The sequence below is a fragment of the Salvelinus alpinus genome, chromosome 22 (assembly GCF_045679555.1).
Source record: "Salvelinus alpinus chromosome 22, SLU_Salpinus.1, whole genome shotgun sequence".
Taxonomy (NCBI): domain Eukaryota; kingdom Metazoa; phylum Chordata; class Actinopteri; order Salmoniformes; family Salmonidae; genus Salvelinus; species Salvelinus alpinus.
In genome coordinates, this window is record NC_092107.1 from 9,105,392 (window position 1) to 9,177,480 (window position 72,089).

A 72,089-nucleotide genomic window follows, 5' to 3' on the forward strand; every position below is an offset into this window, starting at 1 on the left:
GTCTCCCCCTGACAGTATAACTCAATAAGATGACAGGTGGTATATCATCAGTCTCCCCCTGACAGTATAACTCAATAAGATGACAGGTGGTATATCATCAGTCTCCCCCTGACAGTATAACTCAATAAGATGACAGGTGGTATATCATCAGTCTCCCCCTGACAGTATAACTCAATAAGATGACAGGTGGTATATCATCAGTCTCCCCCTGACAGTATAACTCAATAAGATGACAGGTGGTATATCACCAGTCTCCCCCTGACAGTATAACTCAATAAGATGACAGGTGGTGAAACATGGTCAGACCCTATTTTTGAGTAAGTGCCGATTCAATCAAAATGCTTCCAACATTTTCTGTGATATACAAAATCTGGAGAATTTTTTTCCATTATAAGTTAGCCATAATATGCGGTTAAGTTAATTTTCTTAACTAATTAGCATTTTACATAAACCGTCAAATCTGATTAGCGGTTTTGATTGAATAGGGCCCTTGGTATTTTCTGTGTTGGTTTCTCAGTCCATCTCTGACAGGTTGTTAAGTGGGAGCTCTTAGAAACCAGGACCTGCCTCTCAGAAAGAGTTTCACTGGACAAGAAACAGACAATTGGCTGTGTTGAGGCTCACAGTGCCACGATTGAGCGCCAAGCCTATTTCTCAGACACTGCTCCTATTTACACTAGTCCTGCATGTGCCATATACCCATTAATTTCCCATAAAGCATATGCACTACAATTTATACTCAATCATTAACATGATGTCCACATAAACATCCAGGAAGCTCTGTTCAGGAACCTGTGTTGAGACGCTGACTCAACTGAAGTCTAAAAAAGCTCTAATGTCTGGTTTGGATGAAAAGCATCTGTTTGATCACGATGATGCAGAAACACATGACACACAACATCCCGATGTATCTCCTGCAGCCTTATATACCCTGACTCCCGGCAGAAGCCGAAGGGATTGCACATTTGTCTGATACAATGCATTAGCACTAATGGGATAGCTGAGCTAGGGAGTCTGGCTTTAAAACAGCTCTTTATAAATGTCAGCTCTGTTCTTTAATGTGAAGTATCATTCAGGGGTTGGGGGCTCCCATTACTGCTACTGAATAACAGGACTCCTGCTGGTTTAATGGGACTAGCCTTTCATTAGCGTAGCATTCAAGATACTGTTCACATGGAATCTGAGCAAACAGGCATCTATTTGTTGACGTCAATAGAAATACACTGACACTTTGCTAACCGGTTTTATTACTAGTGTTGTTGGTATATAATCCATAATGAGTCCATCTTTACAACCAATCAGAGAGCTAAAGTTGTTTTGTCGTTTTTACACACAGTATATTCAGAGGACCTAAATTCAGACTCATAGGTGGCAAACAGGGCTCAGAGGTAGTCTTGGTGAACTCCTTATTATCTTTAGTTACAGTGCATTCAGAAAGTATTCAGATCCCTTGACCTTTTCCACATTTTGTTACATTATAGCCTTATTCTAAAATGGATTAAATAGTTATGAATAATGAAAAATAAAATATTTTTTTTAAAATTTAAAATAAAGAACTGAAATACCACATTTACAGAAGGATTCAGACCCTTTACTCAGTACTTTGTTGATGCACCTTTGGCAGTGATTACAGCCTCGAGTCTTCTTGGGCATGACACTACAAGCTTGGCACACCTGTATTTGGGGAGTTTCTCCCACTCTTTTCTGCAGATCCTCTCAAGCTCTGTCAGGTTGGATGGGGTGCTTTGCTTTACAGCTATTTCCAGGTCTCTCCAGAGATGTTCGATCGGGTTCAAATCAGGGCTTGGCTGGGTCACTCAAGGACATTCAGAGACTTGTCCCGAAGCCAGTCCTGCTTTGTCTTGGCTGTGTGCTTAGGATCGTTGTCCTGTTGGAAGGTGAACCTTCGCTCCAGTCTGAGGTCCTGAGCTCTCTGGAGCAGGTGTTCGTCAAGGATCTCTCTGTACTTTGCTCTGTTCATCTTTCCCTTGATCCTGACTAGTCTCCCAGTCCCTGAAAAACATCCCCACAGCATGATACTGCCACCACCATGCTTCACCGTAAGGATGGTGCCAGGTTTCCTCCAGACGTGACACTTGGCATTCAGGCCAAAGAGTTCAATCTTGGTTTCATCAGACCAGAGAACTTCTTTGATTTAAGAATGATGGAGGCCATTGTGTTCTTGGGGACATTCAATGCTGCAGACATTTTTTGGTACCTTTCCACAGATCTGTGCCTCGACACAATCCTGTCTCGGAGCTCTACAGACAATTCCTTCGACCTCATGACTTGATTTTTGCTCTGACATGCACTGTCAACTGTGGGACCTTATATAGACAGGTGTGTGCCTTTCCAAATCATGTCCAATCAATAGAATTTACCACAGGTGGACTCCAATCAAGTTGTAGAAACATCTCAAGGATGATCAATGGAAACAGAATGCACCTGAGTTCAATTTCAAGTCTCATAGCAAAAGGTCTGAATACTTATGTAAATAAGGTTTTTTTTAAATATTTTTTTTTTAATACATTTTCAAATGTCTGAAAACCTGTTTTCGCTTTGTCATTATGGGTTATTGTGTGTAGATTAATGAGAATTATTATTTTCTAAATACATTTTAGAATAAGGCTGTAATGTAACAAAATGTGGAAAAGGGGAAGGGGTCCGAATACTTTCCAAATGCACTGTACTTTATTATCATCTTTTACCATTCTTTCAGATGTACTGTACAAGTACATCTGTACATATTTTATATTGTGTTATTGACTGTACGTTTGTTTATCCCATGTGTAACTCTGTGTTGTTGTTTTTTGTCGCACTGCTTTGCTTTATCTTGGCCAAGTTCTCAACTGGCCTACCTGGTTAAATAAAGGTGAAATAAAATAAATAAATAAAACAAGACCCCTGGTAGAAAATAGTACAGAGTTGGTGTTGATATTTGAATTTCAATGTCTTATCTAGAGGCTGAGATGACGTTGTCCTCAAGTCTATCACTGTTGTTTGTTATTCATGACATCAATATTATATTCACACTTTTACAATTAAATCAGAGTATTCCATTAATTTTAGAAGCTTTTTGAATGTTAATGTGGATATATTTCACTGATAAAAGGCTTACCTCCCTTTCACTTTTCTGCTTGCCCTTTGAGCACTTACTTTCCACTTTTTATCTGGTAAACCAGTCCACTGTATATTTTTAGGAGCTATCTTCCATAACAATGAGATTTCAAGATGGGCATATCGAGCTGGTTCACATTAAATATTTATCCATCCAGGCTATTGCCACTTTTTTCACGCTTTCGATCTGCAGAGTTTATATGCACTTCTCAACCAGACCCTCCTAGACAGCTTCTCTCTCAGACTTGATGCTGTTTCCACATTGTAAGCTTTGCTAAAAAATTACATTTTATGAGTTTCAAGATCAGGAACAAGTTTATAGGCATGAATATGAAGCTTGGTATCCTCTGAAGCATCAGTCATCACTCCAGAGAACGCGTTTCCACTGCTCCAGAGTCCAATGGCGGCGAGCTTTACACAACTATAGCTGATGCTTGGCATTGCCCATGGTGATCTTAGGCTTGTATGCGTCTGCTCCGCCATAGAAACCCATTTCATGAAGCTCTCTACTAACAGTTCTTGTGCTGACATTGCTCCAGAGGCAGTTTGGAACTCGGTAGTGAGTGTTGCAACTAAGGACAGACTATTTTTCAGCACTCGGCGGTCCCGTTCTGTGAGCTTGTGTGTCCTACCACTTCGTGGCTGAGCTGTTGTTGCACCTAGATGTTTCCACTTGACAATAACAGCACTTACAGTTGAACAGGGCAGCTCTAGCACGGCAGGCATTTGACGAACTGACTTGTTGAAAAGGTGGCACCCTACAGTATGAAGGCGCCACGTTGAAAGTAACTGAGCTCCTCAGTAAGGTCATTCTACTGCCAATGTTTGACTATTGAGATTGCATGGCTGTGTGCTCGATTGTATACAACTGTCAGCAAGGGTGTGGTTGAAATAGCCGAATCCACTCATTTGAAGGGGTGTCCACATATTCTATATACAAAAGTGTATCTCAAAAACTTTTGCGTTTCTAATACATGTTTTGTTGACTGTAAATAGCATAGAATATGTCTGTGTTTTCTATAAGTGCTCATTTCCACCACCTCCAGTATGGCAGTCTCCCCGTCCTAGTGAATTTTTATTGACGCAATGCAATCTGAGACTGTGATGTGCAAGACGTGTCATGTGCAAGCTTTGCCTTCTGTTGTGAACCATGGGACTGTTTTTCTTCTCCAAACCACATGTCTGAAACATCATTATTTTACCACAGTCAGCATAACCCTAACCATACAATAACCTTAGAGAATGGATGTTATTTTACTAGCTGTTGCATATCACTCCCAGTTCAGTCATAAGCACTGGATCTGTTTCTGTGATTCTACAGTAGAACACAGTCTGTCAAAGTAAAACATTTTTGGTTAATCAAAGCCAACAAACACAAGCCAGACACAGACACTTGACCTAGGTCCAGTTATATAACAAGAACATTTAACATTTTGTACAGACAGTCACTCTCCCTATAGTCACAATAACAATATATAGTCCCATAACTAATGTACATTACAGGGCTCAATTGCAGAGCCCTTTTGGACTCATAATCACAGCCTTAAATGAACAAGTGGTTCATCAGACAATGTGACTATAAAAACCCTGGAGTGCAGCGATATGAAACCATATAAGGCAGTGATCTGGAAGAATCCATATGGAGACTCCCAGCCAGCTGGGGAGAGAGAGAAGAGGTTACCTGGAGAGAGCAAAGCTCTTTTACAGTCATACTCATATCAACAGCTTTGCCCATATGTACTGTTAACATATACAGTAACTAGAAAGTATCAATAGAGTACATTCTTAGAAAAAATGTGTTATCTAGTACCTAAAAGGGTTCTTCGGCTGTCCCCATAGGAAAACCCTTTGACTAACCTTTATTGGTTCCAGGTAGAACCCTTTTGGTTCAAGGTAAAACTATTTTGGGTGCACGGAATGAGCAGCAGTACCGGGTAGTACCCTTTCCACAGAGGGTTCTACATGGAACCCAAAAGGGTTCTACTCTCACGGATTCCCCCGGTACTGCTGCTCATTCCGTGCACCAGTTCCGGAGCTCTACATCACCGGCCTTCTAGGCTTCACTGAACTGTCTAATTACGCACTCCTGGTTCCCATTTCCCCTGATTAGTAATTGTATATACAGTGGAAGTCGGAAGTTTACATACACCTTAGCCAAATACATTTAAACTCAGTTTTTCACAATTCCTGACATTTAATCCAAGTAAAAATTCCCTGTCTTAGGTCAGTTAAGATCACCACTTTATATTAAGAAAGTGAAATGTCAGAATAATAGTAGAGAGAATGATTTATTTCAGCTTTTATTTCTTTCATCACATTCCCAGTGGGTCAGAAGTTCACATAAACTCAATTAGTATTTGGTAGCATTGCCTTGAAATTGTTTAACTTTGGCCAAACGTTTCGGGTAGCCTTCCACAAGCTTCCGACAATAAGTTGGGTGAATTTTAGCCCATTCCTCCTGACAGAGTTGGTGTAACTGAGTCAGATTTGTAGGCCTCCTTGCTTGCACACGCTTTTTCAGTTCTGCCCACAAATGTTCTATAGGATTGAGGTCAGGACTTTGTGATGACCACTCCAATACCTTGACTTTGTTGTCCTTAAGCCATTTTGCCACAACTTTGGAAGTATGCTTGGGGTCATTGTCCATTTGGAAGACCCATTTGCGACCAAGCTCTAACTTCCTGACTGATGTCTTGAGATGTTGCTTCAACATATCCACAAAATTTTCCTCCTCATGATGCCATCTATTTTGTGAAGTGCACAACATGATGCTGCCACCCCCGTGCTTCACGGTTGGGATGGTGTTCGTCAGCTTGCAAGCCTCCCCCTTTTTCCTCCAAACATAACGATGGTCATTATGGCCTAACAGTTCTATTTTTGTTTCATCAGACCAGAGGACATTTCCCCAAAAAGTACGATCTTTGTCCCCATGTGCAGTTGCAAACCGTAGTCTGGCTTTTTTATGACGGTTTTGGAGCAGTGGCTTCTTCCTTGCTGAGCGGCCTTTCAGGGTATGTCGATATAGGACTCGTTTTACTGTGGATATACTATATACTTTGGTACGTGTTTCCTCCAGCATCTTCACAAGGTCCTTTGCTGTTGTTCTGGGATTGATTTACACTTTTCACACAAAAGTACGTTCATCTCTAGGAGACAGAACGCATCTTCTTCCTGAGCGATATGACGGCTGCGTGGTCCCATGGTGTTTATACTTGCGTACTATAGTTTGTACAGATGAATGTGGTACCTTCAAGCGTTTGAAAATTGCTCCCAAGGATGAACCAGACTTGTGGAGGTCTACAATTTTTTTATGAGGTCTTGGATGATTTCTTTTGATTTTCCCATGATGTCAAGCAAAGAGGCACTGAGTTTGAAGGTAGGCCTTGAAAAACATCCACAGGTACACCTCCAATTGACTCAAATGTTGTCAATTAGCCTATCAGAAGCTTCTAAAGCCATGACATAATTTTCTGGAATTTCCAAGCTGTTTAAAGGCACAGTCAACTTAGTGTATTGAAACTTCTGACCCACTGGAATTGTGATACAGTGAATTATAAGTGAAATAATCTGTCTGTAAACAATTGTTGGGAAAATGACTTGTGTAATGCACAAAGTAGATGTCCTAACCGACTTGCCAAAACTATAGTTTGTTAACAACAAATTTGTGGAGTGGTTGAAAAACAAGTTTTAATAACTCCAACCTAAGTGTATGTAAACTTCCGACTTCAACTGTATGTGCCCTCTGTTCACCAGTGTCTTGTCGGTTATTGTTACCATGTCCATTGGTTCTGTGAGTATCTGTGTTGTTGTTTCGGCTTTCGTGCAGCGCGTTTCATGCATCGTTATTACGGGTCTCGTCCCGTGTATTTATTAGAGGTTTAACCTCGCTCTTTAGTTTGTGTTACATCCCTGTGTATTTTCTATACGTGTTTGTTTTGGGCTTTGTCCACGTGCATTTTCATGGCATGTTGTGTAATTTGGGTGGAGTATTAAAACCCCCTGTTACGTATTGCTGCGCCTGTCTCCAATCATTTATACAATGTGACATCTACCAGAAACCAAAGTGTTCTCCTATGGGGACAGCCGAAGAACCCTTTTGGAACCCTTCTTTTTTGTAAGAGTGTAATAATACCTTATATTCTCATTCAAAGATTGTTGCATTGAAATGTACTGTATGTATGTGACCCTGTGCTGAACTTGAGGTTGTCTCTGGAACTCCAGACTGTGCTAGCCCGACAATAACAGATTGATTTGTAAGGTCAATATTAGTCTTCAAACAAAACAACCCATACCCCATCAGGAACGTAAATCTTCAGGGTTATAAAGGTGTATTTAAGAGTTGTATTGGCCAGCCACATAAAACATGTTATATGTTATATATAACATCACCCTATTCCCAATGTCTGAAAGGTAGAATATGGGTGCACAACCCAAACATATGGCTTAGCAGCTGGAGAACAAAAAAGGTGCAGCACCCAGGGTTACAAAATTATTATTGAAGTCCAACACTATAAAATGGCTGCTAATGCCTGCCAAGCATTACCCAGATGCCCCAGGTAGGTGCCACACAGGTGTAGTGAATTCATTCCCAACATAACGGTATGCTATGTAAGTTCAGTTGTGTATTCAATGCACATGGAATATAAAAATGAACTTTTCTAAACGCAGGTTAATCATACAATATGAGCAGGGAAATCCTCAAAATAATGATACCCCACCAGTACATGCTAAACAACTGAAAATAATAATTTATAATAATGGACCTCAGCTTAGGTGCTTCAGCGGGAGTGACGTTGGCCCATTACGACGAAGCATAACAGTTTACAAATGATTGTTCAAAGACAAATCTCTATCACAACGTAAAATAAAAAATGTCTGGCATGCCTGGCAGAGGGCCAATGACACAGCAGGCATGATGGTGAGTTGAGACAAACGCTTCACTTCCACCACGGTGTTGACTACTCTGAAGGTCCAGCGGTGAGCCACTGTGAAAGAACTCATCGCTGTTCTCATTGAATGCATATGTAACCCCTGGAGCCAAGTTATGGTTCGATGAAAGGTATAACATTAAAGAGACCTATTGCCCTGATTTGGTAGGTCACAGCAGGTGTTGATGACATATGGTTTTGCACAATAAGTAGATTTATCAGTAATATTTAAAACAGGCTGAACACTGAGTTTACTGAGGTAACATCTCATTTTGAATGTGTCTGTGGAAACGATGTATCGAGCTGTAAGATGTCGTCACTTGTTAATTATTATCCAACTAATAGACATTCCACTCACATGTTTACCCCTGCCTCTTCCTCCTATCTCTGGGGGTCACGTGTATGCAATGGAATCCTAACTGGAATAAAGGCTCTATTTTCCATGTCTGGCTGAAGGGAAGGTTTTCCAAAAGGGGAGAGGATTAAATTCAGAGCCATAGTGGAAAGAATTAAATATCTAATTAAATTATGAGGGCGTCCAAAAATTGCTGGAAACAGGCTTAAGTGCATGCATCCACTTAATACCCAATGTTTAGTACTGTCAGATGAAATGACTCGGGCAATGCTTTTGAGATGAAACACATTGTTTTGAAATTATCTCTTGTTTATTTCAGTTGCAGTTATTACCAAGGTATTTACATTTTTGGTTGGACAAACTACTAGACAGACTAGACTAGATTGACTAGAAAATAAGCTTATAGGCATATTAACTATGATATGAGGTCAGAGTTGAGACTAACCAGAGAGAGTTGCATTGCTGAGTAGCTTATGATTCTGAAATGGTATTAACAATATGTTTCATTAAAAAAGAGAAAGGTCCACAAAATAGTTGTATTTAATGTAATAAAACCCCAATGAGACTAGGGTTGATTTAGTTATTTAAATTGAGAGAAGGTTGAAGTTGAGTCAAATCATTGTCTCACAACACATCATTCTTGGGTCACCCACATAGAGGTCAGCAGGATTATCAAAAGGACCAAGGGAAAGTTTTGTGGGTGACCACATCAGGAATCACGCCTTGGTCCCACTTTAAACTATCCAAGCACATTTGATAAAGCTGGCATTGTGGTCACCAAATCATTGAACCAGGGGGTGCCAATGCAACCGTGAAATGCCTCTTTTGTATTTCAAATGACAACTTTCATGAATAAGCCAATATAAATAATAATAAATGTTTGTTCATGAAGGTTATTATGAAGCGCTAACAATATCTGAACATCCTCATATGCAGCCTTGAAATCCCTGTAGAGATTCTGAGGCTCGAAGTTCGCATCGGATACAATTATCCAAGTCATAGTCAAATTGATGGATTAGACAGAATTGATTGGAGATGCATGGCAGCTGTGTTCGACACTGTATGTTGTTTTCGTGGCAAAGCAGTTTGGCGCTATCCCTTCGAATCCCCTCGGGGATTGCATGTCTACAGATAAGTCAAGCATGTAAACAAGTCATAAATGCATCTGCAAACACATTCCTGGCTCTCTAGTAAAACTTTACAAGTAACAAAGTGACAGCCCAGTCTTATGTAACATTTTAATGAGGTCCACAGCAGGAGAAAATACTATGGGTTTCACTAAGTCATTCAACTTTATATGCCCACACACCTGTGGGCTTTTTGTTCACAACAGGGTATGTGGATTAACCCATAGGTCAGTTTTTTCAGAATGTTTTAAAATAATCTGTTGTTTATTCTGAGTTCATTACATTTACATCTTATCCAGAGCAATTTGCAGTTAGTGCATTCATCTTAAGAGAGCTAGGTGAGACAACCACATATCTCAGTCATAGTAAGTACATTTTTCTTCAATACAGTAGCTATCAGCAAAGTCAGAGCTAGTAAGGGGGGAAAAAGTCAAACCGATAGAAAGGGTATCAATTACAAGAACCTGGGTTTCTTAATAAATGATTGTCTCACCTTTCAACCCAGCATAGAAGGCCTTGTGAAAAAGCTTAGGCTCAAGTTGGTATTTCGAAAAATAAGTCATGTTTTTCTTTTGAGGCGAGAAAGAGTCAAGTGCGAGTGTTAGTTCACGAAAGGCTTATTTTGTGTATATATTTTTTTACAAGAGAAATATGTTTCTAATAAGGACATTATTTGTGATAAATGTTATATTGGATCTCCGATGATCCAGAGTTTTCCTTTCCTTGAGTCTAAAAAGTAATAAAAGCTGTAATTCTTAGAGCTAGTTTATAGGGTAATCCATCTACGGTAATGACTTTGATAACATAAGCTTCACTGATGCTGGCCTAATTCCTCTATATTTGAAGACCAATTTGGAGTCACAAACAAAGAGACACTGAATTATACGCAGGTGGTTGGGATCATCTCACATATATCATAAATCTCCATTAATGGTCCAGACCTCACTCTATGGGCTTTCACTATTTAAAGTAAACACACTTTCACAGAAGGTTATCTTTTGTATCGTTGTTTTCCACATTTTAATCAAAACATGCATCAGTAATTACAGAGATTTGGACAGAACTGTAGGGAGAAGTCTGGATCTGAGGGGCGTGTAGTTATTTTACAACACATGCTAAACCCTATTAATTAAAACAGTGCATGTTTTTTTCACTTTCATTTACCAACCACATAATGCATCTTAGAATTGTCTTAGACTTTAAGTATATAATAGATAAATGCCATGAAAAAAAAATGTACATGCCAATTAATCAGAATAATCAAGAACAAGTATATTTGATTAACTTAATCTGTTGCCTACAGTGCGTTTCATAGCAATAGGCTGTAGTCAACAGGGTTATGAGCAGGGAAAACAAACACCATCATTAGGCAAGTGTGAAAGCATAATGATTCAGAATTGTGTTTTTGAGGTTTGTGGGTTTTATTGTTTTGGCATATAGCTAAGAAAAATCATTTATAGGCATGTGCTCCAGTCAGAAGACTGTGTAGGTGATGTATACCAGATACGTTGTCCTGTCATCTCCGCAAAAATAAATAACTTGGCCAAGGGGGTGGGAATCGATGCAAGTTTTTATTTACATTTGAGTTGTTTTTTGTACTGTATAAAACACCCCTCTTCACAATATAACTAGGAAAAAACACATCAGAATTGGGAACATCCATTAACTGTATAGCAGTAGAAAGTGGTTTCATCAGTTTAGAACAGCTCATCTTGGAAATGATCTGGAAAAGTTAAAAACATTCAACACTGTCTAAGTAAATACTTGCTTTTGAAACCACAAACATTGTTGCTCTTGCACCATGTGTGAATTGCAATATGGGGATGTTTAAAACCATTAAATGAAAGTCAAATACATATTTTTCAATCATCCAAACTAAGTTGGACATTAATCTACATCATAAAGAAAACAAACACATATATATATATACATACATACATACATACACACACACACATGTGTTTGCAGACAATCAAAGTGAACACAAAAAGGCCCACACTCCTTAACCATTTTGTTTTATTCACATTTAAACGAGAATATCCAAAAGATGGCATATTCATAAAACAGCAAACATATCCAAAAAAAGTCACAAAAATATATCATGTATAACTAAGAGCTACCGGTTTTTCATATTTTCAACAAACAATATGAACCAGGAAATGTATATAGGTATACGTTAAAAAGGCATATGTAATCAATACAAGTTTTAAACATTGCACAAAAGAGAAGCTACATCTGGGGAACAAAGAAAAGACATGCTAATATCTGTAAAAACTTTTGATGGAGTAAAATCAAGAACAAAAAGCTGAAATGTGCTGAGGTCTAATGCCTCAACTAGACCTTATTGAATAGGAAACAGAAGAAAGCACGTTATCAGATTCACAGGCCTTTTAAATGGACACGCATTTCACAATCCTAGGAGAAATGTAAAAATACAAAATTTTAAAATATCAAAATTTAAGCTTTGTTCACGATTTTCACAGATTGGAGTGGATTCTCACTTATTTTTCTTCAGTTAATTTGTCACATTGTAAGTACACAACAACACAAAAACAGTACATTCTTTTCTTTCATTATTCAGACAAAATATAAACAGCTTGTCCATTTATTGCACACATTAGGTTCACAAAAAATATTTGGGCACTTTAAGTTAACAAAACAGCAGCATTTCTTTATTAAAAAGGTATATGAACACACAGAAACAAACACAGGCAAAACACAAGCTTACTTAAGCGCTAAAATGCTCAAACGTGAGAAAAAAAGAAAATGTCTCAAGATTTTAAATTGTGCAGGTTGAATCTATGCAAGGGCCAATATAAGGCTATAGTTTCTCCAACGCACAGTATGATAGTGTCTATCAGAACGAAAATGACATTTCCTGTTTCAATAGCATGGGGAAACCAAGCATGATTAGCTCATTACTTTATAATGTCAACAGCAACGATAGATTCAAATGGTAGATACGTCAACCCCAAAGGGATCGGGAACATTTGGTGCAATAGAAGAGCTTGATTGTTACCCAGACATAGGGTAGTTAGGCTAAATGCCTCATCTTTTAGGAACGGTTGATTGGATGGCACGATACATAATCATAAAACAAATCTCTGAGCACCCATTCTATGATAGTAAAACAAACTATGATGTTACTTCTCTGAACCCAAGATAACAGATTCAACATGTTAATTGTCATCAAATTCTTATTTTCCTGGTAATATTTTTAGGATCTACTACTCCAATCTCAAATTCCAGAAATTCCTGGTTGAGATGTCAAGAATTCAATACCAACAAATGTTAAGAGTTTCTAATCTAATTTGCAAGTCCTTTAGTTTTTTTGCAGGACTACCAAGATTAAGTGAATTGATAAGGACTACACTTAAAGGCATGGAACACAATGAAAAAAGAAATAACAGTAGCATTTAAATCAATGGAGTATCACCACCTTATTATAAAGGCATGGTGATATGCAACTGACTAGTGATAGCTCAATGTAACAGGTGTCCAAGCTAGGGCAAGATTTCTGTTGAAAATTTAACCTGTACTTGAAACTGGAAAATTGCAAGGTGAACCTAGAACACCATGAAGACTAAAATACCTATCGATCACACTTCATGATACAAAGCAATGTCATGTTTGCCATGTTATTGAAGACCTCTCCTGGCTCCATATACATTGAATTACACAACTCAACTCACAGTAAAAGCAAGGCACCCAGCTACAAATTCTAATGTGCTGACCACTTGATTAGTACAACGTTAGTCCGAAGAATGCCACCCACAGTCAAGACACTAGCTTCTGAAATGTCATGTCCAAAGTAAACAGTCAGTGTAAATTTACCAACACATTCTCCACCAAATGCAACATGGTCTCACTATAATATGTCAAAATAGTGACACTAAAGTATAGTAGTTATGTCACCAAAGCTGACATATTAGTAATACGTCACTTACTGATATATTACTTCTACGTGACGGTGGTGACAATTGTTTTTGACATTTAACAAATTGTAGTTATAGTGACACTCGTTTTTTGTCACACAGCTGACATATTACAAATACCTCAGTATAGACTTCCACCACACAATAAATGTTAGGGACAAGTATTAATGAAATAGGTCTGACAAATTTACTCCACTTCAACTTCACATTTGAACTTAGCCTAGCTGTTCCAGATATCGGAAAGGGCAGCCGCTGCAGTGCGTCTCTCTTGATGGTTTAACGACTGACTTCGCGTATGAAATAAAATACTATAATGCCATGCCTTTGAGGGTCTAAGCCACCAGTAGATACCTACATTAACACCCAATACAAGTCAAGTGTAGTAGCTACAGTTCATTTCATAACGAAAGTGACAGACAAAGAGCTCTACGACGCAATTTTACGTTCAAACTTTTTTTTGTGAAAAGGTTTAAAATGTACTGTGCTCCTACTCACAAAGGAATGCATACACACCTCTGACATAGTTCACGACAAAATCCAATGTAGCATTCGATTATCAAACAATATTTAGTAACACTAAGTTTGCCCAAAGCGACGGCACTCAAGAAGTAAGACGGCGTCTATCATATGAACTTTCATTATGCAAAAACAATAATCCAATAAGGAAAGAAACTACTTGTCACTGTTAGCAAAGTTAAGACCTCCAATTCTAGAGGTGAATGTTAAGAGGGGCAATCTCAGGCACTTTCCAAAGTCAGGGTTTTGGATTGGAAGGGGGGGCGAGGGGGACAATTAGGTGACGGTCACTCAATCGAAATGGAAGCCAGCTCTTTGATATGGGTGTTCTCCTCCTCAGAGCCATCCGGGGAGCTGCTACTGCCGTTTGTCTTTGACTCCTCCGACACCTTTTCGTCCTTCAGGGATAAGGGGTCCAGGGGGAAGGTGCTGCTCTCGCAATTCTGGGTGGAGGAGACCTGGGAGATGACCGCCATCTGGACAGACGAGTTGTTGCCTTCGAAGCCGTGCGCCACCAGCTCGTACTGCCCCAGAGTCTCCTCCTCCTGCACTTGGCTCAGGTAGTCGGGCATGAGGAAATCACTGGGACCACGTGGAGACATAACAGACGAGAAAAGGCTGTTGATAAAAGTGTCTCTAAACCTCCTATATAAAGTAGACTACACAGTAAATATGGTGTAAGTTTAAAGCAATTTGAAAAACGGATGGAAATCGGCCCATTTTCTTGAAAAATAATACGGTGACAGATATTTTATGTGAGGGCTGTGTGAGGCCTGTGATCTGTTTTTTGAGAATTAAACTGGATTGCCAAAGAATTTTCCATACAGTGTTATGATCTCAGGCGTAGACATACTATACTATAACATTTTAAAAAGTCAGTGGCCCATTTGAGCCCTAAAAAACCTGTGAGGGCTTGAGTTGATTAAGAAGTGGAAAAGTCTAGAATATATGAGTCCATGTCTGCTTTACGTAGAAGTACTTTAAGTTCTATGAGCAATACATTTGAATGAAAGCCATTAAACGGAGTGAAATTCCTATATGGAAAAGCAAAATGCATTCTGACAGAAATAGGTTATGTAATTTATCCAAATTGTTGCAAGCAAGACGAAAAGATTTAAAGACGCATCATTTGATACTGTATGTTTCTCAAAGGCTAGCAACTAAGATAACAGCATGGAATGGTTCAATTAAGAAATTGGACAACAAAATACACAATAGTAACTAATGTAATAGTCTATTCTACATTAAATATATATATATCCCACTATATAGGGATGAGGAAAGTGGCCAAAGACTGCTTTGAACCACATATTCAGCATGACTGAGATGTGTTGTACTGTAAGTTTTACGGTATGCTTAGTGTGCAACAGTTAGTTGGGCCTGTGTAATGAACCAATTCTGAAAAGCTTGAAGTAGTATTTCTCCCTGAACACGGCCACTATGGGAGATTTATTTGTATTTTTTGCCTATTTCCTGTGTTACGTTAAGCTGAGAAAATGAAGGGACGACACCCCAGGACTCCTCACCTGCTTTGGAAGTAGTTTGCTAGTTCAGATGCCTCATGGTTCAGACTCCGCAGGTGTACAATTAAATTGCCAGAGTTGGTAAACATGGCGCCGCACGTTTTGCACTCGTAAATCCGGGGCTTGCGGATTATGTGGCGGGACACCCTCATGTGGTGCTTGTATTCGCCGAAGGACGTGAATGTGGCACTACAAATCTGGCACCGGAAACAGCGTTTACCTTCGTGCTTCAGCCGGTGCATCTTCAGGGAGTAGGCCCGTGTGAACTTTTTCCCACAGCGATCACACTGGAAGGGCTTAATACCTGTTGAGAAAGGGATGAACAAAAGAGAAAGATTACTTCTGTTGCACATTAGAATCACTACAATAGATTAACTATGTATTCTGCATTATGACATTGATTTTTAGAACTGTTAATGTTAAAACTATCACAAAACCAAAAAAAGATGTTGGTGTTAAAAATGTATCACAAAAAAGTAAAATGTGAGTGTTAAAAATAGGTGTATAAAATTTGTCAGCGTAATAGCTACAGAAATGGGTAGAAATCATCATTGCATGGCCTACAGTATAGTATGCATGCACACTAAAGAAACTGTTTTTTATTTATTTTTATTTCACCTTAATTTAACCAGGTAGGCCAGTTGAGAACAAGTTCTCATTTACAACTGCGACCTGGCCAAGATAAAGCAAAGCAGTGCAACAAAAAAACAACAGAGTTACACATAAACAAACGTACAGTCAATAACAAAATAGAAAAGTCTATGTACAGTGTGTGCAAATGTAGAAGATTAGGGAGGTAGGGCAATAAATAGGCCATAGAGGCGAAATAACTACAATTTAGCAAATTAACACTGGAGTGATAGACGTGCAAGTAGAGATACAGAGGGGCAAAATAACAAAAAGATAAATAACAATATGGGGATGAGGTAGTTGGATGTGCTATTTACAGATTGGCTGTGTACAGGTACAGTGATCGGTAAGCTGCTCTGACAGCTGATGCTTAAAGTTAGAGAGGGAGATAAGTCTCCACCTTCAGTGATTTTTGCAATTCGTTCCAGTTATTGGCAGCAGAGAACTGGAAGGAAAGGCGGCCAAAGGAAGTGTTGGCTTTGGGGATGACCAGTGAAATATACCTGCTGGAGCGCGTGCTACAGGTGGGTGTTGCTATGGTGACCAGTGAGCTGAGATAAGGTGGGGCTTTACCTAGCAAAGACTTATAGATTACCTGGATCCAATGGGTTTGGCGACGAATATGAAGCGAGGGCCAGCCAACGAGAGCACACAGGTCGCTGTGGTGGGTAGTATATGGGAGTTTGGTGACAAAACGGATGGCACGGTGATAGACTACATCCAGTTTGCTGAGTAGAGTGTTGGAGGATATTTTGTAAATGACATCGCCAAAGTCAAGGATTGGTAGGATAGTCAGTTTTACGAGGGTAAGTTGGCAGCATGATTGAAAGAGGCTTTGTTGCGAAATAGGAAGCCGATTCTAGATTTGATTTTGGATTGGAGATGCTAAATGTGAGTCTGGAAGGAGAGTTTACAGTCTAACCAGACACCTAGGTATATGTAGTTGTCCACATATTTTAAGTCAAAACCTTCCAGAGTAGTGATGCTAGTCGGGCGGGCGGGTGCAGGCAGCAATTGGTTGAAGAGCATGCATTTAGTTTTACTAGCATTTAAAAGCAGGTGGAGGCCACAGAAGGAGTGTTGTATGGCATTTTTATTTACTTTTACCTTTATTTAACTAGGCAAGTCAGTTAAGACCTAATTCTTACAAGTTCAACGCTCTAACCACTAGGCTACCTGCCGCCCCCATTGAAGCTCGTTTGGAGGTTTGTTTACCTCTCTCGGGTAGGGGGCAGTATTTTGAATTTTGGATGAATGAGGTACCCAATGTAAACTACCTGTTACTCAGGCCCAGAAGCTAGGATATGCATATGCATGGTAGTATTGGATAGAAAACACTCTAAAATTTCCAAAACTGTTAAAATAATGTCTGTGTGTATAACAGAACTGATATGCCAGGCGAAAACCTGAGGAAAGGCCATCCAGGAAGTGGCATTCTTTTGAATTGAGTGTTTTTCCATTGAAAGCCTGTCCTCCATATAAATGGATGGGACCTAGATTGCAGTTCCTATGGCTTCCACTAGATGTCAACAGTCTTTAGACATTGTTTCAGGCTTTTATTCTGAAAAATTAGTAATAATGACAATTTTCTGAGTGGTCAGTCGAACGAACCAGAGCTTTTTGCGCGCGCGACTGGGAGTGTGCCCTCCGTTCTTTTTCCTTTGTATTGAATACGCTATTGTCCGGTTGAAATATTATCGATTATAAAGACAATAGACAACCGGAGGATTAATAAAAAACATTGTTTGACAAACTTTACGAGTACTATTTGGATCTATTCGTCTGCCTGTTGTGACCGCCTTTGAGCCAGTGGATTACTGGAAAAAAACACACCAACAAAACTGAGTTTTTGGGATATAAAGAGTGACTTTATCGATCATTGATATATACAGAGAAAAGAGTTGGCCCGAGAATTGAACCCTGTGGCACACCCATAGAGACTGCCAAGGGTCCGGACAACAGGCCCTCCGATTTGACACACTGAACACTATCTGAGAAGTAGTTGGTGAACCAGGCGAGGCAGTCATTTGAGAAACCAAGGCTGTTGAGTCTGCCGATAAGAATGCGGTGATTGACAGAGTCGAACGCCTTGGCCAGGTCGATGAAGACGGCTGCACAGTACTGTCTTTTATCGATGGCGGTTATGATATCGTTTATGACCTTGAGCGTGGCTGAGGTGCACCCATGACCAGCTCGGAAACCAGATTGCATAGTGGAGAAGGAACGGTGGGATTTGAAATGGTTGGTGATCTGTTTGTTAACTTCTTATGGGCAGGTGGGACGGTAGCGTTTCAATATCCGGTGAAATTGCAGAGCGTGAAATTCAAACTACAGAATTATAAATATTTAACTTTCATAAAATCACAAGTGTAATACATCAAAATAAAGCTGAACTTCTTGTTAATCCAGTCGCGGTGTCAGATTTCAAAAAGGCTTTACGGCGAAAGCACACCATGCGATTATTTTAGGACAACGCCCGCATACAAAAGCAAGAAAAACATATTTCAACCAGGCAGGTGCGCCACGAAAGTCAGAAATAGTGATATAATAAATGCCATACCTTTGATGATCTTCTTCTGTTGGCACTCCAAAAGGTCCCAGATACATCACAAATGGTCCTTTTACTCAATAATGTCCTTCTTTATATCCATAAAAACGGTTTAGCTGGCGCGCTTCAGTCAATAATCCACCCAGTTTCCCTCCATCAAAATGCATACAAAATGAATCCCAAACATTACTAATAACATTACTTTCCAAACAAGTCAAACAACGTTTATAAACCTTAGGTACCCTAATACGTAAATAAATGATCAAATTTAAGACGGAGAATCGTTGTCTTTACCGGAGAAAAATACCAAAGAACGCGCTCTCTTCCACGCACTTGGAAACACTACAGCCAAAATGGGAGCCACCTAGAAAAACAAAAATGTCTGGCTAATTTTTCCAAAAACCAGCCTGAAACTCTTTCTAAAGACCATTGACATCTAGTGGGAGCCCTATGAACTACAATCTGGGAGGATTTCGCCTTATAAACAAAGTGACAGCCATTGAAAACAGTGGTAGGCTGAATTTGTTTTGTTTTTTCGGGATGGTTTGTCCTAGGGGTTTCACCTGCCATATCAGTTCTGTTATACTCAGACATCATTTTAACAGTTTTAGAAACTTTAGAGTTCTTTCTATCCAAATCTACCAATTATATGCATATCCTAGGTTCTGGGCCTGATTAACAGGCAGTTTACTTTGGGCACGCTTTTCATCCGGACGTGAAAATACTGCCCCCTACCCAATAGAGGTTAACTTGGCTTTCAAAGATTTTAGAAAGGCAGGGCAGGATGGATATAGGTCTATAACAGATTGGTTCTAAAGTGTCTCCCCCTTCGAAGAGGGAGGGATGACCGCGGCAGCTTTCCAATCTTTGGGGATCTCCGACGACACGAAAGAGAGGTTGAACAGGCCAGTAATAGGGGTTGCAACAATTTCGGCAGATCATTTTAGAAAGAGAGGGTCCAGATTGTCTAGCCCAGCTGATTTGTAGGGATCCAGATTTTGCAACTCTTTCAGAACATCAGCTGTCTGTTGTGACAAAAGCATCCAGTTTCCAATGTCACACATGGTTCATTGACACACACGGGTCGCAACAACCATTTCTGTGCCGAACGGACCAGGGGAACAATATGAAGGGAGATTGACTTGGCACACGAGTCATTATTTCCATAGAACTCAGTGGCCATGGAATACAACAAAAAGAGCTTCCGTTGACTCAGTTATTTATGGCCCTCGTAAACATGCCACGACTAAGATTAAGCCTGACTTTTTTCAATGAGAAATATAAAAATACATCAACGGCTCTTTTTTCTTTTTTCTTTATACGTTTACGAGAATTTCCAATGAAGCCCATTGCGTAGAGCCAGAGAAGGTTAATTTAAGCAGACGTGAACTGCATTACTTTTAACTGCATTCACCACTACAGATCGATCTTAAACGACCCTGAAGAAAAAGATTTGAGCTCCATGAAGTATTTTCAACCAGATCGTCAGCCCTACTCTACGGTATACTTGACTGGCCAGTTTAGAATAATAATACCACATAGGAGCTAGAGTAGTGAAAAACCTCTGGATACAGCTACAGGGCTGCAGGGCAGAGAGCACCCCCCCTCTTGCTTTGATGGAATACTCCACTATATATTTCATAATTGGATCTAGTAGATGTGTGTGTTGGATGGGGGATAAAACCCTGATGAATACCTTGGTGGTCTTCTTGATGAATGTGAGCAGTGTGTGTCTGATGTTTGGAGTACCAGGAGACAATTATCCCATTATTTGTTGGGACACAATATGGAGTCCTTGCCTGCGGCCTATAGTTAGTTACTTTCCACATGCTGCAACTGTGCATGGCTGCACAAATGTGACTGTTCACATGCAAGACTGATTACTTTTGGACAACTTCATACTTCAAGCTTATAGGAGACATTAAATGGGACAGTACACTCCAAAAATCAAACTTGTTGTATCAAGGGCTGGAAACGTTGAAACAACAACACTCGATCTCATTGAACGTAGCACTGCTCGTTTGTGAAGGTTAACTTTTACTGCCTCAGAAACCCGGATCCGGGAGCACCCCCCACCCCCCACACACTGATTAGCATAGATAGCATAGCTTCAGAAGTAGATAGTAGCATCTAAATATCATTAAATCACAAGTCCAAGACACCAGATGAAAGATACAGATCTTGTGAATAAAGCCACCATTTCAGATTTTTAAAATGTTTTACAGGGAAGACAAAATATGTAAATCTATTAGCTAAACACGTTAGCAAAATACACCACTATTCTAACTCCATCAGTTTCTTACTCCTTCAGGTGCTATCACCAATTCGGCTCAACTAAGATATTGATAGCCAATAACCTATAAAAAAAACCATCAGATGACAGTCTGATAACATATTCATGGTATAGGATAGTTTTTGTTAGAAAAAAGTGCATATTTCAGGTAGAAATCACAGTTTACAATTGCACCGACCATCACAAATCCACTAGAATTACTAGATAGAGCAACGTGTATGACCAATTTACTCATCATAAAACATTTCATAAGAATAGACAAAGCATAGCAATGGAAAGACCCAGATCTTGTGATTCCAGACAATATTTCAGATTTTCTAAGCGTTTTACAGCGAAAACACAATAAATCGATAAGTTAGCATACTACATGTGAAAACGTTACCAGAGCATCGATTCCAGCCAAAGAGCGCTATAACGTAATCACCGCCAAAAGATATTAATTTTTTCACTAACCTTCTCAGAATTCTTCCGATGACACTCCTGTAACATCATTTTACAACATACATATACAGTTTGTTCGAAAAGGTGCATATTTAGCCATACAAAACCGTGGTTACACAATGAAAATACTAGGAAATCAAGCCTCAATATGTCTGACGTCATCTATCAGAGTGATCTAGTTTAATTAAAAGCTAATCATATACTTGACTAAAAAATACAGGGTTGACAGGAATCGAAAGACAAATTAGTTCTTAATGCAACCGCTGATTTACATTTTTAAAATTATCCTTACTTTTCAATACAGGGTTGGCCAAGTGAAGCTATACAAAACAAAATGGCGAAAAATGCGTTTAAAATATTTCGACAGAAACACGGTTTATCATATTAAATATTGCTTACTTTGAGCTGATCTTCCATCATATTCTTGGGCAATGTATCCTTTCTATGTTATAAACGTCTTTTGGTCGATAGATGTCCTCTGTCCTTCGAAATGTCCACTAACAACGACCGAGACCGCGAAACGTTCCCAAAGCTAGAAAGTGCACGACAAATAAATTCCTCAGAATCGCACTAAACGGATATAAATTGCTATAAAACGTTTCAAATTAACTACATTATGATGTTTTTAACAACTATAACGACTGAAAACATGACCGGAGAAATATAGCTGGTTAGAAAACGATTTGGAACGAGACAGGTCCGATGGCCTTCACGCTTGAGGCGCACGTTGAGAAAGAGGGGTCTCTGTACATTTTTGTCATTTATAATGGCTGTGAACGTCCCATCGAGTTCATTGAAAACGTGATGACGTACAGACACCCAGAGGAAGACGTAGGTAGTGTCGGTTTCTTCATAGCATTCACTGTGGCCTTATAAACAGACCCCAGATCAGAGGTAAAAATTTCTGAAATCTGAACCCTGTCATGAAAAGTGCTGTAAAAATTGTTCTGTACCACTCAGAGACAAAATTTCAACTCCTATAGAAACTATAGACTGTTTTCTATCCAATAATAACAATAATATGCATATTGTACGATCAAGAATTTAGCACGAGGCAGTTTAATTTGGAAATGTAAAAAAAAAAATAATGCTAACAGCTCCCCCTATTGACAAAAGGTTATGAGTCAAGTTGAAATTAGTGTCGATATTTGGTTGCCATTTCCTGTTATAATGTTCCACTGTCGTCAAGCATGAGTTTGGGCATGTGTGCGCTTGATGAGTGTGTTTTTCCGATGTCAACCGAGGCGGGAGACACTAAGCCTCAAGTGTTTCCAAAATCAATGTTCCCTGGAATGCCCTTCATCCTTATCCACAGTGTGCAAAGAGTCAAAACCATTAAATAGCCATTCATACCATTGATCTCCGGCTCCTATCATCGGGTGGATAGAGGACGCATGGAACTACTGTAGGGGGCTATGTAAATACGGTACAAGTCACATGAGCTACTTTCCAGATGAGTACCTATGACATAACAGATAAGACATAACAGGTCGCAGAGCAGTAGTTCGTCTCCACAGCCTTCTCCAACTGCATAGTGGATGTGTGGAAATACCTACCAGAGTGGATGAGCATATGTTGCTTCAAGTTCTGTATGCGGGTGAATCGGACGCCACACGTGGGGCACTGGAAAGGTCTGTCAGGCGCGTTAGTGCCAGGGCGGATGGAAGGGCTTATGTACAAGTGGTAAGGGTACTGGAGGCTTTCTAATCTGAAAAACAAGAAAGAGGATGTGGTGCTTCAGTGAGGTACACACAAATTTGGTAAAGCTTGTGGTGCCAGATCAAAACCTTCCTTAAGCTTCATCATAGAAACATCAAGACCCAAGGATTCCATACCAGCTGAAAGGCAAAATGGAACATCTTACATAAATGCAAGATTAGATTTAACAAAATAAAATCTAAAAGGTTATGAAACATTCCAAACGAGTGGGGTTGAAAGCCAGGGAAGGGGGATCCTGATATTTCCACTTACATTTAAAAAAATATAAATATACACACACAGTATCAGTCAAAAGTTTGGAAGAACATACTCATTCAAGGGTTTTTCTACTTAAAAAACTATTTTCTACATTGTAGAATAATAGCGAAGACACCAAAACAATTAAATAATGTAGTAACCAAAAATGTTAATTAAGAGTTAAATAAATCAAAATATATTTTATATTCTTCAAAGTAGCCACCCTTTGCCTTGATGTCAGCTTTGCACACTCTTGGCATTCTCTCAACCAGCTTCACATGGAATGCTTTTCCAACAGTCTTGAAGGCGTTCCCACATATGCTGAGCACTTGTTGGCTGCTTTTCCTTCACTCTGCGGTCCAACTCATCCCAAACCATCTCAATTGGGTTGAGGTCTGGTGATTGTGGAGGCCAGGTCATCTGATGCAGCACTCCATCCCTCTCCTTCTTGGTCAAATAGCCCTTACACAGCCTGGAGGTGTGTTTTGGGTCACAGTCCCACTAAGCGCAAACAAGATGGGATGGCGTATTGCTGCAGAATGCTGTGGTAGCCATGCTGGTGAAGTGTGCCTTAAATTCTAAATAAACTGACAGTGTCACCAGCAAAGCACTCCCACATCTCCTCCTCCATGCTTCATGGTGGGAACCACACATATACAGTGGGGAGAACAAGTATTTGATACACTGCCGATTTTGCAGGTTTTCCTACTTACAAAGCATGTAGAGGTCTGTAATTTTTATCACAGGTACACTTCAACTGTGAGAGACGGAATCTAAAACAAAAATCCAGAAAATCACATTGTATGATTTTTAAGTAATTAATTTGCATTTTATTGCATGACATAAGTATTTGATACATCAGAAAAGCAGAACTTAATATTTGGTACAGAAACCTTTGTTTGCAATTACAGAGATCATACGTTTCCTGTAGTTCTTGACCAGGTTTGCACACACTGCAGCAGGGATTTTGGCCCACTCCTCCATACAGACCTTCTCCAGATCCTTCAGGTTTCGGGGCTGTCGCTGGGCAATACGGACTTTCAGCTCCCTCCAAAGATTTTCTATTGGGTTCAGGTCTGGAGACTGGCTAGGCCACTCCAGGACCTTGAGATGCTTCTTACGGAGCCACTCCTTAGTTGCCCTGGCTGTGTGTTTCGGGTCGTTGTCATGCTGGAAGACCCAGCCACGACCTATCTTCAATGCTCTTACTGAGGGAAGGAGGTTGTTGGCCAAGATCTCGCGATGCATGGCCCCATCCATCCTCCCCTCAATACGGTGCAGTCATCCTGTCCCCTTTGCAGAAAAGCATCCCCAAAGAATGATGTTTCCACCTCCAAGCTTCACGGTTAGGATGGTGTTCTTGGGGTTGTACTAATCCTTCTTCTTCCTCCAAACACGGCGAGTGGAGTTTAGACCAAAAAGCTCTATTTTTGTCTCATCAGACCACATGACCTTCTCCAATTCCTCCTCTGGATCATCCAGATGGTCATTGGCAAACTTCAGACGGGCCTGGACATGCGCTGGCTTGAGCAGGGGGACCTTGCGTGCGCTGCAGGATTTTAATCCATGACGGCGTAGTGTGTTACTAATGGTTTTCTTTGAGACTGTGGTCCCAGCTCTCTTCAGGTCATTAACCAGGTCCTGCCGTGTAGTTCTGGGCTGATCCCTCACCTTCCTCATGATCATTGATGCCCCACGAGGTGAGATCTTGCATGGAGCCCCAGACCGAGGGTGATTGACCGTCATCTTGAACTTCTTCCATTTTCTAATAATTGCGCCAACAGTTGTTGCCTTCTCACCAAGCTGCTTACCTATTGTCCTGTAGCCCATCCCAGCCTTGTGCAGGTCTACAATTTTATCCCTGATGTCCTTACACAGCTCTCTGGTCTTGGCCATTGTGGAGAGGTTGGAGTCTGTTTGATTGAGTGGGTGGACAGGTGTCTTTTATACAGGTAACGAGTTCAAACAGGTGCAGTTAATACAGGTAATGAGTGGAGAACAGGAGGGCTTCTTAAAGAAAAACTAACAGGTCTGTGAGAGCCGGAATTCTTACTGGTTGGTAGGTGATCAAATACTTATGTCATGCAATAAAATGCGAATTAATTACTTAAAAATCATACAATGTGATTTTCTGGATTTTTGTTTTAAATTCCGTCTCTCACAGTTGAAGTGTACCTATGATAAAAATTACAGACCTCTACATGCTTTGTAAGTAGGAAAACCTGCAAAATCGGCAGTGTATCAAATACTTGTTCTCCCCACTGTAGATGGTTTTAGACCCCATCATAGCACTGAGACTGCACTTGTGAAGGTGGTAAATGACCTTTTAATGGCGTCAGACCGAGGCTCTGCATCTGTCCTCGTGCTACTAGACCTTAGTGCTGCCTTTGACACCATCAATCACCACATTCTTTTGGAGAGACTGGAAACCCAAATTGGTCTACACGGACAAGTTCTGGCCTGGTTTAGATCTTACCTGTCGGAAAGATATCAGTTTGTCTCTGTGAATGGTTTGTCCTCTGACAAATCAACTGTACATTTCGGTGTTCCACAAGGTTCCGTTTTAGAACCACTATTGTTTTCACTATATATTTTACCTCTTGGGGATGTTATTCGAAAACATAATGTTAACTTTCACTGCTATGCGGATGACACAGAGCTGTACATTTCAATGAAACATGGTGAAGCCCCAAAATTGCCCTCGCTAGAAGCCTGTGTTTCAGACATAAGGAAGTGGATGGCTGAAAACGTTCTACTTTTAAACTCGGACAAAACAGAGATGCTTGTTCTAGGTCCCAAGAAACAAAGAGATCTTCTGTTAAATCTGACAATTAATCTTGATGGTTGTAAAGTCGTCTCAAATAAAACTGTGAAGGACCTCGGCGTTACTCTTGACCCTGATCTCTCTTTTGACGAACATATCAAGACTGTTTCAAGGACAGCTTTTTTCCATCTACGTAACATTGCAAAAATCAGAAATTTTCTGTCCAAAAATGATGCAGAAAAATTTATCCATGCATTTGTTACTTCTAGGTTAGACTACTGCAATGCTCTACTTTCCGGCTACCCGGATAAGGCACTAAATAAACTTCAGTTAGTGCTAAATACGGCTGCTAGAATCCTGACTAGAACCAAGAAATTTGATCATATTACTCCAGTGCTAGCTTCCCTACACTGGCTTCCTGTTAAGGCAAGGGCTGATTTCAAGGTTTTACTGTTAACCTATAAAGCGTTACATGGGCTTGCTCCTACCTATCTTTCCGAGTTGGTCCTGCCGTACATACCTATACGTACGCTACGGTCACAAGACGCAGGCCTCCTAATTGTCCCTAGAATTTCTAAGCAAACAGCTGGAGGCAGGGCTTTCTCCTATAGATCTCATTTTTTATGGAACGGTCTGCCTACCCATGTGAGAGACGCAGACTCGGTCTCAACCTTTAAGTCTTTACTGAAGACTTATCTCTTCAGTAGGTCATATGATTGAGTGTAGTCTGGCCCAGGAGTGTGAAGGTGAACGGAAAGGCTCTGGAGCAACGAACCGCCCTTGCTGTCTCTGCCTGGCCGGTTCCCCTCTCTCTACTGGGATTCTCTGCCTCTAACCCTATTACAGGGGCTGAGTCACTGGCTTACTGGTGCTCTTTCATGCCGTCCCTGGGAGGGGTGCGTCACTTGAGTGGGTTGAGTTACTGACGTGATCTTCCTGTCTGGGTTGGCTCCCCCCCCTTGGTTTGTGCTGTGGTGGAGATCTTTGTGGGCTATACTCGGCCTTGTCTCAGGATTGTAAGTTGGTGGTTGAAGATATCCCTCTAGTGGTGTGGGGGCTGTGCTTTGGCAAAGTGGGTGGGGTTATATCCTTCCTGTTTGGCCCTGTCCGGGGGTTTCTTCTGATGGGGCCACAGTGTCTCCTGACCCCTCCTGTCTCAGCCTCCAGTATTTATGCTGCAGTAGTTTATGTGTCGGGGGGCTAGGGTCAGTTGGTTATACCTGGAGTACTTCTCCTATCTTATCCAGTGTCCTGTGTGAATTTAAGTATGCTCTCTCTAATTCTCTCGTTCTCTCTTTCTTTCTCTCTCTCTGAGAACCTGAGCCCTAGGACCATACGTCACGGCAAACCGGGCATGATGACTCCTTGCTGTCCCCAGTCCGCCTGGCCTTGCTGCTATTCCAGTTTCAGCTGTTCTGCCTGCGGTTATGCAACCCCTACCTGTCCCAGACCTGCTGTTTTCAACTCTTAATGATCGGCTATGAAAAGCCAACTGATATTTATTCCTGATTATTATTTGACCATGCTTGTCATTTATGAACATTTTGAAAATCTTGGCTCTCTCTAATTCTCTCCTTCTCTCTTTCTTTCTCTCTCTCGGAGGACCTGAGCCCTAGGACCATACGTCACGGCAAACCGGGCATGATGACTCCTTGCTGTCCCCAGTCCGCCTGGCCTTGCTGCTATTCCAGTTTCAGCTGTTCTGCCTGCGGTTATGCAACCCCTACCTGTCCCAGACCTGCTGTTTTCAACTCTTAATGATCGGCTATGAAAAGCCAACTGATATTTATTCCTGATTATTATTTGACCATGCTTGTCATTTATGAACATTTTGAAAATCTTGGCTCTCTCTAATTCTCTCTTTCTTTCTCTCTCTCGGAGGACCTGAGCCCTAGGACCATACGTCAGGACTACCGGGCATGATGACTCCTTGCTGTCCCCAGTCCGCCTGGCCTTGCTGCTATTCCAGTTTCAGCTGTTCTGCCTGCGGTTATGGAACCGCCACCTGTCCCAGACCTGCTATTTTCAACTCTTAATGATCGGCTATGAAAAGCCAACTGAAAATTATTCATGATTATTATTTGACCATGCTTGTCACTTATGAATATTTTGAACATCTTGGCATAGTTCTGTTATAATCTCCACCCGGCACAGCCAGAAGAGGACTGGCCACCCCTCATAGCCTGGTTCCTCTCTAGGTTTCTTCCTAGGTTTTGGCCTTTCTAGGGAGTTTTTCCTAGCCACCGTGCTTCTAAACCTGCATTGCTTGCTGTTTGGGGTTTTAGGCTGGGTTTCTGTACAGCACTTCGAGATATTAGCTGATGTACGAAGGGCTATATAAAATAAAATAAACTTGATCTGTTCACCTACTCTGCGTCTGGAACCAAAAATCTCAAATTTGACTCATCAGACCAAAGGACAGATTTCCACCGGTCTAATGTCCATGGCTCAAGTTTCTTGGCCCAAGCAAGTCTCCTCTTATTATTGGTGTCCTTTAGTAGTGGTTTATTTGCAGCAATTCAACCATGAAGGCCTGATTCACGCAGTCTCCTCTGAACAGTTGATGTTGAGATGTGTCTGTTACTTGAACTCTGTGAAGCATTTATTTGGGCTGCAATTTCTGAGGCTGCTAACTCTAATGAACTACCTCTCTGCAGCAGAAGTAACTCTGGCTCTTCCTTTCCTGTGGCGGTCCTCATGAGAGCCAGTTTCATCAAAGCGCTTGATGGTTTTTGCAACTGCATTTGAAGAAACTTTGAAAGTTCTTTATATTTTCCGTATTGACGGACCTTCATGTCTTAAAGTAATGATGGACTGTCATTTCTCTTTGCTTATTTTAGCTGTTCTTGCCATAATATGGACTTGGTCTTTTACCAAATAGGGCTATCTTCTGTATACCACCCCTACCTTGTCACAACACAACGGATTGATTCAAATGCATTAAGGAAAGAAATGTCAGAAATTTACTTTTAACAAGGCACACCTGTTATTTGAAATGCATTCCAGGTGACTACCTCATGAAGCTGGTTGAGAGAATGCCAAGAGTGTACAAAGCTGTCATCAAGGCAAAGGGTAAGGACTTTGAATAATCTCAAATATAAAATATATTTTGATTTGTTTAACACTTTTTTGGTTACTTCATGACTCCATATGTGTTATTTCATAGTTTTGATGTCTTCACTACTATTCTACAATGTAGAAAAAAATCTAAATAAAGAAAAACCCTGGAATAAGTAGGTGTGTCCAAACTTACGAGTGGTACTGTGTATACAGTTGAAGTCGGAAGTTTACATACACCTTAGCCAAAAACATTTAAACTCCGTTTTTCACAATTCCTGACATTTAATCCTAGTAAAAATTCCCTGTCTTAGGTCAGTTAGGATCACCACTTTATTTTAAGAATGTCAAATGTCAGAATAATAGTAGAGTGATTTATTTCAGCTTTTATGTCTTTCATCACATTCCCAGTGGGTCAGAAGTTCACATACACTCAATTAGTATTTGGTTGCATTGCCTTTAAATTGTTTAACTTGGGTAAAACGTTTCAGATAGCCTTCCACAAGCTTTCCACAATAAGTTGGGTGAATTTTGGCCCATTCCTCCTGACAGAGCTGGTGTAACTGAGTCAGGTTTGTAGGCCTTCTTGCTCGCACACGCTTTTTCAGTTCTGCCCACAAATGTTCAATGGGATTGAGGTCAGGGCTTTGTGATGGCCACTCCAATACCTTGACTTTGTTGTCCTTAAGCCATTTTGCCAGAACTTTGGAAGTATGCTTGAGGTCATTGTCCATTTGGAAGACCCATTTGCGACCAAGCTCTAACTTCCTGACTGATGTCTTGAGATGTTGCTTCAATATATCCACAAAATGTTCCTCCCTCATGATGCCATCTATTTTGTGAAGAGCACCAGTCCCTCCTGCAGCAAAGCACCCCCACAACATGATGCTGCCACCCCCGTGCTTCACGGTTGGGATGGTGTTCTTCGGCTTGCAAGCATCCCCCTTTTTCCTCCAAACATAACGATGGTCATTATGGCCAAACAGTTCTATTTTTGTTTCATCAGACCAGAGGACATTTCTCCAAAAAGTACGATCTTTGTCCCCATGTGCAGTTGCAAACCGTAGTCTGGCTTTTTTATGGTGGTTTTGGAGCAGTGGCTTCTTCCTTGCTGAGCGGCCTTTCAGGTTATGTCGATATAGGACTCGTTTTACTGTGGATATAGATACTTTTGTACCCGTTTCCTCCAGCATCTTCACAAGGTCTTCTGCTGTTGTTCTGGGATTGATTTGCACTTTTTGCACCAAAGTACATTCATCTCTAGGAGACAGAACAAGTCTCCTTCCTGAGCGGTGTGACGGTTGCGTGGTCCCATGGTGTTTATACTTGTGTACTATTGTTTGTACAGATGAACGTGGTACCTTCAGGCGTTTGGAAATTGCTCCCAAGGATGAACCAGACTTGTGGAGGTCTACAATTTTTTTTTCTGAGGTCTTGGCTGATTTCTTTTGATTTTCCCATGATGTCAAGCAAAGAGGCACTGAGTTTGAAGGTAGGCCTTGAAATACATCCACAGGTACACCTCCAATTGACTCAAATGATGTCAACTAGCCTATCAGAAGCTTCTAAAGCCAGGACATAATTTTCTGGAATTTTCCAAGCTGTTTAAAGGCACAGTCAACTTAGTGTATGTAAACTTCTGACCCACTTGAATTATGATACAGTGAATTATAAGTGAAATAATCTGTCTGTAAACAATTGCTGCAACAAGTACTTGTGTCATGCAAAAAGTAGATGTCCTAACCGACTTGCCAAAACTATAGTTTGTTAACAAGAAATTTGTGGAGTGGTTGAAAAATGAGTTTTAATGACTCCAACCTAAGTGTATGTAAACTTCCGACTTCAACTGTATATATCCATCTTCTTTTTCCGTACCATCCGTTCTACTAAGGCTTCAACCAATCATATTGTTACCTTTCATCATCCTCAGCATGACCTCCAGCATTGGATGTACTTTGCATTGAGGGCAACCCTTCTGTGATTCCCTCATCTATCGAACCTATGCCAAAACAAAGAAGAAATATAATTTCCCCCAGTTACTAGCTCTTTCTCAGTCTGATTTCCATAAGACATGGTTCGGGATAGAACCCATACACAGATCTAATGCAAAGAATGAATAACTTTAAAGTGGCAATCCGCAGTTGAAGCAATAAAGTGTCCTTCCCACCACTGTTTGGGAAAACAGTTGAGTAATGGGGCTGGAGAAATGTAGCCACTCAAATTCATAGACAGCGCTATCGATCCAAGGATTGACCATCCATTATGTTTTTTTTTGACCATCCAAATTATAGTTTTGAGGCTATTTTTATTTTATTTTTTTATTTCACCTTTATTTAACCAGGTAGGCTAGTTGAGAACAAGTTCTCATTTGCAACTGCGACCTGGCCAAGATAAAGCATAGCAGTGTGAACAGACAACACAGAGTTACACATGGAGTAAACAATAAACAAGTCAATAACATGGTAGAAAAAAAAGAGAATCTATATACAATGTGTGCAAAAGGCATGAGGTAGGCAATAAATCGAATAATTACAATTTAGCAGATTAACACTGGAGTGATAAATCATCAGATGATCATGTGCAAGAAGTGATACTGGTGTGCAAAAGAGCAGAAAAGTAAATAAGTAAAAGCAGTACAGTGTTTGTTTATATTTAAGCCTACTTTGTTACTTTGATATTTTGGGTTCTGATTGGGTACGACAGTTGAACAAAGTTCATGAGGACTTTATAAGTTATATTCTTCAAGAATCAATGGGTAGGGATAAATATAATTAATTTCTAAAACAAAAACAGTATGTAGCAACTGCAAATTAGCCCATTAAATTGAGGGAAATTACACTCCCAAAAAGTGTAAAGAGGAAAAAAAGTTGGTGGTCTTGTATTGAGATAAGTCCACATCCTAGATCATCCATTATGTAGACCCAGCTACACGCCGCAATTCAAAACGAATGGAAAAGATATCCACACCAGACTATGTGGTTAGGCCTAGCTCTTCCATTAATTTGGGTGCGAAGCATTTAGCTAAAAACACACAACCGTAGGCGTGGGATGCGAACTCACTTTGACATAAGACTACTGTTGAGGTCTGAAAACATCTGAGTGTTGTCAGTTTGAGAGACCCATACCTATGGAGGACGACTGTGGGCTGATGAGGAGGTCCTCCTGGACCTGTTCGCTGCAGGGTACTGTCTGCTGGTCACTCAGGGAACTCTGGGAAGCGCTGACGGGCTGCGACGACGTCTCCTGGACCTCCTCGTCACTCAGCCTCTCCACCTTCACACGCACGTCCTCCTCAGGGCCTGCCAGCGACAGCGGCGCCTTAATGGAGCTTTCACAGGCCAGGAAGTCACTCAGCCGGCGGCTCACCTCCGAGGGCCCTGCCTGGTCCAGGCGGCATGGGCTCTCGGGAAGCTTGGGCTGCTTATCCGGGTGGAACCTCCGGTCGATACCGAAGGGGAACGTCCACGGGAAGGCCAGGGAAGAGTCCACTGGCTGGGTGGTGGTCTCCGAAAAGGAGGAGGGCGATGGGTTGGGCATCTGCGGCGAGGTGATCAGCGAGGTGCATTTGAGTGGGCTCCCTGGGGACATCATGATAAAGCTCTTACGTTTGCGTCGCGACTCGCGACACACAGGGATGTTCCTCTCCATCACGCTGCAGTCAGACGATACAGGTGACAGGCTGCTGTCCAATGGGGTCAAGGCGCAGTGGGAGGAAGCACTCTCGCCGAGAGCCGACTCCTGCGGTTTCTCCTGCCCCATGCTCCCGGCACTCCAGAGGATGCTGGACTTCATGAATTCTGAGCACGTGCTCGCCACAGCGAACATCTGCATGTAACTGGCAGCGGCTAAAACGTCGATGATGTTCTCCGTGCTGATGGAGAGGGTGGAGGTGTAGGCGTACTCCAGCAGAGGGGTGAAGCCGCTCACCGTGACATGGTGCAAGTCCAACACAAACTTATCCTCTTCATCAGGCCTGCCTACTAGTTTGGAGCGGAAGAACTCGCTGCAGCAGGCCAGCACCACCTTGTGCGCCAGAAACAACTTGTCCTGGACCCGGATGGTGACGTCGCAGAGGTGGCCCTCGTTGCGCAGGGCGTTTAGTTTTTCCAGCATCTCTTGACTGTGCGTGGGGGAACTGTGGGTAAAGGTTTTGACCCCCATCTTTGTCTTAGTGTACCTACAGGAAGAATGGAAAATTAGCCTAGAATGTTGGCCTACATTGGGCCTTTGCTATAACGTCAATGTAATGTTGTATTTCATTATTTTTTATGGATGTTAAACATTGTCTATACCAAACAAACAAAAACAACCTAAATATAAACCCAGTCATGGTATTAAAAAAGAAAATACCACATACTATAGTAAATCTACTCTGTCAGATGATAGGATTAGAGGAGCTCAGTTAAGCCTACGTAACCACACATAATGACAATTTAACAAATTAAGTGTTAACAGAGAACAGTCTGTATTGTCTGAGGGGACTTTAATTTGGCCTCACGACATTGTCTTAACAGGGTGGCGGAAGAAATGCCGAAACAAATGGCGATGAAGGAGTACAGAGCCAAGAGAAACATCCCTCTTGACATTTGGAAACCCACTGAAACTCAGATTGATTTCATCCCCAAAAATCCAACGTACAAATGTGCTACTAGCAGAAAATACATGTGGATGTTCAAATCCAGAGACAATGTATTTACAGCTCTTGCAATGGTTTCGAAAGATAAACAAATCTCAAAACAAACTTAACCTAACACCAAACAATCTGCATTTTATTTCTGCTACAAGTTTTTGTATTGTTGATGGTTGAGGACAACTGAAGTGCTGCTTACATTATCCTACATTCCAATGAAACCCTAGAGCCAAATTGTTCAAACAAATGATGTAATTGTGTAAAAGCATATCAAATGAACCTAAAGGTCCTGTTTGGTTTCTTCCAAGAAGTTACTATGAAAGAGACAGGGCAGTAAGAGCGTGGAAGAGAGAGGTAGACAGCGTGGAGGATAAAATACCAAGTTATGTAACAACAATCAAAGCAGATGCATCATGGTGAAATCCAAATTCATGTGGAGTCCACACTACAAGTGCAGCTGCCCCTCTCAGACATGTGGCTGCTCTGAGGCATGAGATTTTCCATCAAACAAAACACTCTCCTGAAGGGGCTCTCTTTGGGAGAGCTTGCCGTTCTCACTATGAAAAAAAAGGGAAAATACTCTCAGGCTGTTGGCCCAATAGAGGCAAAGCAAATTAGGCTTATGCCACTGATTTTAGCTGCAGTGGAGGAGTGTGGGTTGTTGTCCTTTCAAGATCATATTCTCTTGATTCTAAGTTTTGGCTAACCTAATCCAAAACCCGACTTGAACTTTCAAGAACTAGCCTTAAGTTTTTATAGGTGAAGGGTCCATAAATAGGCCTAGATAATTCACTGTAGAAACATAACAAATCGAAGTCTCAAGCTAAAAACCTATCGACGAGTAACTAGGCCTAATAGCCTGCATTATAAAATAAAACATTATTTCTAGAAGGTTATCCCTTCTTGAACAGCCTCCACTAACGTTATTGGGATTTCATCATCATACTGACGAAAATAACTTACTAAGTTACGTTAGCTGCTGCAATGAAGTTCTTAGTTCTTACTAATCAAATCAGGTGCGACACATAGCCAATAGAGCTCCTCCAAAATTGGGACAGGCATTATGTTTACAGGCGAAGGGGGCGTAGGCTCAACTGAACCTAGCTAGCATTTTCACTTGTAAACATTATCAGTGCTTTGCATACTGCAAGCAACAACAAGTTGCGATCTAGCTAGTTGGCTAGCTAACTACAAGCTAGTTAGCTAACAAAAGAAAGCTTTGTAAAAAGTCAAAACAAATAGCTAGTTAGCTGGTTATGAACAATTACAGAGGCTTGTACAAGCCACCAGCTAGCTAGTTACGTAAACTAGCCATCTGATGTAACGTTTACTTGACTGGCTAGTAAACTACAAATACACACCAAGCTTCCGCACCGTATAGCTAGCTAGCAGTGTTCAGCGATCTAGTTACTGACTATGCAACAAAATATACCTTCAGTCGATAGAACAATGTGTGATTCCGTATGTTGTTCGACTTGATCGGCCTCGGGTTGTGGAGTCAAATGAGGCCGATGTAAACACACCACAGCTGGGCGTGCAGCAGCCTAACTTGCAAGCTGTCTGGTTGTTATCCTTGCCTATTTAGCCCGTTCTTTGGAATTCCTTGGGAAGCATTCGGTGGCCAAAGACGGATACATTTGAGATTTTCATTAATACTTGGAGCTGTCGATAGCACAAGTTGTTTTTTAAAGGTTTACAAAATGTTTTTTTTTGCGTTTCGTTGAGATTCTTTTAGCTAGCCTCTGTGCGAATCCTTTTTGCACTTTATTCCTGTCCCATAATGCAACGCGCAACTCCAATTACAGTAGGCAACATCTGATTTGGTAAAGATCATGTCTGACGGCTCTCGAAAGCAATTTATGTAGCTAAATATGGTTGTTGTAATCACAGGGTGGAAAAGTGGCAGGTTATTTTCGAGCTGGGTTGAGCAGGCAGTGTGAAGTACCAACAAAGCACAGGCAATTTACCAACATTTAATAAATATAAGGCATGGTTAAATTCAGTTCAGAATGCACTTTTCCTCATTTCAGTTACAGTAGCGCTCATGAACACGTTTGAAACCAATACAAGTAAAGCATTTATTAATAGACCAAAAATGAGACACAGGACGTGATGCACCCTAGAAGGCAAGTGTCCATTTTCTTTAAACAGTTCTTCTCAAGCCTCAGTAGCCATGTGGTCTCACCAAATGTTGCTACATGCACTCGACAACCAGTGCTCCACCATGCCAGTCTAGACTGCTTCACTTCTTCTTCGGTGGGGTTTATCGGCGGTTGGCATCCAACGTTTGGTGCATGACCGTCACCTACTGTACTGGAGTGTGGGCCAGAGACTGAGAAACTAAATCCTACCTTCCAGCCCCGTTTATCTTAAAAATATATATTTGAGACTATATCTAATGACGTTCTACTCAAAATACTATTTAAACTAATTTCCTGTATCCCCTTCTCCCCCATACTAAATCTCGGCATCTCTTGTTCCCTCTGATACTGCCCACGCTGTAGCAATATATGCTCCGCAGTCTCTATTTCCTGGCAATAATCACACTTTCCTGTTGGATGCTTTCCTATCACATTTAAGGGCTTATTCAATTGGCTGTGTCCCACCCTTAATCTTGTAAAAATAGCCTCTCTTCTGTCCCTTCCTGCCCTCCCCTCCCTGACTTTCCTCTGTACTTGAAATAAATGCCTACCCTTAGTATCTCTATTCCACTGCTCCTGCCATCTCTGTACCATCACTGTCCATATCAGGCTTTTTGCCTCTGCCTTGCTCATTGAAACTACAACATCAACACTTCTAAGTGCTTGTTTAGCCAGTACATCAAATGCCTCATTCCCCTCCACCCCCACATAGGCTGAGACCCAAGTAAATCTTATCTGTATACCCATCTGTCTATTCCTGCCATGGGTTTGTAGCACCTCATAAAGCAGGTCTTGTCTGCTACGTGACCTAAAAGACTGGAGACTCATTAACACTGCACATGAATCAGAGAAAATAACTAATCTGTCTGGCTTGACTTCCTCCAGCCACTGCAAGGCCAACAGTATGGCCATCAGCTCTGCCGTTTATACAGCCAGATGATCTGTAATGTGTTTCCTGACTTCCACCCCACATTCCTACACTACAAATGCTGACCCAGTACATCCTGTCCTTGGATCTTTTGAACCATCTGTGTAAATGGCCACAAAATCCTGTTAAACAGTGTTCAGACGTCTATTAAACAAATCAGATGGATCAACACCCTCCCTATCTTTCTGTAGTCTCTCCAATCAGATGGATCAACACCCTCCCTATCGTTCTGTAGTCTCTCCAACACTTCTAGATGAACTACTGGAGGTGAGAGTAGCCATGGTGGATTTACAGGAATAGCTTCCATTGGACTAAACTCCCTTCCATACAGTCCCATCTCCTTCGCCTGGGTATTACCCACTCACCCAAAGCTTGTGTTCTGTCTTCGCTCATGTTCCCAGCATGCCTGTAAAATCCCCTTTGCAGGATGAGACACCCCATGTCCCTGTAGGTTGACCCAATAATTAATTGCCAGCTGCTGTCTCCTAATCTGCAATGGCATATCCCCCATCTCCACATGTAGTGCAGACTCTGGGAGATGTCTGAAAGGCCCCACTACATATTCTGAGTCCTTGACCCTGTATGACATCTAGCCTTTCCAATGATGTCCGGGCTGCCGAACCATATGCTATACTGCCATAGTCTATTACAGATTGGATCAATGCAACATACATGGTCCTCAATGAGGAACGCCCAGCCCCCCACTTCTTCCCGTCAGACAGGGCATCACATGTAGCACCTTCTTACACTTTCCTACCACTCTCTCAATGTGTTCTGCCCAGGTCAGTCTAGTGTCAAAGTATATTCCAAGGAACCTGAAGGCCCCCACCCTCTCCAAGTTTCTCCCATATAACCTCAAGCATACCTCATCTCCCACCTTCCTCCTGGTAAAGAACACTGTCTGAGTTTTCTCTACAGAGAACCTGAATCCCCACATTAATGCCCACCGCTCTACCTCATCAATTGCTTCCTGTACCTTCCTGACTATGTATGGCACATTGCTTCCCCTCTTCCATAAGGCCCCATCATCTGCAAATAACGAATTCCCAATAACCGGTTGTACCGGAGAGTAAACATCATTGATCATGATTGAGAACAACAGAGGACTAATCACTCTCCCCTGTGGCGTACTACTGCTTCACTTCCTGTGTGCTGCCTCCTGAAATACATTCTTATTCTTCGATGATGTTTAACAGCGGTCGGCATCCAATAAATGTTGCATTACCGCCACCTACTGGACTGGAGTACAACTCCCTTTTACTTTGCTTGAAAAAAAAATATATATATATTTTTAAATAAACAAATACCCTACCATCTAACACTACCATCACAAAAAAATGCAATAATAAAAAATAACACCACCCTAACCCACTATTTATATCTATTTAGTACTACCTCAGGCCAACAACCTGAAAGGATGGGACACCACCACTTAACATACCCTGTAACTCTTCTGATGTCAAGTCTCGCACACCCAAATACCTCTCTGCTCCCACCACAACCTCAATTTTCTGCGACTTACGTTCCATCTCTGCAGTACAGTTGATAACCATAAATGCTATAAAATCCAATCTTACTGAAACATATATCACTTGTTCACCTATGGCTCTGTACTGGTACATATCTACTACTCACAACACTCCTCTCAGGATCCCTCCCCCTTGACCCATCTTCCTCTACTTTCTTCACTGCCTCAGCATTTGACAACTTCTGCACTACTCTAACCCTAGAAATCTCAACCTGCCTCTCTGTACAGGACATTTCTGATCCTCAGCCTCATGGGCACCCTTACAATTAACACATACTACTAATTTCCCCAATACTACACATTCCTTTGTCTCATGCCCTTCTGCACACTTCTCACACCTAGGAACCTCCCTCCTACACACTGCTGCCACATGCCCATAATCTTGACACCTATACTTTAAGTAGTAATGAGTGACAAATTGGGACGTTTCACTACTGGTGAACACTACATATTTCCTACTCAAATCACTACATAATTCTTCCTTAATGACCACTGTGTAACCCACATTCCCTATTGAATTACTACACAATGCCCACACATTACTGCTGTATGCCTACTCAGTCCCGATTTAATTACTATTGCTATCTGTGTGTGCAGTGTTGTGCCACTGCTGATCACTACTGAATTGCTTCTGATCCTTTTTCATTTCCTACATACAGTGCATTTGGAAAGTATTCAGACCCCTTGACTTTTTACACATTTTGTTACGTTACAGCCTTATTCTAAGGACATGATTTGGAAAGGCACACACCTGTCTATATAAGGTCCCACAGTTTACAGTGCATGTCAGAGCAAAACAATTCCTCAGCCTTGAAGGTCCCCAAGAACAGTAGCCTCCATCATTCTTAAATGGAAGAAGTTTGGAACCACCAAGACTCTTTCTAGAGCTGGCCTTCGGGCCAAACTGAGCAATCGAGGGAGAAGGACCTTGGTCAGGGAGGTGACCAAGAACCCGATGGTCACTCTGACAGAGCTCCAGAGTTCCTCTGTGGAGATGGGAGAACCTTCCAGAAGGACAACCATCTCTGCAGCACTCCACCAATCAGGCCGTTATGATAGAGAGGCCAGGCGGAAGCCACTCCTCAGTAAAAGGCACAGTCCGCTTGGAGTTTGCCAAAAGGCACCTAAAGGACTCTCAGACCACGAGAAACAAGATTCCCTGGTCTGATGAAACCAAGATTCAACTATTTGGCCTGAATGCCAAGTGTCACGTCTGGAGGAAACCAGGCACCATCCCTACGGTGAAGCATGGTGGTGGCAGCATCATGATGTGGGAATCCTTTTCAGTGGCAGGGACTCGGGGGTTACTCAGGATCGAGGCAAAGATGAACGGAGCAAAGTACAGAGAGATCCTTGATGAAAACCTGCTCCAGAGCGCTCAGGACCTCAGACTGGGGTGAAGGTTCACCTTCCAACAGGACAACGACCCTAAGCACACAGCCAAGACAATAAAATAGTGGCTTCAGGACAAGTCTCTGAATGTCCTTGAGTAGCCCAGCCAGAGCCCTGACTTGAACCCGATCGAACATCTCTGGAGAGACCTGAAAATAGTTGTGCAGGAACGCTTCCCATCCAACAGAGCTTGAGAGGATCTACAGAGAAGAATGGGAGAAACTTCCCAAATACAGGTGTGCCAAGCTTGTTGCATCATACCCAAGAAGACTCAAGGCTGTAATCACTGCCAAAGGTGCTTCAACAAAGTACTGAGTAAAGGGTCTGAATAATTACGTAAATGTGATATTTCAGTTTGTTTTTCTTTATACATTTGCTCGATTTTCTAAAAACCTGTTTTTGCTATGCCATTATGGGGTATTGTGTGTAGATTGATGAGGGAAAAAAATATTTGTATCAATTTTAGAGTAAAGCTGTTAAGGAACAAAATGTGAAAAAGTCAAGGGATCTGAGTACTTTCCGAATGCTCTGTAAACCCTTTTGTATTAATATTGAAAAATGACACATTTATTACTTTTTGCCTAATAAAAATGTACTATTGACATCTTATTTCACTACTGTGTCACTACAAGACTAGTGCACATGTTATTTCCTCAAGTGTCTAACTGTAGTTATATAATCAAACCATAAATAATAAGCTTATAAACTTAATTTAAATGTTTATATTTTATCAAATTAATTACATATTAAATTACATATTTATACATTTTTATTAATCCCTTTGTATTTGTGTTTGTATTCATTATGGGTCCCCATTAGCTGCTGCCAAGGTAGCAGCTACTCTTCCTGTGAGCCATCAAAACTAAGGCAGTTTGTACAATTACAAAAAATATTACAATGCCTTGCAAAAGTATTCACCCCCTTGGCATTTTTCCTACTTTGTTGCGTTACAACCTGTAATTTAAATAGATTTTTATTTGTATTTCATGTAATGGACATACACAAAATAGTCCAAATTGGTGAAGTGAACTGAAAAAAATTACTTGTTTGCAAAATTCCAAAACATTCCAAAACTGAAAAGTGGCGCGTGCGTGTGAATCCACCCCTTTTGCTCTGAAGCCCCTAAATAAGATCTGGTGCAACCAATTACCTTCAGAAGTCACATAATTCGTTAAATAAAGTCCACCTGTGTGCAATCTAAGTGTCACATGATCTGTCACATGATCTCAGTATATATACACCTGTTCTGAAAGGCCCCCAAGTTTGCAACACCACTAAGCAAGGGGCACAACCAAGCAAGTGGCACCATGAAGACCAAGGAGCTCTCCAAACAGGTCAGGGACAAAGTTGTGGAGAAGTACAGATCAGGGTTGGGTTATAAAAAATAAAAAAAACTTTGAACATCCCACAGAGCACCATTAAATCCATTATTAAGAAATGGAAAGAATATGGCACCACAACAAACCTGCCAAGAGAGGGCCGCCCACCAAAACTCACAGACCAGGCAAGGAGGGCATTAGTCAGAGAGGCAACAAAGAGACCAAAGATAACCCTGAAGGAGCTGCAAAGCTCCACAGCAGAGATTGGAGTATCTGTCCATAGGAGCACTTTAAGCCGTACACTCCACAGAGCTGGGCTTTACAGAAGAGTGGCCAGAAAAAAGCCATTGCTTAAAGAAAAAAATAAGCAAACACGTATGGTGTTCGCCAAAAGGCATGTGGGAGACTCCCCAAACATATGGAAGAAGGTACTCTGGTTAGATGAGACTAAAATTTAGCTTTTTGGCCATCAAGGAAAAAACTATGTCTGGCGCAAACCCAGCACCTCTCATCACCCCGAGAACCTCATTCCCACAGTGAAGCATGGTGGTGGCAGCATCATGCTGTGGGTATGTTTTTCATCGACAGGGACTGTGAAACTGGTCAGAATTGAAGGAATGATGGATGGCGCTAAATACAGGGAAATTATTGAGGGAAACCTGTTCCAGTCTTCAGGAGATTTGAGACTTGGACGGAGGTTCACCTTCCAGCAGGACAATGACCCTAAGCATACTGCTAAAGCAACACTCGAATGATTTAAGGGGAAAGATTTAAATGTCTTGGAATGGCCTAGTCAAAGCCCAGACCTATGTTGTGTAAATCAAATGATACAAACCCCCCAAAAATCTATTTTAATTCCAAGTTGTAAGGCAACAAAATAGGAAAAATGCAATGGGGATGAATACTTTCGCAAGCCACTGTACAATACATTCACAATCCCCTACTCCACCACTACCACATACAGTGGGGAGAACAAGTATTTGATACACTGCCGATTTTGAAGGTTTTCCTACTTACAAAGCATGTAGAGGTCTGTAATTTTTATCATAGGTACACTTCAACTGTGAGAGACGGAATCTAAAACAAAAATCCAGAAAATCACATTGTATGATTTTTAAGTAATTAATTTGCATTTTATTGCGTGACATAAGCATTTGATCACCTACCAACCAGTAAGAATTCCGGCTCTCACAGACCTGTTAGTTTTTCTTTTAGAAGCCCTCCTGTTCTCCACTCATTACCTGTATTAACTGCACCTGTTTGAACTTGTTACCTGTATAAAAGACACCTGTACACACACTCAATCAAACAGACTCCAATCTCTCCACAATGGCCAAGACCAGAGAGCTGTGTAAGGACATCAGGGATAAAATTGTAGACCTGCACAAGGCTGGGATGGGCTACAGGACAATAGGCAAGCAGCTTGGTGAGAAGGCAACAACTGTTGGCGCAATTATTAGAAAATGGAAGATGTTCAAGATGACGGTCAATCACCCTCGGTCTGGAGCTCCATGCAAGATCTCACCTCGTGGGGCATCAATGATCATAAGGAAGGTGAGGGATCAGCCCAGAACTACACGGCAGGACCTGGTCAATGACATGAAGAGAGCTGGGACCACAGTCTCAAAGAAAACCATTAGTAACACACTACGCCGTCATGGATTAAAATCCTGCAGCGCACGCAAGGTCCCCCTGCTCAAGCCAGCGCATGTCCAGGCCCGTCTGAAGTTTGCCAATGACCATCTGGATGATCCAGAGGAGGAATGGGAGAAGGTCATGTGGTCTGATGAGACAAAAATAGAGCTTTTTGGTCTAAACTCCACTCGCCGTGTTTGGAGGAAGAAGAAGGTTGAGTACAACCCCAAGAACACCCTCCCAACCGTGAAGCATGGAGGTGGAAACATAATTCTTTGGGGATGCTTTTCTGCAAAGGGGACAGGACGACTGCACCGTATTGAGGGGAGGATGGATGGGGCCATGTATCGCGAGATCTTGGCCAAAAACCTCCTTCCCTCAGTAAGAGCATTGAAGATGGGTCGTGGCTGGATCTTCCAGCATGACAACGACCCGAAACACACAGCCAGGGAAACTAAGGAGTGGCTCCGTAAGAAGCATCTCAAGGTCCTGGAGTGGCCTAGCCAGTCTCCAGACCTGAACCCAATAGAAAATCTTTGGAGGGAGCTGAACGTCCGTATTGCCCAGCGACAGCCCCGAAACCTGAAGGATCTGGAGAAGGTATGTATGGAGGAGTGGGCCAAAATCCCTGCTGCAGTGTGTGCAAACCTGGTCAATAACTACAGGAAATGTATGATCTTTGTAATTGCAAACAAAGGTTTCTGTACCAAATATTAAGTTCTGCTTTTCTGATGTATCAAATACTTATGTCACGCAATAAAATGCAAATTAATTACTTAAAAATCATACAATGTGATTTTCTGGATTTTTGTTTTAGATTCCGTCTCTCACAGTTGAAGTGTACCTATGATAAAAATTACAGACCTCTACATGCTTTGTAAGTAGGAAAACCTTCAAAATCGGCAGTGTATCAAATACTTGTTCTCCCCACTGTATCTACAGTACAAAATCCATGTATATGTGTGTGTATATTGCGTATGTTATTGTGTGTGTGTGTGTGTATGTATGCATGTGTCTGTGCCTATGTTTGTGTTGCTTCACAGTCCCCGCTGTTCCATAAGGTGTTTTTTTACTCTGTTTTTTAAATCTGATTTTACTGCTTGCATGGGTTACAGTACTTGATGTGGAATAGAGTTCCATGTAGTCATGGCTCTATGTAGTACTGTGCGCCTTCCATTGTCTGTTCTGTACTTGGGGACTGTGAAGAGACCTCTTGTGGCATGTCTTGTGGGGTATGCATGGGTGTCCGAGCTGTGCACCAGTAGTTCAAACAGACAGCTCGGGGTATTCAACATGTCATTACCTCTCATAAATACAAGCAGTGATGAAGTCAATCTCTCCTCCACTTTGAGCCAAGAGAGATTGACATGCATATTATTAATATTAGCTCTCTGTGTACATCCAGGGGCCAGCCGTGCTGCCCTGTTCTGAACCAATTGCAATTTTCCTAAGTCCTTTTTTGTGCCACCTGACCACACGACTGAACAGTAGTCCAGGTACGACAAAACTAGGGCTTGTAGGACCTGCATTGTTGACAGTGCTGTCAAGAAGGTAGAGCATAGCCTTATCATGGACATACTTCTCCCCATCTTAGCTACTGTTGTATCAATATGTTTTGACCATGACAGTTTACAATCCAGGGTAATTCCAAGCAGTTTAGTCACCTCAACTTGCTCAATTTCCACATTATTTATTACAAGATTTAGTTGAGGTTTAAGGTTTAGTGAATGATTTGTCCCAAATACAATGCTTTTAGTTTTAGAAATATTTAGGACCTACTTATTCTTTGCCACCCACTCTGAAACTAACTGCAACTCTTTGTTAAGTGTTGCAGTCATTTCAGTCGCTGTAGTAGCTGACATGTATAGTGTTGAGTCATCCACATACATAGACACCTCATATCCAGTGGCAATTCATTAGTAAAGATTGAAAAACGTAATGGGCCTAGACAGCTGCCTTGGGGAATTCCTGATTCTACCTGGATTATGTCAGAGAGGCTTCCAATAAAGAACACCCTCTGTGTTCAAGTAGAATGGGTAAGTATACTAATATGAATATACTTTACATTTGTATACAAGCACATACTTATTAGCTAGCATGACAAAAACAGAGGCTACATAGCTACATTTCAATGGGGCTAAAAAACAGCTAGGCTAATACTTTACATTTACTTTTCTATGGAAACGGATAACGGCTAAGACCGTATTGGCCAGCAATCTTTTTGATGTAGTAAAAAGTTATATAAACAGCTAAATAACAGAATAAAAAGTGTTCATAAAACATAAAGGATAGTTAAACATACAGCACAAGGGCTATGAAAGACTGCATGATGAAGGATGGAAGATGATTACATACGCGATTGTCAAACGTTATCTAGGTAACAACAACCAACTACTTCTGGTTTTGTCTTCTTCTGTGGTCTTGAGCACAGAAATCCACAAACTGCAAAACTTTAAAATGAAATAAAAATACAATTATACCTGCACACTGAATCCCTGGTGAAGTGAAAATAATAAAAATAATTGAATAATGAAGTAAGCTTTATGCGACATATTTTTAAGTGAGAACCCAATACACCTCTTTGTTTGGGTAATTTTTCTCTGCCACACACATTTTAACTTGCCGCTCGCCGCCCGTGTTGCCGCCAGAGTTTTCAAGATTTTTCATAAACTGTAGGGGGCTTCGCCAGGGTTTGCAGCTCCCTGTGTGTAAGGCCCTTAACACATAATCCAACTGGGACTTGAACACGGATCTCTGTCAGTCTAACACCTTAACCGTAACACCAAGAGGTCCAAACCCGTTGACAAGGTTGCTTTGTAGTCTACTAGGCCACTAGTAACACTAGTTTTCTTAGCCTATCATATTATGTAGCCAACCCACTGGGCACAATCGTCAATTCAATGTCTATTTCACATTGGTTCAACGTAATTTCATTGAAATGATGTGGAAACAACATTGATTCAACCAGTGTGTGCCCAGCGGGAAGCCTACTGGCATCGAGTTGAATTGCCCTAAGAATGCATGAGCAGAATCCATGAGCTGTGCCCCAAAAGATTTTGTTTGGAAATGACAATGGAAAAAAATATGAATTTGATTTCTCATGTATCCAAAGAAATTAGCTATAATCTCTTCAGGCACAGCTGCAGGTTAATCTCTGAATATGTTATTGTTATACTGTAGTCAAGAGTCTGCACACACAGTTCTGGACCATTCTATTGCATGATACCGGAGATAGCCTCTGAATTCTTTTGTTTGGATGAGGATCATGCTGTCAAAAAGCTCCTTTCATATAGGCTATGGTACCTCTGAAAGCTAACTGATCAACTATTTTCATGTAATACAATAAGCCCATAAATGCTAGCCAGAAGAACAGAAATTATGGACCAAGGATAATTTAAAACACACTTTCATTGTCTGATGTGTATGTCCATCTAATAGGAAGATTGAACAATGTGTGTAGTGTGCACATATTTGTATTTGTATTCTCTGTGTTTAAACCAGAAGACTGCAGTGGAAGGAGAAGCAGACCCGTTGTAGGTCAAACATAGCTAAAGTGGGTCTTTAACTTGTCCAAACGGGTAACAAAAGATACAACTCAATGTTTACTGCATATAGTAAAATGTGATGTATTTGACCATTTTATTGCAGACATAAATCTCAAAGACAGCAGCATTTGAAAATGTTATAATTTCATGTCCAAGGTAAAAACTTAAAAATAAATAGCTTTAAAAGGAAGCTACAATAATAATATAGTATGGTCCTTCACTGAAGGTATATCATATTTTGCCTTTTTTGTTTTATGACATACAAACTGGAATGAGAAATCAAACATATACATACAGACATCTGACACACAATAGAGCATTCTTCCCATTATGAATAATACATATTTTTAAATCAACTATGAAATTATTACAAACAAAGGACTTGTTCTTTATGCAAAGTATTTTTGATGCACCATAATATACCATTTCACACATCATGTGTTTATATTGAATTTGGTTGTACTTACAATTCTGTAGTCATATAATTCCTTTAAAACACTACATAAAACGTACAGAACAGAGAAAAAAATCCCCCTGTTACACTGATTTGCCTCAGATCAGATTCCTGACCATGGTCTGCTAAACTAAATTTTACACAAAGAAAGTGTACACTCAAACTCTAATGTTATTTTTTTTAGGAACACTAAAATGTCTGGTTCATTCTTACTACTAATTAATGCTGGTTTCTTTTTTTGTTACGAAGTATATTCTTCGATTTAATGTCTGTCAATGTCTAATCTCAAAAACCCAAAAGTAAAATGTTGCGTAATTGCATCAGATTATGTTACGTAGTCTGCCCACGAGAGATTAGTCAATGGCAGACCTAATCACCTGTATCATTTGAATGATTATGGGTGAACTTACATTTTCATCTTTAAGCATATCAGTTCCACAAATCATTAATCAATAATAAGATAGCAGATAGATTTTTTGACACATTTTTTACAGGCAGTAAACACAATCTCACATTTAGAAAAATACTTATTTTTCCCAAGGAAATTAAACAAAAGAGCAAACCACAAGCAAGGTATTTTACAAAGTTTTCCATCTTGTCCACCTAATCAAATGTTTTACACAAACCCTTTTTACTCAAAAATAATACGCACTGTAAGTCGTTGTCTTGCAATGATAATGTCACATGTTATGGTAGGAATAGTATGCCTTTAGACTAACTTTATTAGCCCAGTTCATTTATTGGCTCTGAGTCTCTGACTGTATAGTTCTGGGTTATATGCTGGAAAATTGAGGTATATTTAACCGCAATGGTGTTTGTCAGTAGGTTTTATGCAAAGTAATTGCTTTTAGGAGAGAATAATATTTTGCACACAGTACCTTTGTCTATTTTAACAAAACAACACATGTACATCCTGAGGTAGCTAGATCTCTATTGGTTCAAACTTCTCTAGTGGTTGTAAAACATCAAGTCACAGGCCAGTGTCCTATGACTTGTCTGGGTTAGTTAGTGCACTCTTCATTTCCAAACTAGGGTTTCCCTGCTTTTCTCTAAAGCACGGTCGGGTCGGTTAAGAATCCACTACACTACCCCTCCCAAAGTTTTCTCTATCTTCATGTCTCCTCGCTAGCACTCTTGGTAAACACACTCTCCCGACACTGGCGCAGGTTGCTTGTTAGCGTCACACTTCTCCGACTCGACAGTCTTGCCGGTGTAGTCTATACAGACAACACTGCGTCGGCGTTCCCCCTGGCCACAAGTTCGTGAACAGGATGACCAAGGCCCCATTTGCCAGATGGGGCACGGCAGATCAGCACAGGGTCTGATATCTGTGGGTTTCAGGTCCTTATCGCAGGTATTGGAATGGAAACCAGCGTTGTCTCTGCATTCAACGTTCCTTCGGGACCACCCTGAGCCGCAACTCTTGGAGCACTCTGACCATTTGCCCAAATGCCACTGGGGCACACCAAAAGCCTGGATCATATGCAACGAAGACTTTTTCTCTTTGGATTTAGTAAAAGACACATCTTTGGGGATAAAGAATGTGTATTTGACCTTGGGTGGAAATGCCTCCCCAGCAGTGGCCAGCAACTGGATTGTGACAGCCTCCCTCAATTGTCTGAAGCTCTGGATTCTCTCTAAGGTGGTGGATGAGCCACTGTACTTCAGCGCAGCCCCGAGAACAGGAATATCCTGCTCCACTGTGGACACAGAGAAGTTACCATTCAGTATGTAGCCACCGCTCTCTCGCTTGATCGCCAGGTAGTTTCCATCGTGTGTGATGTTTCTATGGCTGCGCTGTTTGATGTCAATATTGGTAGCCCCGACAGGGATGGTCACAATGTCGCTATAACCGTAACTGAAAGAAAAAAGCAAATGTCTCATTACAGCTGTAATCACTTCAGCAGCACAAAAGACTATCAACCAATAATACTTTCCAAATATGACTTATTTAGTCTGGATCATTATAAGACGATAATAGCTAAGACATTAGGGTCATAAATGATTGTTAGCATAATTGAAATTGGAATATTTAGGTATACTCACGTGGCTTTGTTGTATGAACCAGTGATCTTCCTGCAACTGAGGCCATTCCCACCACACAAGCCACACTTGTCAAGCCTCTTGTTTGAGCCGATCTCTTGGTCACAGCCCGCCTTGACACATTGGCCTTGTACACAGACAGACGTAGTGTCAGGACCACATGTCGTGCCGTCGATAACCTATGGACCACAAATGCAAACTCAAGGTCTCAATTTACTTAACACTGTGATTCACCAAACAGTGAAGGCAAGCTGTAAAATATTTATTTACAGTGGCCAACATTCTACAGATGATTTTTAGTGAACATACCTTGGCTTCAAAGACTTTGAATTCACTGCTGCCTTTGGCCCGGCAGAAGAGTTTACACCTGTCCCGGGGCGACACGCCAGCGTACTTTGGAATCCATTGCTTCATGTTCCCAAGAATGTCCAGATAGTTGAAGCTGTTGTACTTCTCACACTGCTCCTCTCTAAAACTCTTCCCTAAGGTTGGAGAAATGACAAAAGGAAAAAAGTATCCATCAAACTAATATCAAAGCAGAGGCATTTATTGAAAAATCTAGGTTAAAAACACCACTATAGCTCCCCACTATATAAATGAAGGGAAATTCTGTAGTGCAAGTGCCTAGACAAAATATGGCTCACCATAATTTTCCTCACACGCCTGGGGGTTGCAGGACTGGTACTGGACTCTCTGGCCCTCGCAGTACTTGCCGCCGTTCTGGGGCACGGGATCTGTGCACTCCCTGTAGGAGAACTCCACACCCCCTCCACATGTCCTGGAGCACTGTTGCCATGGTCCCCAAGCACCCCAGCCGCCATCCACAACCACCTGTGGTAAAGCCAAAACGAAACAGAGTGAGTACTGAGTGCCATGATAACATCAGCCGTCCAACTCAACCACAGTCTAGGCTGAGGCGTCTCTTGGCATGCCATGACTTGGATAAATCTGTCCGTCAGTGTGGCACGCTTCTGCTGTCTCCCACATTCGTGTTCTATGTGTCACCACTTGCAGAATCCGTGGCGCACTTGGCAAGACTAAAGTGTGTGTGAGTGTGTGTGTTTGTGTGTGTGTGCGCATGTAGGTGTGTTTCACAAGCTTTTACTAGTGGGTGAGCAAAAAGTATAATAACTGCCAGCATGTCAATTTATAAATCGAGTTTATTGACACATGCTACAGAGCTTGTACTCTCAAAAGTATGGTCTTCCTTACAAAGCAGGAAGGAAATACTCTGTCACAGAGAAATTAATCCACATATAGTAACTAACAAGGCATTCTGAGACAGAGTTTTTGTCAAAATGCAATACTACAAGACCAAATATAGATTTTTTCTCCTCTTTTCTGAGAAAAACTAGGGCTTACCTTTGGCTGCATGACCTCGTGGGCTGCCATACATGCACCGTGCAGACAACTCCTGTTGGTGGCGCACGTGGTGCCATCCGCCCAGTGAAGGCTGCCATTATTGCTGGTGCAGTGGGGCTTGCCCTCCTCCCTGCACCACAGCTGGCTGCAGACATCACTGTCAGAGGTGTTGGGGCAGTGCACAAACTCCTCCCCAAACATCTGCTGACACTGGCGGTCGAGGCTGTATGTGGTGCCTGGGAGTTCACTGGGTAACGGTAAGATGCTCTCCGGTGGATCCAAGAGGCAGTCGCCTGTGATTGAACACACGAGAGTTCTGTTTTTAAAAAATCAACAGGTTGTATAATGTGGAGACTTAACAGTGACAGAAGCTGACTTTGTTGGAGTCTTCACACAATCACATTCTGGACAGTTGGTGAAGCTTCTCAGACCCATGATCTCTTATTTGGATAAATATTCAATGAGCTTTAGTGTGATGTTGTTCTTGACCCGGTGATCAGACCACATTCTTAGCCACATACACTCTCTTTGGAATCACTGACTAACTGATAAAGAACATTTGCTCGTAACAGCTGTTACTTTTGGCTTGTGAGAACCGAAACCTTCTCTGTATGTATGACTCAGAGGAACGGAAGGTCTTGATTAAATGTTACAAAATAATATGAATCTCTTCAAATAACAAACACAATGCCATTCACGCCCAATTTCAGATATAAATAGTAACCACAAACAATCTGGCAGCCAATCTCTAATTCCCTTAGGATGTCTCCAATTTATCTCCATTTTGAGATTTATTAGTGCAAATTTTAGTGACACTTTTGCATTTAAGCAAACCTGCAGTGAGAAACTACAGGTGGAGTTAACATTGTGAACACGTGTGAAGCCTGCAGGTATAATGCTTTGTAACTTGTTATAAGCATTATGAGCCTTTGGAATGGCTTACAATAAGTAACTTCTCCTGGAAGTATTTATTGTCGTTGTCAGAGGCCATCATTTCTTTAAGCGGGTAGATATTATAAAAGAAAATACAGAAGTGAAAACTGGGCCCTCATAACAGAGTGGTTTAAACTAGAAGGCTCTAGTAAAAACAGACCTAGAAGGCTTTTGTAAAAATGGATCTACCAGCAACCGCTGAGTTTAAAAAAAAAATGTATGTGATTTCATTCAGGTCCAGCCTACTGACCTCAACACACAGTATTCATATGTTGTGATATACATGCAGTAGAATAAAACAAGTACAATAGTTGTTAAAAAGTTATTGTAATATCAAATCATTTAAAAGATTTTAATAAAAATAAACACTTTAACACTTTCCTCATAGAAAGTGTTACCAAATATGTTTTCTTTGCCTACATCAGAGTTGTCAGTGTTGTTTATCAGCATGACATACCGTGTCCGTTGTCAAAGAACTCTGTGATGTAGAGAGCGCTGCAAGGGGACCAGGGGAAATTCTTGTTGAGGTGAATGAACAGAGGGGCCATCATGTGATGGCCGCCCAGATTCCCAAACATCCTCTCGCAATTCTTGGAGTCATCGTGTGGCATACTCAACACGTGGCCTAAAGCAGAACAATACCATTCAAATTAAATTAATACTATTTAAGGTATGCTATGGAAGTACAGTTGCTAATAGTTTACATCTACTTTAGGCTTGGGGGTTGACTGTATGGTTCATATCAAGTTCGTATCTCATTAAACCACACAATTATTAGTTGTAGGCTAACACACTTTTGCATAAGCTTTCGGCTCATGGGTGTGCCGCTTTCTGTCCAAATGAAGTTATTTGTGGACAATATTTCTGTACATTTAGCAGACCCTTTTTGACAAGAGGCAAAATGTATGTAGACCTATAGTATCTTTATATATGGTCAATATAGAAGTTTGAGAAAGTAAAAATTGTTTAAAGTCATACCAAGTTCATGGGCAGCAGTGAAAGCTGCTTGAAGTCCATTGTCCTCTATGACAGAGCAACTCCTTTTTGGATCGCACGCAGTTCCCACATCAGCAACCCCTAGGGTGTCACAACTCTGATGTCCACAAATATCCTGGAAGACAGACAGCAGCAGTTTCAAACAGTGAATATTTAGACAGCATTTCTATTTGTCCTTGGTTGTTTTTTTCTCTTTTCACTTGAGAGCTAATGCCAAAAAAAACTTGTTTGTCAATGTTTCCATCATAAAATGAAGCAAATAAATATTCCTGGCAGACAGAAGCAGATCTATGATGTGGGGAAATTAATGGTGTGGTATTAGATATATATTTCAACGACATGCCTCAACATTTTCCCTTCACATGTCAGGCTCACTCTCTGTGACTGAGATAAATGTTTCCTGGGGCCTATGACCCAAACCACAAGACATAACCATACATGATTCAAAGGACATCTGGACTCAGAGTGACATGCTGAATTCAACTCAGCACGTGTACACCTTGTTTTGCAGAAGCATAGCTCACTGGAGACCGCATGTGCAAACTACTTCCAATTACTACTTCCAAAAAGTCTCAAGTTTTTGGGTTTCTCTTATGGCGAGGAATGTGGCACACATTCTTCGGCAGGTCAAATTCAGGGCAGCAACATTACACCCATACTCAGGCCATTTAAGGGATGTCATCATCACTCAAGGCTGATTTGTAGCAATTCTAAAAATAGCTCATAGGAGACCATTCAGCCCTATGTTTTGAATTGCATCCGATCTGATTCAGCAATTGTATTTCATTAGAGGATACATAATCAAATATATCACTGTTTGCTTACATTATTTCATTAACTCTCCAAACCATGTGGTAACATCATTATGGAATAAGGGGTTAGGGAGAACCTGTGACATTGATGTAATGTGTGACAGTATACATATGGGGCAGGCAGTGCTCACCTCTCGGGTGAAAAGTAGAGCAGTGTCGTAGTGCTCAGGGTGCCTCTGGCTGGCCGGGTTGAACTGTTGTTGCCAGGCACAGAAATTGCGAAGAGCGACTCCCCCGTTACTGGAGAGTGACGGTCCAACCTCCTCGTCTTCCACCACTACCATCTTCACCACCACCACGTGGACAGAGTTCTTGATACTGGGATGTTTGTAAAGCTGGGCAGCCATAGAGACCAAGGTCAGGATATAGTGCTGGAGCAAGGGAGGACAACCGGCATTAGGGAGGTTTACAAGGCAACACTGGTGGTGATGATTTAGGCTAAAACTGGAGGGGAAAAACTAAGTGAGTGAAATAACGAAGTAAACACACACACATGTTTTTTCTCCCGTTTTTTAAAATAAATAGGAAGTATCTTTAAACATGTCTAATGCTCATGCTCTATATCACTTGCATGACCCCAACATTGTTTAATGGTGATGATTTAGTAGCTAAGTCATAATGAATGCGGAACGAAATTACTGCCAAAGCATATTTCTCCTGCCTAACCTTATCAGAGGTTTCCCAGTCCCATCATTACTCTCTATGCACTATTCCTTTTAAAATGATCTCATTACTCCAACTTAGTTTACGCCATGCATATCAGCTAATCAGCAAGTGTGGAGAGCCTAGTCTTGCATGACAGAGCAGATCAAAAACATTGTTTCTGCACCCAAAATATAGGCTATAATTATTTTCAATTGAAACGGAAACTAGTTTTTCCATAAAACATTTAGGCTGTGGGTGTTTCGCATTGGGGGTTGGATTAAATGCAATATAATAAATTAGTCAACATAGGCTATATTAATCGAATATATCCTACCTTTATCTCATCTCCATAGAAATGTGTCATGGACGCGTCTGCAACCACCAGCGTCTCAATAAATCGTGGTGCTGATACAAAGCGTTTCCCTCGTAATTGTCTCTCAGGATCTTTTTCCGCGTGAATAAAACTGTCCTTGTCAGCTTTTACACGACTCTCCTCACTCAGTTGATCAAATACAGTTTGAGTGTCATGTGGTGCTTCTGTGGGTGTCGTCCTTTTGATAAAATGTAACTGTTCAGTGGACCTCTCCCTTCTCCCTGAGCCGAGCACTTTGGGTTCAATTAAATACTCATCCCCGTCTGTAACAAACGATCCAAGGATGCCATAACAGAGACTGACCGCAACAACAGAATCTTGGTTGGAGTCCACAGTCCCCGAGTAAAAACAGCTTCTCAAATGTCTTTCCATCTCTTCAGTCTTGTTTATCAAGTTGTGAAAGTCCGTTTCAGTCTCAGAAGTTTGTCTGCCATGGGCACCTGGGGGGCTGCGTAAAGTGTGGAGATCGTTTGCTTTGATGCGTTGAATTTTCAGTGTAGTAGATAAGAAACTGTTATCCGGGCTTAAATTCAAAATGAAATCTCGGCCAAAGGCACTGAGTCTAAATCTCGGCTGTTCTTCACTTCGTTTCCAAAAACGACCACTGCTTCTTCCATTTAACCTGACAGGTACAATTTCCTCGGAATCAAACAATTTAGAAAGTGATTTGTCGATTACGCACAGGACTAGTAAAACGAAACACCTATTTGAACACATATTCTGCAATGGAAATTGCACACAAAAAAATAATTAAAACAAAAACAACCTTTCAACCAAAATTCCGGACCAAGCCCATACGCAGCTGTACTCGTCAATTGATAATGTCTGTAGTCGGTAGAAAATCTCGAGTCACTAAACTATTTTTAGTCTTAGGGACCTCACAACTAAAATATTTTTTCATCAGTATAATGTGACAAAAACCCACTGCTGTATAGTCAGTCTGTGTCGAGAATGTTTGATATTTTTAGTTTAATAGTGTGATCTTCATGCTATTATAGCGGAGCTAAAATACTGTTCTACCACTCGGCAGCACCACTGAATACTAGGAGTAGCGGAGGTATTTATACTTTCTTGTATACCACTCGTCGCCTCAATTCTCCTCCCACTCGTACCTCATGAGAAACTCTTGGATAAAACGGATCCAATGAGAAGAGACAGACACTCCCCCCTTCTGAAATAGCTGCAGTTTGACAACCATGCAACTAACATGAACTCGGCATAGGCCTGCAGCACAGGACGCTGCAACCTGGATACCCATATTATCATTTAAGGGCTCGGTCAGTTATTTTAAACTTTGAGTGACTGCCAGTGCAGTGGCCCCCAAGCGACTCCCATAAGTAGGCTATAGCATACCCACCACGACCATGGTCCTCACCAGTCGAATAAATCAATGATAAAGAGATGTCATGGAATACATTAGATAATTCTGTTTAAGAGATAAGACTCTTATCTTGCGCATCTCTGGTCATTCCCGCGCGTAAAGGGAATCTCATTATTTTGTAATCCAATACTACCACCTTGTGGTTGAAAAGCTTCCACAGAACCTTATCTAAACTTTTTTGTTTTACCTTCATTTAACTAGGCAAGTCAGTTAAGAACAAATTCTTATTTTCAATGACGGCCTAGGAACAGTGGGTTAACTGCCTTGTTCAGGGGAAGAACGATATATTTTTACCTTGTCAGCTCGGGGTTCCGATCTTGCAACCTTGCGGTTACTAGTGCAACGCTCTAACCACTATGCCACCCTTACCTAAACTAACCTATTTTTTACATAGCGCTAACACGTGTCCCTTTTGCCCTTCATCACAAGAGAGCAAAACATGTCATATAATGTAACCAATGAACGCTGACATTACTTGGGGCTCTTATTAGCTTCGAAGTGGCATTGGCAAAAGGACACATGTTAGCGCTATATAAAAAGTAGGTTATTTTAGGTAAGGTTCTGAGTAAACATTTCAACCACAAGGTGGTAGTATTGGATTACAAAATAATGAGATGTCCTTTACGCGCGGGAATGACCAGAGATGCGCACTCTACTGCAGGCGCAACAGGTGTCGTTCTTTTTTCAACTATAGCCTAGAACAGGTTAGACATTGTTGGAAATATTATTAGGCTATTTCTCAATATTTCTTGGGTGTATTTGCATTACGCATCGAGTTTGAACTGTTAGGTCATTAAGCCTAGTTACCTTGTACGATATTTAGTTTGTATAAGATTATAGCTTAATCAATCGATTAGTTATGCCGGATTAAGTCATATTAGTTTCCCCTGAATCTATAACTCACACTGTACAATTGGCACTGTACCAAAAGTGTTACTTTAGTAGGCTACTTTGTGGTTGGCGATGAGTGTTCAACCCATTGCGTCAGAGACGCACTTTTGGTTCCGATAGTGGGAGGAGACAGTTCAGCTTGTGCCACATGTGATCATAATATTTAGAGCGCTACAAGTGGCTGCGGATCAAAGCACAAACCAAGGGGTTAGACCATGTCCAATGAGCTTTTCCAAGGACCTCCCCACATTTCCATTGACAGTTCCCGATGTTTATAAACATGACTCTAGACTGAGAGTCTAACTCACCAAGTCCAAAGAGCAGCCTGGCCTCAATAGTCTGGTTCAATATGGGAATCGATCACATCTTTTGGTCTTTCATCCTTTGAGGACGCTCAACTGCGGCTCTGTGACACAGCGCACTGGATCACATGCAGACTTGGTACCACCAAGGACAGTGGCGGATTTATCGATAAGTAATAGTTTTTGCATTGCAAAGATGACTACGTTTATTGTCTCTCTGTTTATTTTTATGGATGTCCTATTATATGCAAAATTGAACTATTGCATCGAAATAGATTTGTGCGTACCTGTTCGATTAGACCATAAACATTTAGAAAGACATACCATTCGACAGACGGAGGAGAGAAAGAATGACCAACTAGTTGTTTTTAAAATAACGGCTTTCAGTCAAGAATTTTATCTCAACCTTTTACCGGATTCTACATTTATTGCGCCCAACATCCCTCCTCACAGCGGCTCCTTAGCATCAACTTCCTCTGCAACCACAGACCTGAGCCACTGCTTCTACTCTGGCGATGTCAATGCAGACCAGGAATCGTATGCTGCGCTGAGCCTCTGCAAAGGCTTACAAGGCGCCTTTTCTTACCAGGGCATGGAATATTTCATCAATCAGCTTTCGAACGAGCGGGCAGGAAGTGTACATACAGTGAATACTGAGAGAAGAACCCACGTCATACGCCGCCGGGGACGCGACAGGGACTCCAGCGGCAATTCCACCACGAACAGGTGTGGAGTAGGACCTGGTTTGACCCAAAGCATTTCAGGGTCTTTTGAGAAATATAAACACATGAAAGGACTGGAAATGGACAGCCTGACTGAAACCGTATTGAAGAGCTTGGGTAGATCAAAAAGGTTTGCCTCCATCCCTAGGTTTGTGGAGGTTCTTGTCGTGGCTGATGAGTCTATGGCCAAATTTCACGGGGATGACTTGAAACATTACCTGTTGACCCTGATGTCTGTGGCTTCAAGGCTGTACAAGCACCCCAGCATCATGAACTCCATAAACATAGTGGTGGTGGGCTTCATGGTGATCAACGAAGCAGAGAAAGGACCCAAGGTTTCCACCAATGCTGCCCTCACTCTGCGCAGTTTCTGTTCTTGGCAGAAACATTTAAACAAATACAATGACAAGCACCCTGAATATTGGGACACTGCAATCCTATTCACCAAACAGGTAAGGAGTGGTAACATGCAGCCTGGTATCAACTCTTTTTGATGTTTGCTTGCAGATTAGCTTCCATGCAATCATCAATTATTTCCATTTGGAATAATTATCTCATTATGTAACCCAACACATTATCTGCAAATACAATACTAAGTGTTCTTTTCTAGACACATCCCTGTGTGTTACATGCAGCCGGATAATTCAGAGACAAGGTGGGTTTGGGTGTCAATTCCTCTTCAATTAAGGAAATCAACTAAAATTCCACTTCCAATTCAAATTTTTACTCAATGCAAAAATGAAAACATTGCTTGCAACTGCACAGCGGACAAGCATCACATCTGTCTTGACATCTTAAAAGTCCCCCTCCTTTTTCCTATCATGAATCACGTTGCAGAAGATTTAGCATAAAGGTCCACACTATTAGGATCACTGAGCCAAAAAACATGGAACAAGATTGAACAATATGAACAAAGATTGTTTCACATCTTTCAGGACAGTGGGTATAGCCGGTCACCGACCATAGAGATAGATAGAGGACTCATCTTTATATCTGTGCCATTATAGCATCTGTGAAAGCAGCACCATTGAGGCTACAACGCATAGGAATCCCCACTCACTACTTCGACTACTTTAAATTGGCGGAAGCATGGTGGAAGCCCTCAATGGCGATGCCCATGCTAAAACTACCTTTTGGTCACTAGAGGCCTCTATCATTCTCTATGATCCCAACCTGAGTTGAGAAATTGCACAGGTAGAACAGGCCAGGCAGGGTTTTCACTAGCTCTGGTCCAGGGCTTCAGTGCAGCTTGCTAACAGAAGGCTCAGTATTAGCACTAACGCCCTGGACCAGAGCTAGGATTTTACACACTCATATGGTGGAATGGGAAGTATCCATTTCTCTGTGATGATCCACTCACTTCCAGCTGTGAGCCTTTAGTCCTGCCTCTCAGCCTGGACTCAGCCAGTCTGTCTGTTTTCCATTAAGCCTAGCTTGGCTGGAAGCAATCTGATGCATTGGTTCTCTTTGAGTGCATAGCAACATGCATAACATTTCATTCTGAGACTGATTCTGTCCAACTGTGATCAAAGTGGTGTAAAATGATCCCACTTAAATGGCGAAGATGCCTTGACCTATAAGTTACCCTGTGGGGATAAAGAGGGTTTATTGACTTTATTGTGGAGGGGGTTATTGAATTGAATATTGTAGGCTAGAGGCATGGTGTTAATGTGCTTGTATGAACAATGCAGTTGTATCGGATAAGACTTCTCAGACTCAAATCAAATAAACTAGTATTTGAAAGTGTTGTACAATGGTCAAGTACAATACCTTTTTATCAGTTCCATTGTCAGACAGACCCCTTGGCACGTGGCAGTGGAATTGTTCTTCTCTGACAGCTGTAACATTCCCTAAGCATCTTGCGGATTAAAGGGTTAGCTCACTGGGCCAGATTGTTTGCACATCAGAGAGAGAGACAGGGAGAGAGAGAGATAAAGAAATGGGCTCAACCAGAACAATGGACCAGATTGTGAGTGTTTTCTGCTTTAATATCTACCAAAAGATGGTGGATATGCAATGAAATAACAACACACTTATACGCGTAAGACAAATTACATTACACACCTACACATCTCCCCATCTCATCACATTGTCCAGATGATCACATTTCATTTGTCTTCTGCAACAGGACTTGTGTGGAGCCACAACCTGTGACACCTTAGGCATGGCAGATGTGGGCACTATGTGTGATCCCAAGAGAAGCTGCTCTGTCATCGAGGATGACGGTCTCCCTTCGGCCTTCACCACTGCTCATGAACTGGGTGAGTGAAGATCACTCTTACTTGTGTATTATCGGTATCATTCAGATCAGATCTACCAGTACACTCTAAGAAAAAAGGGTTCCAAAAGGGTTCTCTGGCTGTCCCCATAGGAGAGCCCTTTTGGTTCCAGGTAGAACTCTTTTGGGTTCCAGGTAGAACCCTTTTGGGTTCCATGTAGAACCCTCTATGGAAAGGGTTCTACATGGATCCCAAAAGTGTTCTACCTAGAACCAAAAGGGTTTTACCTTGAACAAAAAATGGTTCTTCTAAGGGTTCTCCTATACATAGAATGTTTATGAAAAACATTCTGATTTGGTGTATAGGAGAACCCTTAGAATAACCATTTTTAATTAAATCTGTGTAGTGGAAAAGGGTTACAGAAGGATTTTTATGCCTTGAGACCACTGAGTCATGGATTGTGTATGGGTGCCATTCAGAAGGTGAATGGGCAAGACAAATTATTTAAGTGACATTGAATGGGGTATAGTAGTATATGCCAGTTGCACCGGTTTGAGTCAAGAACTGCAACGATGCTGGGTTTCTCATGCTTAACAGTTTCCCGTGTGTATCAAGAATGGTCCACCAGCCAAAGAACATCCAGCCAATTTGACACAATTGTGGGAAGTATTGGAGTCAACATGGGCCAGCATCCCTGTGGAATGTTTTCAACACCTTGTAAAGTACGTGCCTCGATGAATTGTGGCTGTTCTGAGGGCAAAGGGGGGTGCAACTCAATATTAGGAAGGTGTGTATATACATCAAAACTATTAAATAACACACATGGAATCATGTAGTAACCAAAAAAAGTGAAAAAAACAATCTAAATATATTTTGTATTTGAGACTCTTCAGTAGCTATCCTTTGCCTTGATGACAACGTTGCAAACTCTTGGCATTCTCTCAACCAGCTTCATGAGGTAGTCACCTGGAATGCATTTCAATTAGCAGGTATGCCTTGTTTAAAGTTAATTTGTGGAATTTCTTTCCTTAATGCGTTTGAGCCAATCAGTTGTGTTGTGACAAGGTAGGGGTGGTATACAGAAGATAGCCCAATTTGGTAAAAGACCAAGTCCATATTATGGCAAGAACAGCTCAAATAAGCAAAGATAAATGACAGTCCACCATTACTTTAAGACATGAAGGTCAGTCAATGTGAAAAATTTCAAGAACTTTAGAAAGTTTCTTCAAGTGCAGTCGCAAAAACCATTAAGCGTTGTGATGAAACTGTCTCTCATGAGGACCGCCACAGGAAAGGAAGACCCAGGGTTACCTCTGCTGCAGAGGATAAGTTCATTAGAGTTACCAGCCTCAGAAATTGCAGCCCAAATAAATGCTTGACAGATTTCAAGTAACAGACACATCTCAACATCAACTGTTCAGAAGAGACTGCGTGAATCAGGCCTTCATGGTCGAATTGCTGCAAAGAAACAATTACTAAAGGACACCAATAATAAGAAGAGACTTGCTTGGGCCAAGAAACACGAGCAATGGAGATTAGACTGTTGGAAATCTGTCCTTTGGTCTGATGAGTCCAAATTGAGAATTTTGCAGTGTCTTTGTGAGATGCAGAGTACGTGAAAGGATGATCTCTGCATGTCTGGTTCTGCATGGAGGAGGTGTGATGGTGTGGGAGTGCTTTGCTGGTGACACTGTTTGTGATTTATTTAGAACTCAAGGCACACTTAACCAGCATGGCTACCACAGCATTCTGCAGCGATACGCCATCCCATCTGGTTTGTGTTTAGTGGGACTACCATTTGTTTTTCAACAGGACAATGACCCAACACACCTACAGCTTGTGTAAGGGCTATTTGCCCAAAAAGGAGAGTGATGGAGGGCTGCATCAGATGACCTGGCCTCCACAATCACCCGACCTCAACCCAATTGAGATGGTTTGGGATGAGATGGACCGCAGAGTGAAGGAAAAGCAGCCAACAAGTGCTCAGCATATGTGGGAACTCCTTCAAGACTGTTGGAAAAGCATTCCAGGTGAAGCTGGTTGAGAGGATGCCAAGAGTGTGCAAAGCTGTCCTCAAGGTAACGGGTGGCTACTTTGAAGAATCTCAAATATAAAATATATTTTGATTTGTTAAAAAAAAAATTGGTTACTACATGATTCCATATGTGTTATTTCATAGTTTTGATGTCTTCACTATTATTCTACAATGTAGAAAATAGTAAAAATAAAGAAAAACCATTGAATGAGTAGGTGTGTCCAAACTATTGACCGGTACTGTATATAAACAATATCTAAAGAAATCCACACACTCTCACACACATTCCTAGAGTAGATTATACAGTATAAGCAAATCCAATGTAAGACAATGGAGAATGAGGTATGTTACAGCATTCTTTCTGTCCCTCTCTCACATGTACACACATACCAGTCTCCCATCCGCACGACACAGGGATTCTTTAGCTAAATAGCCCAGTACTGTACTGCCGGCCGTTACATTGTACAGCGCCATATTTTCCGTTCCATCCTACCCAGAGGGTTTTTCATTTTTTCATGGAATAGAAACACCATAATATTAATCAAATTAATTAAGCAAGTACCAATCAAAATTTTGGACACACCTACTCATTCCAGGATTTTTATTTATTTGTACTATTTTTACATTGTAGAATAATAGTGTAGATGTCACAACTATGAAATAACACATATGGAATCAGTTAAGAACAAATTCTTATTTACAAGGACAGCCTACTCCTTCCTCCCCATCGGGGAATTGAACCCCGGACTTCCGCGTGCCCTCCCCGTCTCTGGTAATGCCAATATGGAAGACTATCGAATGCTTCCAAAGATGCCCTCTGGAGGTCAAACTAGCACTAACTTGCATTAACAGAAAAAATGTCTGACAATTAAATGACATGCCACAGAATGCTGCACGCAAGGTGTGCCATAGTATGACACAACTTTTAAAGGAGGAACCACTGTACAGTAGACACACGCTTACACACACACACACACACACACACACACACACACACACACACACACACACACACACACACACACACACACACACACACACACACACACACACACACACACACACACACACACACACACACACACACACACACACACACACACACATCATCATCACATCATCACATGGTGGGAAAGCCCAACCATTCCGAATTGATTTACAAATACAGGTCTTTGAAGCTAATTATGTTTAGTCTGATGTCCTAACTGGTTTCCTTGATTGGTCAGAACTGTAGAATTGTTATTTTTGACCTTTTGCGGTAGAATAAGTGTGGGTCATTCATATTATGAATTTAATCACTTTTTGACTGCACTCTTTTTGATTTGAATGACACCTTCCATACATGTTTGCCCATTGTATTAGTGGTCAGAAAGTGCACAAAGATAAGTCATGTTGCATACCCCACCCTACCTTGAGACATCCATGCTCACCCGTGTGTGTATGTATGTCTGTGCTTGTGCTTGTGAGAGAGGGAGAGAAAGAGGGAGAATTCTGTAGCAGGCCTCCCTCTCCATTGACTTGCACTGTATAATATACTCTAGGAGTGTGTGAGAGAGAGTGTGTGGATTTCTTTTATATTGTTTTTATTTCATGTCCAGACCAGCTATATACCAACAATTATTAAGATCAGAACATGTTTAAAATCTCAGAAAGAAGGAAAACACTGTAAAATGACTCTGCTTATACTCAAATAGGGGTGCTTATATTTGTCCTGTTTCACTGCATGTACAAGAGGGTAACTTGTACAAGTGTGTTTCTTGTACATTCCAACTCCCCCTGAGACACTCTCAGAGAGCGGGGTCATGGTCAGGGATCAGCCATTATTTACGGCGGTTAAGTGCCTTGTGCAAGGGCAGATCAACAGATTTTTCCCCTTGCCGGCTTTGGGATTCAAACTAGCAACCCTTTGGTTACTGGCCCAACACTCTAAGCGCTAGGCTACCTGCCCCCCTGTTTTCAGATAGATATATTGGTCCAGGCAATTTAATACCAACAAGTATTAAGATCTGATTATTTGACCCTGTTCCGTTTGTGAAAATAGCGACAATTTTGCCGGCCGCCTACCATACTGTCATCTACATTATACGATAGTTATTTGTAAATACAGACCAGAGCCATGCAGAGAACCAACCATACACAGAACTCTGCATTTACAAACCAGAATAAAATGTGCTTGCTATTGTGACATCGTGGGGATTTGATCTATGGGGACAGCCGAAGAACCCTTATAGGTTCTAGATAGCATGTGAAGACTAAATAATAATAATAATATATTTATTTTATATGGTGCTTTTCATTACATGTAGAATCAAAGTCACTATTAAAAACAAAAACAACAAAAACTTTTACTAAACAAATGTAGGGATCTGGCAGTACTTGGGTGATGGTCTTCCACAGTTTTAGATGACAGGAGGTTCATAAAGATGTATCTTGAAAGGAGGGAGTATAGATGGAACAGCCAGGCAGGGAGGTAGAAACATCTGACAAACAGGCCACGGAGCTCTTCATTGGGCACCTTGTCGTCTTCGATGTTCACAGCTAATTAATAATATGTCAATGCCCAAGTAGACTTGTATGTTATTATGTTATTGTCAGAGTGAACATGTAAGCATTATGCACGTCTTGCACAAAAGATGATAGGTGTTGATGATGTCATGTGGTGTTAACTAATTCAATTGTAGTCTGTTGTTGCGGATGTACTGCACAGTTCATCAATCTCCATAGAAATGAGATGTTGTAAATTGGACCAAAGAGCATACATAATCCCTCAATGTGTAAACTGCCCTAGGGGGTCCTTGACTCCCCACGTGCACGTGCATATTTTGATTACCAATTCTAATCTGTCAGACATGGGTGGGGGAAAAAAGACCAGGCCCCATTGAAAACTCTTGAACTTTTCTCACCTTCTTCCTTTGATCAAGTGAAATGGGTGTCATTCTGTCCAACAGTCTCATTACCACTGAAGCCATTTTTGTCAATGCTGGTATTATTAATGAGACAACAAGTGACAGTTGCATCAAGTGTTTTCAATCATCCATGTGGAGCTGTGAAAAGGGAGTAAAACCTGAAAACAGATGGGGAAGTACTAGCAGATGTGAGGCCCCAGTGAGAGGCACTGGTTTAAGGTGCACACTTCTATGAACTAATTATACAATTTCCTTCAAAAAAGGACTGTCATATTTGACATCCATTTGTCAAGTCGTCATTTCCATGTGGGATGAGATGACTTGACTTGTTGTTTGAAACAAAGTCCTCAGTTCCATCTTACTGTTTTCCTTCCACTGCCTGTGAATATTAAACTTCATGTGACAGCATTGTGAAAAGTGTTTGGTTTGATATTTGGAGTGGGATGGAGTTCAAGTGAATAAATTACATTTCACAACATAGTGTATAAAATACATACTAGCCCTACAACATATAGTATAATTGTATGCTATATGATTTAGAAGAGAAAAGTATGGCAATCCAACTTCTGTCCTGCCGTGAACAGATGCATTGAAGAAGACTAGTAAATCTCCTTGACTCTCATTGTCCTCGTCCCAATGAATCTGTGATTATGTTCCACTGTCAGTGGTCTTCACTACAAACATAAGCAGCTGGTACCAGGCCAGGCTAGCGCCGTGAGCTACTGCAGGCTGAGCAAAAGAAATGGACATTGCAAACTTAATAAAAGGGGGAAATATCTGCAACCTGTAACGGGTGTCGTCCTCCTCTTCCTCGGAAGAGGAGAGGAGAGAAGGATCGGTGGACCAATATGCAGCGAGGTATGTAGACATAATGAATTTATTTAAACAAGAACAAAACGAACTATACTTGAAATGATTACAAAATAACAAACGGACAACGTAGACGAAACCTGAACATGGAACTTACATAACAACACGAAGAACACACGAGCAGGAAACAGACTACATCAAAACGAAAACAACCGAAACAATCCCGTGTGGTGCGCAGACACAAACACAGGAGACAATCACCCACAAACAAACAGTGTGAAACAGCCAACCTATATATGGTTCTCAATCAGAGGAAAACGTCAAACACCTGTCTCTGATTGAGAACCATATAAGGCTAATTACAAGTGACCTAAACATAGAAACACAAAACATAGAATGCCCACCCCAACTCACGCCCTGACCAACTAAACACATACAAAAATAACATAAAACAGGTCAGGAACGTGACACAACCAAACCACCACTCGACAATAGCAAGGTCTCAATGGCTTGTTGAGCAGAGAATGGGATTTTTCCTCTTTTTTAAATCATCCTCTAATTAGTACAGGGGTGTCAAACTCATTCCATGGAGGGCCTAGTGTCTGCAGGTTTTTGTTTTATCCTTTCAATTAAGACCTAGACAACCAGGTGAGGGGAGTTCCTTTGTAATTAGTGACCTTAATTCCTCAATTAAATACAAAGGAGGTGCGAAAACCCGCAGACACTCGGCCCTCCGTGGAATGAGTTTGACACGTGAATTAGAACATTATTGGAATTTGTTGATGATGATTGACATTGGTGAAAATGACGATGATGATGATGAAATGAACCTGGTACTCTCAAACCAATGTTCTGTATTTTCAGATTTTCTAGTCATCCTGGTCATATTTCCTCCCTGTGCTATTTGTTCTGTACTTCAGGCCATGTCTTCAACATGCCCCATGACAATGTGAACGCCTGCAAGGAGGTGTTTGGGAAGCTCAAGGACAACCACATGATGTCCCCCACGCTGATCCAGATCGACCGTGCCAACCCCTGGTCTGTGTGCAGCGCAGCCATCATTACAGACTTCCTGGACAGAGGCCACGGTCAGTCAGCCACTCAGCTCGGTCTCTGTCAATTGGAGCTGTCATACAATGTGCATGCATGTGCGTGTGAGTGTGAGTTCTGCCTGTGTAAATTATAGCTGTCATACAAATGTATATATACCCCCCCCCCCCCCCCCCTTCTCCTTTGAAAAACATCAGGCTTTGTTCTCACCCTTGCAGCAAATCTAAACAGTTCTTACTATTGGAGTTCTTGAACGGGGCAATGCAATTAGAAGCAATAGCATTGGAGTTCATGGGCCTCTCATGTCAAATACTGTCCCTGTTCAACATCTGCATTAGCTGACTGTGACATATAACGAGCTTCAACGCTTGTTTAATGTTTAAAAAAAGACACGTTTTTTTGCACAGGTATTTGCACTTATTTGGGCTGGAAAATATGACTATGTAATGGTTTACAAAAAGCTTTGCACGGCTGATATCTTGACTCTGTGGTTGTTTTTCTTCGAAAGGGGACTGTCTTCTGGATCAGCCCCAAAAGCTGCTGGCTCTGCCTGAGAGCCTCCCAGGCACCAACTACAGCCTCCACCGCCAGTGTGAGCTGGCCTTCGGTACGGGCTCCAAGCCCTGTCCCTACATGCAGCCCTGCTCCAAGCTGTGGTGCACGGGCAAGGCCAGAGGCCAGCTGGTCTGCCAGACACGTCATTTCCCCTGGGCCGATGGCACCAGCTGTGGCAACAGTAAGCTCTGCTTCCGAGGGGTGTGCACCGACAAGAACAACACCAATAAGACCAAGGTGAGCACACTCACTGTCTGTGTTCTGATCTGCTTAGTTATTACTATTGATGTAGATGTTGGTAGAGACTGATCTCACAATGAATACAATGATTTCACAATCTAACAACAATAAAACATCTATATCTTTGTAATAATATCTACTGTAAACTATATTTCTGAATGTACACTAAAATGTTACAATTGGTTCTACGTGTAATTTAGAGTACAGGTTCTAAATGTGTGTAGTTCTCCTACAGGTGGACGGTGGATGGGGGACGTGGGGTGTGTATGGGTCGTGTTCCAGAACCTGTGGGGGAGGAGTTCAGCTGGCCAAAAGAGACTGTAACAACCCAGTTCCAGAATATGGGGGGAAATACTGCCAAGGACTCCGTGTGAAGCATCGCTCCTGCAATTTGGACGCCTGCCCAGAATCAGGTAGAACTCATTGTGAAGTTTTAAGTAATCCTTAATTATACTATTTTGAAAAATAACATTTTGCTTCCTTACTTACAAGAAATAAGATTTTCTGAAATGCTAATATGTAAAAATACGTGTGAAACAATGGTTCCACTTTAAAATGACAATTTGAAATGTTAAAGAAAGCCATTAGTCCATGGTAAAGCTTATACAGAAATAATTCATAAGCAAACGTCATGTTATATGAGCAGTGGCAAAAGGTAATGTCACATTTGGCAATGCACCAGATGTAATCAACACGTTTCACTGCACCTATCCGACAATATTTTATTTATTACATTTTTTATTTTTGTTGTCAAGCGTGTATGTAGTGCTCATGAAGACTTTTTGAATGTCCTAAAGCCTTTATAAGTTGCTTCATTAAAGGATGACCCACATGTTTTTTTACAGATGTGTACTCGTATGGATCCACTTTACTAATAAGCATACAATCCATAGGCAAAAGCTTCCGCGAGGAGCAGTGCGAGGCGTTCAACGGATTCAGCCTCAACACCAACAGGCTCTCAGCGTCTGTGGTGTGGGTCCCCAAATATTCTGGAGTGTCACCCAAGGACAAGTGCAAGCTCATCTGCAGAGCCAATGGAACAGGCTACTTCTATGTCCTTGCTCCAAAGGTGAGTACCTGCAGACTGCAGTAGCAACCTGCTGAAGAAAGTTGAGAAAGGCTGTGGAGAAATACACTTCTCCAAACGGTAACACTTTACTTGACACCCAGTGTCATAATATGTCATAACAGCTGACATAACTTGTCATAACCTGTCATAATATGATCATAACACTGTCATTACACATATTTACACCTGTTGCCACATATATTGTGTTATTTTATGGCCGGTTATGACATCTACATAAGACGGTCAAAACTCACATTTATTCAAATGTTGTTGTTTTTTACCCTGCCAAGAAGTTTCCTTTCGTTTGAAAGTTTGTTTCTTAAATCCTTTGTTGGAATTCATTCTTTATAGTCATGTTTTTTCATCAGCTGGGTGTCAAGTAAAGTGTTACTCAACAAACAATGTCTGTCTCACATTTGGTGATCTAATGACAGGTGGCACTGTCAATGAAGACGCAATGTTGTAGGCTACAACCATTGTAAGCAAACTAAGGCATAAGTCATGTTGTCCCTGAAGAGTGTGAAGAAGAATGGCAGCCAGAAGCTTGATTACAGTATCTATGTCTCTGATATAGGGAAGTGTATAGTGAGAGAGTGCAGAGGTACCAGTCACGGCAAAGAGAGAGAGAGACAGAGAGAGAGAATGTGAGAGAGACAGAGAAAGAAAGAGAGAAAGATAAAGAGAGAGGACGTGAGAGAGAGAATGTGTGTGAGAGAGAGAGAATGTGTGTGTGAGAGAGAGAATGTGTGTGAGAGAGAGAGAGAGAGAGAGAGAGAGAGAGAGAGAGAGAGAGAGAGAGAGAGAGAGAGGGAGAGAGAGAGAGAGAGAATGTGAGAGCGGTACCAGTCCCGGGCAAAAGAGAGAGGGAGACTGTGTTGTTTACAGCTGTTGTATGTCGGCAAGTATTTACACAACCAACTAACCAACCAAGCAGGGTGTAAACTTGGCAGTAGAAAGCCTAAACAGTATATTGGACCTTTCAGCTTCCCTATCAAATCTAAAAATCTAAAAATCAGCTATTAAAGACTACCAGAACCCACTAGATTCTCCAATTACATTGAATTAACTACAGGACAGAATACAAACCCTCCAACCCAAAAAGGCATGTTGTGTTGATGGTATCCCAAATTAAATGATAAAATATACAGGCCACAAATTTCAATTGGCTATACTTAAACTCTTTAACATCATCCACAGCTCTGGCATCTTCCCCAATATTTGGAACCAAAGACTGATCACCCCAATACACAAAAGTGGAAACAAATTTGATGCCAATAACTACCGTGGGATATGCATCAACAGCAATCTTGGGAAAATCCTCTGCATTATCATTAACAGCATACTTGTACATTTCCTCAGTGAAAACAATGTAATGAGCAAATGTCAAATTGTCTTTTTACCAAATGACCGTACGACAGACCACGTATTCACCTTGCACACCCTAATTGACAAAGAAACCAAAAGAAATGCAAAGTCTTCTCATGCTTGGTTGATTTCAAAAAAGCTTTTGACTCAATTTGGCATGAGAGTTTGCTATACAAATTGATGGAAAGCGGTGTTGGGGGAATTATACAATGTTATAAAATCCATGTACACAAACAAAAGACACACACATTTCTTTCCACAGGGCCGTGGGGTGAGACAGGGATGCAGCTTGAGCCCCACCCTCTTCAACATATATATCAACAAATTGGCGAGGGCACTAGAACAGTCTGCAGCAACTGGCCTCACCCTGCTAGAATCTGAAGTCAAATGTCTACTGTTTGCTGATGATCTGGTGCTTCCGTCCCCAACCAAGGAGGGCCTACAGCAGCACCTAGATATTCTGCACAGATTCTGTTAGACCTGGGCCCTGACAGTAAATCTTAGTAAGACAAAAATAATAGTGTTCCAAAAAGGTCCAGTTGCCAGGACCACAAATACAAATTCCATCTAGACACTGTTGCCCTAGAGCACACAAAAAACTTTACCTACCTTGGCCTAAACATCAGCACCATAGGTAACTTCCACAAAGCTGTGAACGATCTGCTAGAAGGGCCTTCTACGCCATCAAAAGGAACATAAAATTCGACATCCCAATTAGGTTCTGGCAAAAAATACTTGAATTAGTTATAGAACCCATTGCCCTTTATGGTTGTGAGGTCTGGGGTCCGCTCACCAACCAAGAATTCACAAAATGGGACAAACACCAAATTTAGACTCTGCATGCAGAATTCTGCAAAAACATCCTCTGTGTACAACGTGAAACACCAAAGAACGCATGTAGAGCAGAATTAGGCCGATACCCACTAATTATCAACATTTAATTCTACAACCACCTAAAAGGAAGCGATTCCCAAACTTTCCATAACAAAGCCATGACCTACAGAGAGATTAACCTAGAGAAGAGTCCCTTAAGCAAGCTGGTCCTGTTCACAAACACAAACAGACCCCACAGAGCCCCAGGACAGCAACAGCAACACAATTAGACCCAACCAAATCATGAGAAAACAAAAAGATAATTACTTGAAACAATTGAAAGAATTTACCAAAAAACTGAGCAAACTGGAATGCTATTTGGCCCTAAACAGAGAGTACACAGTGGCAGAATACCGGAACACTGTGACTGACCCAAAATTAAGGAAAGCTTTGACTATGTGCACAGTAAGTGAGCATGGCCTTGCTATTGAGAGAGGCCGCCGTAGGCAGACCTGGCTCTCAAAAGAAAACAGGCTATGTGCACACTGCCCACAAAATGAGGTGGAAACTGAGTTGCACTTCCTAACCTCCTGCCAAATGTACAGTATGACCATATTAGAGACACATATTTCCCTCAGTTTACACAGACCCACAAAGAATTCCAAAACAAGTCAAATTTTGATAAAATCTCATATATATTGGGTGAAATACCAGTGTGCCATCAAGATTTACCACAGTGTGCCATCAAGCAGTAAAATTTGTGACCTGCTGCCACAAGGAAAGGACAACGAGTGAAGAACAAACACCATTGTAAATACAACCCATATTTATCTTTATTTATTTTCCCTTTTGTACTTTAACTATTTGCACATAATTTTAACACTGTACATAATATGACATTTAAAATGTGTCTATTCCTTTGAAACTTGTTTACCGTTAATTTTTGATTGATTATTTCACTTTTGTTTATTATCTATTTCACTTGCTTTGGCAATGTAAACATATGTTTCCCATGCCAATAAAGCCCTTTGAATTGAACTGAATTTAATTGAGAGAGAGAGACAGCAGGCATGGACGGTGTTGTTTACAGCTGTGCTATCTCGGCAAGTATTTACACAACCAACCAACCAACCAACCAACCAACCAACCAACCAACCAAGCACTGAAACAAGCTTTTATATCAATACATACCAGACCTCTCTTTCCCTTTGAGCACTCTGATATTTAGACCTGCTTGTTTGCTGTTCTGTCTTTAGATGCTCCAGATAGTTGTTGGATAGAAAAGTGTGGATCCATTTGGGGTCTTTTAGAATGGAATCTCTCTAACAATTACAATATCTAACAATTACTCCAATCAGAATTGGATCAGAATTGCATCACTGTCCTCTGGATGCAAAGTTGCTGTTCTCCCAATTTCTGCAGAGCGCATCGAGTAGGATTGTATTGCATTGACAGGAGCGATTTTTCAATAATTCCTGGTTGCAAGGGTTTGAGATTAAAGAACAGAGCAGAGTGCACATATTGATATTCCTTACTAATTTGTGAGTTATTTGCAGTTATAACATATTTTTGGTCAGCAAACAGAATTCGTACTGTCATGATAGTCCTGGAAAAGGCATGGTGTGCGCATCACCTGCATGTGGGGTCCCGAGTGGCGCAGTGGTCTAAGCCACTGCATCTCAGTGCTAGAGGCTGTGTCACAATCGGCCATGATTGGGAGTCCCATAGGGCGATGCACAATTGGCCCAGCGTCGTCTGGGTTAGGGTTTGGCCGGGGTAGGCTGTCATTGTAAATAAGAATTTGT

The 72,089-nt window shown here is 41.3% G+C and overlaps 3 protein-coding genes across 5 annotated transcripts in view; 1 reads left to right on the forward strand and 2 right to left on the reverse strand.

Moving 5' to 3' along the window:
* Positions 1-11,079: 11,079 nt before the first annotated feature.
* LOC139548943 (zinc finger and BTB domain-containing protein 44-like) lies at positions 11,080-36,409 on the reverse strand. Of its 3 annotated transcripts, none has more exons than XM_071358918.1 (6): positions 35,253-36,403; positions 32,316-33,367; positions 31,105-31,189; positions 22,970-23,121; positions 15,505-15,805; positions 11,080-14,560 (listed from the first exon to the last, which is right to left on the reverse strand). In XM_071358918.1, exons 2-6 carry the CDS (start codon positions 33,349-33,351, stop codon positions 14,266-14,268), a joined length of 1,869 nt encoding a protein of 622 aa, XP_071215019.1. In that variant the 5' UTR covers positions 33,352-33,367; positions 35,253-36,403; the 3' UTR covers positions 11,080-14,265. The 3 variants fall into 3 exon arrangements, with proteins under 3 accessions (XP_071215019.1, XP_071215021.1, XP_071215020.1); XM_071358919.1 differs by having other exon boundaries at positions 14,384-14,560; positions 15,722-15,805; positions 35,253-36,409; XM_071358920.1 differs by lacking the exons at positions 31,105-31,189; positions 32,316-33,367 and having other exon boundaries at positions 35,253-36,394.
* A 9,974-nt stretch (positions 36,410-46,383) lies between these two features.
* LOC139548939 (A disintegrin and metalloproteinase with thrombospondin motifs 8-like) lies at positions 46,384-54,941 on the reverse strand. The gene is made up of 9 exons (XM_071358913.1): positions 53,888-54,941; positions 53,040-53,279; positions 52,079-52,211; positions 51,558-51,725; positions 50,168-50,460; positions 49,450-49,636; positions 49,115-49,287; positions 48,809-48,984; positions 46,384-48,620 (listed from the first exon to the last, which is right to left on the reverse strand). The coding sequence occupies exons 1-9, from the start codon at positions 54,641-54,643 to the stop codon at positions 47,888-47,890; spliced, it is 2,859 nt and encodes a 952-aa protein (XP_071215014.1). The 5' UTR covers positions 54,644-54,941; the 3' UTR covers positions 46,384-47,887.
* Positions 54,942-56,378: 1,437 nt separating this feature from the next.
* Positions 56,379-72,089, forward strand: part of LOC139548938 (A disintegrin and metalloproteinase with thrombospondin motifs 15) — a 20,378-nt gene continuing 4,667 nt past the window's right edge. The window contains exons 1-6 of the mRNA XM_071358912.1: positions 56,379-57,674; positions 59,351-59,483; positions 66,113-66,280; positions 66,751-67,034; positions 67,273-67,450; positions 67,931-68,106. Coding sequence (XP_071215013.1) covers positions 56,697-57,674; positions 59,351-59,483; positions 66,113-66,280; positions 66,751-67,034; positions 67,273-67,450; positions 67,931-68,106 — 1,917 coding nt within the window. The 5' untranslated portion in view covers positions 56,379-56,696. The remainder of the gene's footprint in view (positions 57,675-59,350; positions 59,484-66,112; positions 66,281-66,750; positions 67,035-67,272; positions 67,451-67,930; positions 68,107-72,089) is intronic.

What these genes read in the sequence shown, in the direction of transcription:
- LOC139548943 (XM_071358918.1), bottom strand. Translation starts at nt 33,351, where the DNA reads ATGGGGGTCAAAACCTTTACCCACAGTTCCCCCACGCACAGTCAAGAG. An exon ending in CATGCTGAGGATGATGAAAG is followed by an intron (nt 23,122 to 31,104) that starts GTAACAATATGA and finishes CTTGTTTTTCAG; the next exon opens with ATTAGAAAGCCTCCAGTACC. An exon ending in ACATATGCTCATCCACTCTG is followed by an intron (nt 15,806 to 22,969) that starts GTAGGTATTTCC and finishes CTTTCTCAACAG; the next exon opens with GTATTAAGCCCTTCCAGTGT.
- LOC139548939 (XM_071358913.1), bottom strand. Translation starts at nt 54,643, where the DNA reads ATGTGTTCAAATAGGTGTTTCGTTTTACTAGTCCTGTGCGTAATCGAC. An exon ending in TCTATGGAGATGAGATAAAG is followed by an intron (nt 53,280 to 53,887) that starts GTAGGATATATT and finishes CCCTTGCTCCAG; the next exon opens with CACTATATCCTGACCTTGGT. An exon ending in CTCTACTTTTCACCCGAGAG is followed by an intron (nt 52,212 to 53,039) that starts GTGAGCACTGCC and finishes TCTGTCTTCCAG; the next exon opens with GATATTTGTGGACATCAGAG.